At 33.8% G+C, this 72089-nt stretch overlaps 4 protein-coding genes, 1 long non-coding RNA gene and 1 other non-coding gene across 6 annotated transcripts in view; all 6 read right to left on the bottom strand.

Moving 5' to 3' along the window:
* Positions 1 to 4897, bottom strand: part of LOC119836972 (CCAAT/enhancer-binding protein-like) — a 24848-nt gene extending 19951 nt beyond the window's left edge. Inside the window, exon 1 of the mRNA XM_038362447.1 lies at positions 3896 to 4897. Within this exon, the coding sequence (XP_038218375.1) occupies positions 3902 to 4738 (837 nt within the window). The 5' untranslated portion in view covers positions 4739 to 4897 and the 3' untranslated portion in view covers positions 3896 to 3901. The remainder of the gene's footprint in view (positions 1 to 3895) is intronic.
* A 15049-nt stretch (positions 4898 to 19946) lies between these two features.
* Positions 19947 to 20019, bottom strand: Trnav-aac. Its single transcript has one exon. It is a non-coding gene; the product is annotated as a tRNA-Val (tRNA).
* Positions 20020 to 21307: 1288 nt separating this feature from the next.
* On the bottom strand, positions 21308 to 37383 carry LOC119837131 (beta-alanine transporter-like). The gene is made up of 12 exons (XM_038362642.1): positions 36756 to 37383; positions 31102 to 31286; positions 29457 to 29508; positions 28218 to 28328; positions 27727 to 27830; positions 27060 to 27253; positions 25500 to 25620; positions 25116 to 25251; positions 24473 to 25019; positions 24099 to 24230; positions 22951 to 23132; positions 21308 to 22030 (listed from the first exon to the last, which is right to left on the bottom strand). The coding sequence occupies exons 1-12, from the start codon at positions 36885 to 36887 to the stop codon at positions 21845 to 21847; spliced, it is 2082 nt and encodes a 693-aa protein (XP_038218570.1). The 5' UTR covers positions 36888 to 37383; the 3' UTR covers positions 21308 to 21844.
* A 16870-nt stretch (positions 37384 to 54253) lies between these two features.
* LOC119837070 (facilitated trehalose transporter Tret1-like) lies at positions 54254 to 61966 on the bottom strand. Its single transcript, XM_038362561.1, has 9 exons — positions 61906 to 61966; positions 59955 to 60064; positions 59292 to 59411; positions 58332 to 58487; positions 57227 to 57394; positions 56640 to 56775; positions 55831 to 56060; positions 55325 to 55519; positions 54254 to 54546 (listed from the first exon to the last, which is right to left on the bottom strand). Exons 1-9 carry the CDS (start codon positions 61964 to 61966, stop codon positions 54277 to 54279), a joined length of 1446 nt encoding a protein of 481 aa, XP_038218489.1. The 3' UTR covers positions 54254 to 54276.
* A 1180-nt stretch (positions 61967 to 63146) lies between these two features.
* The window catches only part of LOC119837123 (facilitated trehalose transporter Tret1-like), a 12665-nt gene continuing 3722 nt past the window's right edge, over positions 63147 to 72089 (bottom strand). Inside the window, exons 2-10 of the mRNA XM_038362629.1 lie at positions 70547 to 70623; positions 69932 to 70041; positions 68450 to 68569; positions 67831 to 67986; positions 67198 to 67365; positions 66830 to 66962; positions 66135 to 66367; positions 64449 to 64643; positions 63147 to 64104 (exon numbers count right to left, since the gene is read on the bottom strand). Of these exons, the coding sequence (XP_038218557.1) occupies positions 63850 to 64104; positions 64449 to 64643; positions 66135 to 66367; positions 66830 to 66962; positions 67198 to 67365; positions 67831 to 67986; positions 68450 to 68569; positions 69932 to 70041; positions 70547 to 70610 (1434 nt within the window). The 5' untranslated portion in view covers positions 70611 to 70623 and the 3' untranslated portion in view covers positions 63147 to 63849. The remainder of the gene's footprint in view (positions 64105 to 64448; positions 64644 to 66134; positions 66368 to 66829; positions 66963 to 67197; positions 67366 to 67830; positions 67987 to 68449; positions 68570 to 69931; positions 70042 to 70546; positions 70624 to 72089) is intronic.
* Positions 64826 to 65758, bottom strand: LOC119837124. The gene is made up of 2 exons (XR_005288135.1): positions 65538 to 65758; positions 64826 to 65439 (listed from the first exon to the last, which is right to left on the bottom strand). It is a non-coding gene; the product is annotated as an uncharacterized LOC119837124 (long non-coding RNA).

Here is a 72089-nt window from a genome sequence, read left to right as displayed (position 1 = left end):
CTTATAAACTCATCCGCCCCAGCTTATCTCGAGTTGTTCCGGGGTAAAAATGTCTCCGTGAGGGTAAAAAGGGACCTATTACAAGTGAAATCCCGTGTCCCCTAGTGGGGTATGGGCAGATGATGTACATCTGTTTCACTGATCGATTTTCTTTACGGACAAGTAGGTGATCAGCCTTCTTTGTCCTGCCAGACCGAGACATTTTTTTAATGCGTCCCCACCGGGAATTGAACCCAGGACCCCTCGGTTCTACGCTCATGCGTTAACCACTGTATCAAGGAGGCGGTCAACCTATAATAAACTACCTAATAAAACCATAACCATCAAACTATAATAAAAATATTACTATAGAATGATATTGAAACATGAATGAATAACGTAGTAAATTTGACAGTTTAAATATAATAATTATTTAGGGACAATTAGGGACATTATCATTTAGGATATGGGTTGACCTTTATTAATATACTCATGTGATTAGAGTTATTTCGCGTTCATCGGTCATTCATAAAAACTTATAGTTTTTAAATTAAAATACAGTTTTGTGCAGATACATATTGGTGAGCAGGTTTAATAATAACTATAGTTAATGAGTGGGAATCCTGCTAATATTATAAATGCGAAAGTTTGTAAGGATGTGTGTGTGTTTGTTGCTCTTTTACGCAAAAACTACTGAACAAATTACAATGAAATTTGGTACGTAGTCAGTTGGACAACTGGAATAACATATACGCAACTTTTTATACCGATATTCCTACGGGATTCGGACTTACGCGGGTGAAACCGCGGGGCGCAGCTAGTAGTTTGTAAATAACAGAAAGTTATGGCACTGGATTGTTCCAAGCTAATATTATAAAGAGATGGTGTATGTCTGTTTGTAATGTTTCCACATGAAAACTGTTGGTCCGATTTCAAAAATTCTTTCACCATTAGAAAGCTGCATCTTTCCTAAGCGACATAGGCTATATACTACGGGAGAAGGCAGGGCGCACCGCTAGTCCATCATAAATGAATAATTGACTTTTATTTAATCAAATCATCTCAATTTTACTTCTATAGAATTCGATTTTTCAACGAACTTATTTAAAAAAGGATCGTGATATTTTTCGCGGTATTTTCGTGTTTTACTCGAATATTTAAATTTATTAAAATGCTAGGAAATAACCAGACGATATATGGCCCAAACCAGCGTATTTCGTGCCCACATAAACAGACAATTTGTACGTGCTAAATTGAACCTTATTGCGATCGCGATAAGGAACTGCGACTGATGTACACCACGTGAGTTAGGTCACGTTGGTATTTTTCATAGAATAACAGCTTGAAATGACAAGATTTTTTTTAAGACATGAAATTACGGTTTCTTTCCCTTCAACGGAATCTTATTAATATTATAATGCGAAAGTTTGTAAGGATGTGTGTTTGTTGCTCTTTCACGGAAAAACTACTGAACCGATTGCATTAAAATATATAATGTAGACGGATGGACAACTGGTATGACATATAAGCAACTTTTTATCCCGATATTCCTACGGGATACGGACTTACGCGGGTGAAACCGCGGGGCGTAGCTAATATATCATATTATGTAAGTATGTGAAACACACTATTATTATATTGTTTGTTTTCTTGTTACACACCACCCAATTAATATGTATGTACGTGTGTATAACAAATCCTACTAAAGATTTACAGAGTTTATTGGCGGCTCGTCTCTGTAGAAACTGCTTTTCGAATTGGTGGTAAAAGTTGGATGTTGTTATGTTATGACGATTCAAATTTGCTTCTAAAAGAAGTCTAATTGAATAAAAAATGTTTGAGTTGCCTGGCAGAGACAGCTTATAAGCCTGTTAAACATAGCAAGTTACTTTCCTCTTTTGTATTTGTGTGTGTGTTAAACAAAGTTTATTGCTTTGTATTAGTAGTTAAATAAATGCTCTGTCTGAATATTTACTGCATAAATACATAGAACCTATAAAACTATCATTGACATGTGGACAGTGGCGTAGCTAGACGGACAAGGGCCCTGGTGCATAGGGAAAGAATCGGGTCCTCCTCCCCTCTTTCCACCTTCCTCCCCTCTTTCAAAGCTGAGGTTAGAGGGCCCCCTGAGCTCCGGGGCCCTGGTGCACTGCACCACCTGGCCCTATGATAGTTACGCCACTGCATGTGGATTTACATCTTAGAACACCTAAAGATACTTGTTTCTATGCTACCTAAAATACTATATTATCGTCTAAACATTAGATTTCATTCAAATAAAGATAAAGTTATAGATACTAGCATAATATTAGATTTTTCCATACTGTTATGTAGAGGATTTCATCTGTCCGTCAATACATAAGGAACGGCTTACTTGAAACAATAGCTTACTACAGCCTCACTATTACGCAATAGTTTTATCATATTTTAAACATCCGATATGAGCACGTGATAAAAGCATTGAAACGTGACAAGTGAGTCACAAGAAAATGGAAAAAGGGGGTCTTTTTATTCCATAGGTACCTTACTAAAGAGAGACCTCGGAAATACTTTTTTAATACCTAACTGCCTACTTCTATACTTACGATTAGGTTACCTACCTAATAATTATACCTAACATTTGTATTAATAAAGCTGGAGAGTTTGTTTGTTTGAACACGCTAATCTCAGGAATTACTGGACCGATTAACTATTTCAACGATGGTAATATACGTGTTCCCTTAGTGCTCTGGACTATAAATGTACCACGGGGGAAGCCAGAGCGAATCGCTACTATAAGAATTTGATTATTTTGTTTTTTTCTTGATATATCCAGGCGGAGCTTAGAATAATATAATTGTAAATCCTACTATTATATTTAACGCGAAAGTTTGTAAGTATGGATGAATTGATGTATGTTTCTCTATCACGTAAAAACTAATATATTGTGCTAGTTAATAATGTAAAACTGTTTTTTCTGTAGGTTTATCATTGTGTGTTTTATGTATATTGATTTTAATATTATTATTTATGTGATTAAATAGAAGGTAGTTTTATAAAATACCCTGCTATATTCACAGTAGGTATACATACCTATGACGTCATTGATAATTTTTTTTTTTTTTGAATTTAGAATACCTAATACGATATAATATAGAATGGCATAATTGATTCGTGTTTGGAAAATCGCACAATATTAACTTTCACATTTTATAATGAAACAAATCTTTATGCGCAAGCGCAACCTATGACATGAATTACGGGTCATAAAAACGCATTAATTTGTAAATAATCATATCATAATGTGCGTATCAATTCTATATATTTAGAATATTAAAAAAGCTATACATCTAATAATGAATGTAAATGTGTCCTAATTTAGATAGAAACTACTTCCGATGCTGATTTAAATAAATTATTTATTAATGATAATTAATGGGCATTAATTAATTATTACGTGTCATTTAGTACTAGGATTTGTCATTTGTTATCCAAATTGTTGAAAGTTAATGACTAGAGTTAATGGTAAATACACATTCTAAATTTCTTTTCTATTAAACTTATTAAAACAAGGGATATTTTATAATTCATTCGCTTTATAAAAAATAAAATAGAATTGTTATAAATACTGCAAGATTCAATGATTTGATATTACCTATAGTAAAAAAGGAAAGTTAACGAAGACAACACAAATGATAAATATATAGGTTTTTTATAACTTTAAACATTCAAATAAACATGCACCAAACACACCATTACAATCATGCACCAAATTCAATTCACCACAAATATAACACGAATTACATACAAATAAATGTCGCGCCATAAACGTTGCATAACGCCCCATAAAATCTAATCCTTTTCTAACATTTACGACTTTCACACATGTGTCCGTCACGCACACATACACATACACAACAACGCACACACTCACCTATGGTCAGAGTGTGTGATCCGGCGCATGCGGCGCTCCTAGCTGCAACATAGACCGGCACAATTCCGTGATTTCTGGATGGTTCAAGTTAATCAGATGGACGTACATCTGTTTGTGCAAGCTCAGCTCGCCGGTGACGGCTTCGAGCCGCTTTAGTAAAGCCTCTTTTTCCCTCAACAACGTTTTCACTTTTTCCTCCACCTCCCTGGATCGCACTTTTGCTTTCTCGCGGGATTTTCGCACTGCTATGTTATTGCGCTCCCTTCGCCTCCTGTACTCATCTGTGCCTTTGTCTATCACCTTCCCCGACGAGCGCCTAGGAGGCGCTGGCTTGTGTTTTAACAGAGGGGGCAAGAGAGGTGCACCCAAGGGTGGTAACGGGGTGAAACCTCCCCCGTACGGGCCGCTGACACCGACCGGTGGTTGTGGGTTATACTGGCCTGTATATTGTGCACAAGTCACCGATCGTCTGAAGTCATGCGGCTCTGGAGGCTCCTCTTTAATTGGTGGAGCCTGTTCGTGTGAATTAGGCTGCACTGGGGCCGCGTACGATGCACCAGAATGCACCGGCTGCGGCATATACGCTAAGGTGGTGCGCGCAAACGGCCTCTGTTGCGGGGACCGTCCTCCCGGCAAAATTTCCTGGAACAGAGCCATCGTTTCCTCGCCGCGGAACTGGTCCTCGATGAGGTGTTGCAGATCCAGGCTGATCTCCTGGCCGTTGAGCTCGTCCAGGTCGGGAGGCGGAAAGGGGGTGCGTTTGTCATCGTTGGCTTTCTTGAGATCTGGCTGCGGCGGCGGCGGCGGTGCCGCGGTTGCGTCGTACATTTGCGGTGATTCCATACCGCCGGGGCCGATCGGCCCAGCGGTTCCGTTTCGAGTATCCACTTCAGAGCACTAAGAATCACTAGAGCACATGCGGGTCGCGTGGCGTTGCACTCGCGATTGGAGCGTACACGTGTTGTCGCTCCGGCGGTCGGGCGCTTACTGGCCGCGCGAGCAAGGTTGTCCGGAAGGAAGCTGTAGCTGAAAGTTCACAAGTAAAAGTTTAAGCGACGCGCTCACTGTGCGGTTGATTCATAATTTTCATAGAGCGTTTACGAGCGGTAATGATTTTTCGTGGGCTTGAATTATGATGTTAGCTTAATTTGCGATTTGACAATGTGCTCTAACAGGCTTTTTGCTATGGCTAATAAAGATGAGCATAATTGTATTTGATATAATAATTTTGAATAATGTTTTGTAATATGACGCTTATCATTTCTTTATTATATTTTTATACAAACAAATGTTTAAATATCTCCTTAAAAAAAAAACCAAAAAAAAAATTTATTGCACAATTATCATAAACGTTAACTTTCCCTTTTTAATTAAAATGTTTTAAATTGTATATACATCATTATATAATTATTAAAAAGCCTTAAATTAAACGGTAAAATAATACATAAAAGCATAATAATTTACTTTTGTGAATTATGAATAATTGTTTTTTTTAGTATTGATTTATCAGTTAATATATAAAAATCCAGTATCATGATGTACGTTCCCAATGAACTCTTCACCAACTCAACCGATTTTGATGAAATTTGGCATTCTGTATGTAATTTGGTCCAACTTAAGATATTATAGGATAGTTTTTCGATTATTTATCCCAATAATTTATAATCACAATATTTTTAATTATTATTCAGCCACAGCAACGCGTGGCCGGGTATACTAGTCAATGCATAATAATAATTTCTCAAATCTCAATCTACTTTAATGCCAAATATAATCAAAAACGGTTAAGTAGTTTAGACATGAAGATTAGACAGAGAGAGGACTTTCGGATCTATGATATTAGAAGGGCTAGTCCCTTATTCGACATGAGTAATGGATGATGACATGTAAAAAGTATCAAGAAAAATAACTATGATTCATTTCTTCGTTCAATAGTCGTTACTTGAGTACTTTAACCGATATGATAATAAATAAATAATAATTTTAATGCAGTTAAAGGAACTGTCATTCAAAATGACAGATATAAAATTACCGTGTGTCACAGATTAAAAATGAATTTGCATGTGGAAGAGAAATTTTTTTTTTTTTTTTTTAACAATGAATATTTTGAACCTTCTTGGATAAATATAGTATATGAACATATACATAATACTCTAAAAATCAAGAACTATATATATAGTATGTTCTTGTGTTTGATTTCACGCGAGTACTATAATTTAGAAATTAAAAACTTTTTAACGGAATTTAAACGCGATTTATTCATTAAATTATTAACCCGACGTTTCGAGCACGGTCGTGGTCACGGGGAGTGTTTAATTTCTAAACTATAATATATATGTTATTAATTTATCTTAATACAGAGTTAACTATTAAATAATTTTGAACTAGAACGTAGAATTGCCCGTTTAAAGTGGGTCAAAATCGAGTCTAAAAGCGTCTGTTGCATACAAACATACATTGTTAAATGTCATAAGACAGACAATTTTAAAAACGGTTACTAATATGTTTTGGTACCTACAGGCTTTTTCCATTCCGGGGAATAAAAATATGTTTCATTTACTAAAATTGGAATTTATGTAAATTAGATGTCATATATTTTTAATGAAGGTCAAAAGAAAGACATGAATTCCATAGCATTCCTAGACACATTCCTACAGGTTTGATTTTTAAATTTGAAAGATAACATGAATAAATCGAAATACCACGCTTGCATTTAATAATTTTCTTTTAAAATGTGCTTATGTTAGAAAAATCTTCCCTTCCAGTTTAATACAAAATAATAAAATACCTTTAATACTAGCGTATTATATTAACACAAAAACTATGAATATATTAATAAAGAAATGTGAATAACACCCCCTTACATTAACCCCGGGTCCGAGAACCGATAGCGTTATCAGTGATAGAACAGTTATCATCACGACCAACAACCTGCGTTATCACGGCATCCCTATCGATTCATAATCGATTAATCGAGCACGAATGCACGTGCAATCGGATACGCGCTGATACACAGTTGACATAATCGTATATCATTTTGAAATCGATAATTCGTTGTTACAGGACAGGACATATTCGTTTCGATCCCTTTTTCGAATTTGGAATAGCTTTGGAATTACGGTTTTTGAATTTAGAATTTCTTCCCGAAATGTTTATAGGGGTGTGTTTTGTGACAGAATCAGAAGGTACTGTTTGTCTGTAGGTACTGTTGTCCTTTCTTAATCCCTTCCCAATTTAAAATCGGCAATCCATTTGTAGAGGCGTAAGGTTTGCATTGGACCTTATGCCTCTATAAATATGAACATTTATAGCGCTGGGCGGTGGTAGCGCTTACCATCAGGCGTCCCAACAGCTCCATTGCCGACTGTAACATAAAAAAAGAAGTTAATTAAAAGTACGAAACAGATAATAATTTTAATTTATAGATTAATGTATAGTTTCTGCAGTTCTGCATGTAACACCCGTGCGAAGCCGGGGCAGATCGCTAGTATTTAATATATTCATTTAGCATGCACTGCAATGTAACAGAGTTTATTTATTTCTTCATTGTATATAGAGCTAAGTTAAATAATACGAAAAAAAATTACAAATAATTTTTTTTTAATATTGATTGTATAAAAAAATTACAAATAATTTTGTTTATACAATCGGCGGCATTATGACCATACGCCATTTCTTCCAGACAACTGGGTAAAGGATATATACAAGAGTTTGTTGGGATTTCAGTGTGAAATGTCCTCTGACTAAAGGATTTAATACTATTACTCCCACAATCAGCATAAAGAATTTCTTATAGCAGGTAGTTTTTCCCATATCGCAACAGAGAGAGAGAGTTCAATCACGTTTCGACAACTTAAAAAAAATAGCAGATGGATATATAAATCCAGGATACCGCAGACGAATTCCAAGAAGCACGCGTGGCCCTACACCAATGCGGCTCGACGGAACACGTGGGGTTTTAGTCGGCAAGAATCCGACGTAACCCACGGCTTTCCCGAGGTCCGGGCATATCCTCTTCAAAAACATATAATAATTTGTGCCTGTCAACTTATATTTATATGTAATATTACTTAAATACATCTCAGAATTACATCTAACCTATTATTTATTAGTAAGCGATTTAATGATGCATTTCCCATTAAGAAATCACTTCATACGTGATGGTTTCATTTAATTACTCAAAACGAATGTTTGAAAGTATGACTGTATGGATGTTTGTTACTCTTTCATGCAAAAACATCTAATCGCGTCTAAATTTGGTATGAAATTTGGTACAGAGATTATAGTCTGGATTAGCACATAGGCCGTCTCTTCCCGGGCACCACGCGTCGCCGCGGGTTACAGCTAGCATAAAACAAAAAGCATTGTGGGAGTCGAGCACGCTTCGGCACGAATTGGGCCAGCTCGCACCGGGGAAGTACCACACCCCCACAGAAAACCGGCGTGAAATAATAGCTTGCTATTGTGTTTCGTACGGTCAGTGGGGGAGCCGGAGGCCTATATCCTTCTCCTAGCCCTTCCCAGTCCATTCCTTTTTTTCCATTCATCAATCCTTTCCTTATCCCTTATCCCTCAAAAGCGGGCAGCGCATTCTCAGAGGTTTGTGCTTCTGCGAATGTTCATGGGCGGTGGTGATCGTTTACCATCAGGCGAACCACCAGCTCAGTTGCCCGCAATGACATAAAAAAAAAAAAATTTAAACATTTAATGACATAATCACAATAAATCGTAATTCGAGTCAACAAAATGCTTATACGAATACTAAAAAGCTATCGAATATCACAGGGGCAAGCAAATTTGTTGAAAATTATTCGCCATATAGTACTGGGTCAGACACACGTGCTTGGATGCACGTATTGTATGAAATGACGGATTTCAATCGTGTATTATTTATATGCTATTTATGTTTCAGTAATGTGTTGTTCACTATATATATACTATATATATATATATATATATATATATATATATATATATATATATATATATATATATATATATATATATATATATATATATATATTAATCTAATTATAATATTGTATTGTGTAATATGCATTTGGATCTTGCCAAAAAAGGTTATATAAAAAAATATATATAACATGAGAAATAAAGGAAACATAAAAAAATTAAACGATTTATATATAGTAAATTCTATGTTTTCTGCTATATTATTAATTGATAGGTAGTATTGAAAAAGACATAATACTTTGTTAAAATCCTTATACACCATTATATTGAAACCCCTAACATTATAAATGCGAAAGTTTGTGAGGATGTGTGTATGTTTGTCGCTCTTTTACGCGAAAACCACTGAACCGATTGCAATGAAATTTGGTACGTAAATAGCTGTACATCTGGAATAACAAACATATAGGCAACTTTTTATCTCGATATTCCTACGGGATACAGACTTACGCGGGTGAAACCGCGTTAGTCTGTATCCCGTAAAAAATGAATGTTTTACTTAACTCTTTTAATATCTGAATAGTTTTCTCAACTTACAAAATTATCTTTTTAAAATTTACCAATTCTATTCAAGACCTTTATAAAATTTACAATGTAACGTCAGGTTAATAATATAATGAATAAAGTTTAAAGTCCGTTAAAAAGTCTTTAATTTCTAAAACCTACAAATTTAAAATCATTTGATTTCATGCATTATACATAACATGACAAACTCCCCCGAGTAATTGAGTACAAAACATATAGGTACATAATATGTATACACCTCGATCTTTGTTCTTAAACGTATTTCCTAGACAGAGAGCCAGTAACTCCCCACCAGGGCTGGTGGGGGCAGTGAGAGGTTCGCCGATGACGCAACATTCGCGGATTGTATGCGCCATACGAATTGGTCGATTCTGTGTTAAAATAGGTTTTACTATGTTTGTTTGTATAGATAATAGACTATATTAAATGTATTGAAAGTTTAAGTTTTTTGGTTAAAGGCGTTAATATTCGTACTTAACTATTAGTTCGAATCTAATGCGTAAAAGGTACTCAAATATATTTGGTCAAATAGTGAGTTTAATTGCGAACCTTACCCCTGAAAACTGCAAAGCAATTTTAGATGTATTATATAACACTTCAAAAGAAAATAGAACAAGCATAACTTATCTGAATCACACAAAACCAGGTTTTATCAATACACCAATCAATAATAAGAAAGAAAGAGACATGTATAATACTCGGGTAAAATCAAACACAAGAAAATACTAAGAGAGAGACAGATAAAACAGAAAAGATTTTCCCCAATAATATAACGGAATATTCCACAAACGCCAATACATAACAGACTCACGTCTCAGTGAATGGGTAAGTAGGTAAGCGACAGCAGAAAGTTAACAACAGTGACGCAACCGCGCCGCTAACCTACTACACTATACGTATTCCCCAGAACTAGTTATCCCAGATAACCAGTTATTTTTTTATCCTGGAATATGGATAAACTTACTCCTGAACAAGATATCCCACATAGAAATCATGTTAGACTACTAGAAATCTAGACTTTATCCTGAAATATAGCTACATTTACCCCAGAATAACTTATCCCAGGTAAATCTTTTGTGGATGGCCTGAAATGAATATTTATTCACCCAAATACGATGATACTAATACATTATATCTATTGCCCAGACCTAGTTATCCCAGAAAAGAACACACAGTTTTTTTATCCTAAAAAAGCAATTTTTTGAGCCCTGAACAAGATATCCCAGATAGAAAATAAGTCATCCAAGTTATAAGACGATCAGAAATCCCTTAAAGATTGTCCTGAAATGTAGTTTTACTACAAAACGTTTTATCCCAGACAATTACAAACCTTTTGTAGTAATCCTGGGATGGAGATAAATGAACCTTATAACACGTTATGCCTGATAAATAGAATTTTTTTCTGGACCAACCAGAAAGTATTTCTAATATTTCTGGTCTATTTACATCACAACAAGCTATTCAAGATAATGGTTACTTTGATGAAGAGATACGACGATTTACGATTTTTTCTCTTCTTCTTATGCAGGCCCAATTCGTGTCGAAGCGTGCTGGACTACCACATACAAAATTTATTAAATATCTCATTAAAGGATAGTGGGATAAAAATCTAATATAGAGAATGTAGGTTTTCGCAATAATATCAGTACTTATTCCTTCAACCTACCTTGTGAATTGATTTTAACTAAACAGTTACTATTAACAGCCTGCTATTGTAGGAGTTCAGAATTAATAAATCATTTTATGATACATCGATGATGTCACACGCGTGTGAAGTTAAATATAATTACGATTCATATTTTGACCTAATATCCATTTTCTATAGTTTAGTAACAGATATTAATTAGTTTCACCTGTATATTTGCTTGTAACCGACTCTTTTAGACTGTCATGAAGGATTGTTTACAATAATTTCATGAGTTTGTTGTATTTGATTATCTTGATTTATAGAGTAAGAGCCATATATTGGTACGAATGACCAGCTAATATAGAATTTGCATAGTAGTTATTTGGGCAGGTTACAGGTGATAAAGATGTATAGTAGTACTTAGATATCAGTACCAGACCAACAGAAGGTCTAGTGTTATGAATGTCGTTGTGGGAGGAAATGTAAAAATAATCCTTTTATATGATGAGAACATTTATTATTAAAATAAGAAATACAGTTATTTATAGAAAATTGGATTGTTATAAAATAAGTTGGCTATATATGTATGGTAGTCTTATAAAAAAGAAAATTGGGATAATATTATGGTTCAAAACTCAATTGAGAATTTTTTAATGTAATGAATTGTTAATAATAATAAAAAATTGCTAATTTAATTGATATGAGAATTAAGAGCTGTTGCAATATTTGGAATATTTGAATTGGACAGGATAAGGTTAAAAATTTATAGAAAAATTTAGATATAACGGCTATGAGGGTTATTTTATATTAAATTGGATTTCCAGTGTGCAAGATTTTAACATAATCCATGCCTACAAGATATTTAAGCACGATAATGATTTATTTAATAACAAGCCGCAACTCATGAACTTTGACAGCGTGGTTTAAATTAATAACCAAGTAAATCGCCCACACACACCTACAGATCGTCCGACAAAAACATTAGGTTAACGTTAAGCGGTACCAGGGTAGCATGAATCGGGCACACGTTGCGTAACCCACTCTCACTTTCGCGACGGAGGCCGAGTCTAGCCATCCGCGTTGACTCCATTCGTGTTATGCATACCTGGTACTTTGAATGTTATTATGGTTTATATTTATTTAATTTAATGCTTGTATGTTGTATAAAGAAACCAGCTCGTTGGGTCTGTAAATCAAATCAATGAGTTTGAATTGTATTTGTATTTTTTCAAATTTCAATCATACATTTGCATGAATTAGTTAAAGTAAACATTTTTTTCTACAATTTATTTTTCATTTATATAATTTAGGAATTTTCTCACAAATTTTAGGTTTTTTCAATTCTGTTCCAATTCTTACCTTCAGATTAAAATATTCCTTAATACTTCATCTGTATCCGTGTTTCAAATTCTACGAATTAAAATCTAGGTCACTAAAGACAGTCTGAAGACAAAAGGCAATAATTTTCTAGCGCGCAATATATGCTATTCATTGAAAGTATGCCATGCCTACGCGATTTAAGTTTTGAGACCTATGATCATTATCTTGGCTCAAAGATGTTCAATGGTATTGTATATCTTCTTATAATTAATTGTTCTCTACTTGGGTTTCTTATAGTCCTACTATCCTATCCTTCCTACTAATATTATAAATGCGAAAGTTTGTAAGGATGTGTGTGTATTTGTTACTCTTTCACGCAAAAACTTCCAAACCGATTGCAATAAAATTGGTACGTAGACAGCTGGAATAACATATAGGCAACTTTTTATTCCGATAGTCCTACGGGGTACGGACTTACGCGAGTGAAACCGGAGCACAGCTAGTTAGTTCATATTTGTAATTGTTTAAATGAGTTATAAGTGTAAAAAACTGTGAAAATAATCCATGTATAAACTGTGATAAATTTCATACAAAATCGTAAAAAATGTCGCGATTTTGTTTAGTTCAATATATATTAAATTGGTTTTAATTAAGGGTGAAAAACATCTCTAATTGTATGGTGTTTTTAATAACTGAAACAGTTTTTAACGATCCAGGTTATTATAGCGTCTTTCCCAAACCATTTTGTTTAAAGACCGTAACGATTTCATTAAACTTCGTGTTATAATTGTTATACTCTTTTTTTATGTCATAGCGGGCAACTGAGCTGGTGGTTCGCCTGATGGTAAGCGATCACCACCGCCCATGAACATTCGCAAAGGTAGATCCTCTGCGAATGCGCTGCCCGCTTTTTTGGGGTAAGGGAAAAGGAATGGATTAACGACTGGAAAGAAGGAATGGACTGGTTCGGGTGAGGAAAAGGAAACGGGCCTCCGGCTCCCCCACTCACCGTACGAAACGCAGTGGCATGCCACTATTTCACGCCGGTTTTCTGTGAGGGTGTGGTACTTCCCCGGTGCGAGCTGGCCCAATTCGTGCCGAAGCGTGCTCGACTCCCACAATAAACTCATAATGCAATTATAGTTGATCTGATCTCCAGAAAACAGTAATGGTTAAAATTCCTGACTAATACCGTGTTGTCCAAAACGTCCCAATTGCCTCCAGGCTTCAGGTCATCAGGCCACTGACCAATTTGTATTACTATACATTATTGTGTGTTAATATCGTATTATTTACATCAATTGTCTATTTGAGCCTTGTGAATAAATAGTAACATCGCAAAATAAACGGTTAAAACATTTTAATCGGTCAATACAATCATGTTTGTTGATTAGACGAATTACATTTAAATAGGAAGACATGTACATTTCTTAAAATTCATTGATACAATAACAGTAATTGCAATATGTTTTTAATTTTTGAAACTTGATGAGCTGATGATGATGGAATGTTTTGAGATTTATGGATTCGATAGACAGTAATTTTCAATCAGACGTGAGTCACTAACTTTCTGAATAAGACATTTGAACAATATTGGTAATGTGGCGGTTTGTTAGCGCTTAATTAAAATAGTTATCTGTGATTTTATGAAATAATATTTTAAAGAACCCAAAACGATTTTCATCCTACAAAGACAGTAATATTTTATGTCTTCTGTTATAATGTTAATGATTTATTTCTCAATAAAAGTACTTATTTTATGTTAAAAAATCAGCTATAAGCAATATTTATATTCAGAAGACTTAGCAAAAAGCGCCGAACTATGTTATTTCTGTATACTATGTATACTATATGTCCTTTATTTCGGTATACTATCGCCTCTGAGTTACATCTAATTGCATTTTTTAAGTACTAGCATAATCTGTATATCAAATTCTCGTGTCATAATGTTAGTTATTCCGCTGAAACAGCTGGACCGATTTTTATGAAATTTTTGTGCATATACAGCTGAGAATCGGCCAGTTTTTCATACACCTAATAGATAAAAGTAAGGCAGAACAGCGTTTGCGGGGTCAGATAGTATTTTTTAATTATTTAAAGTTATTATGAGGGTTAGGGTCAGTAAGTTAGTGTTCATTCAACAACGATCATCATTTAAATTAGTGACGAAGTTGATGAAATGATGAAATGGTAAGCGAGTCTGTGGCCGGATGCGATTTAAAATTCCTTTACAGAGAATCTCGAGGGAAAACCCTGATAAATTTTAACATTGTAAGTTGTCTTTCTTTAAATTGATGTCTCAAAGAATACGAAATAAAAATTTTTATTCTCTTTAAGAAAGAATTAATTTTAGTCTCAGCCTAGTATTATAAAAATAAATTAAGTTTCCAAAATATTAGTAGATAGCTAAGGTAGTTTTGGAGACGTTGTATTAAGTACATTTTTGTTGTTCAACCGACTTCAAATCAAGATATATAATATGTAAAGGTATGTAATAAGGTAAAGGTTGATGACTTCCTATGAATTCGAATGCATTTTTTAACCGACTTAAAAAAGAAGAAGATGTCAAGTGTTATTTTGTTTGTTACATAACTTTTTACTGGTAGATCCGATTATTATGATTCTCTTTTGATTTATATGCTGGTGTCTGCCACGTGGTACTATTTTAATGTTGTCTAGTTTTGATTAGCTGAACGCGGCTAAGGTTTTTGATAAAAATAATTATGCAATTATATAATTTTGCCAACCTTTAGAAACAGTCAGTAGGCTATTTATTATTTTAATTGAATATTTAGGTATGACATGATAATTTATTGTTTATAAAATAATAACAAAATTTATGTCTTCTGTTTCCACTCTTGAATTTTTTTGATTGCGCTCCATCTTAGACCACATCTTCGTTAACCAGCAGCCGTCATCGAAGTAAAGCGTTTTCTTATTGTTCACAAGCGGTCCGCCCCGGCTTCGCCCGTGGTCCATATACAGCCTATAGCCTTCCTCAATAAATGGGCTATCTAACACTGAAAGAATTTTTCAATCGGACCAGTTCCTGAGATTAGTGCGTTCAAACAAACAAACAAAAAAACTCTTCTGCTTTATAATATTAGTATAGATAAAAAAGGATTAGGAGTAGAACCTCCTTCCCCAGGAAGTTTTTTGTACGTAAATATTTTTTTAATAAGTGGCAATGCCAAAGAAATGTATCCCAAAGTAGGTCTATCAATATAATATGTATTTGATATCAAAATGGAGATAATTGAATAGTTCTAATATTATAGTTATCAAACCGCACACACAGAAGGTGCGTGACCTAAAAATCGTATAAGATGCAAACAGTGTTTTTAACTTTTACACCAGTGATGTATTGAGAACTCTCTGTATTTATATTTATTATAATTCTGCTTTTATGAATACATCATTAAGTGTTATTAATAATGGACATTTGTTATTAAGGATTGTTAAATGGTTAGTGAGTTTTATTAAATTATCGAACATTTCTTTTGAATTACGTTTTTTTTAATGAAACTAGTACACATTTACTTATTAATGGTATGGTTATTAACGTCTTTTTATATATTTAGAATCAATTAAGCCTATACGCTTATATCTTAAATGATTTTACTACATTTAATGATATGTCCTGAACGCTTTCACCAAAGCAATTTTAATACATTAGTATACTTCATTAATAAGCATTTCTAATCAATGAACTCTTCAACCTACACCGGTACTTTTAACTTCATGTATCTATTATATAAGTAGGTAAATATGCGCATAGACAAGGAAATGATAAAATTCAAATTTGGAAGGGAATTAACATTTAAAATAGATAACATCTCTAGCGCCGGCCCTGGCTTTTTCTATTAGTAGGGCTGTCCTATTTAAGGGATTTCGACATAGGGCTACACACACAGGGATGTGCATGTATGGACGTGAGTTGTGTTTGTGTGTGTGAAGATAATTCGTAGACGATAAACGCGTGCCATTTTCATATTATATAATTTGTGTTATGAGTTTTTATTGAATAAAATCGTTTTGATTGCTATAATATTGTTGGTGTGTGAGTAAATGGCGTCTTATTTATATTTTGTTATGATTGTGTGTACTAACTTGTATTGTTTTTTAGATTTATTAATAATATTAAGACTCATTGACTTAGGGTATCCAGGTTACAAATACTTGGTTGCATAGATATAAATGAATTGTGGTGGCTCAGTGGTGAGAGCCTCGGACTTCAAAATCGAAAATATTGGCCAGCGTGGTGGATTATGGCCTGAACCCTCATAGGAGGCCTGTGTCCCAGCAGTGGGAACATGTATGGGCTGATGATGATGATGATGAAATGAATTGTGACATAATTGTATGATGCAGCATGCTTTTGTCAGGTTAGTGTGCGAGGCCTGTATCCTTCCCCATCCTCCTCAGGCCATTCCTTTTCAATCCTTTCCCTATTAATTACCTCTAAGAGGTGTGCAACGCAGAGGCCCTCCGCAATTGTTCTTGGGTGGTGGTGATCGCTTACCATCAGGTGAATCTCTAACTCAGTTGCCCGGTATGAAATAAATACGTCTTGCCTACGAAATTTTCCTGGGCAGAAATTCCAAAGCACATAAAATATCATATGCTTGAAGGGCCTTTTATATGGTCCAGAATACCCTTTGCTTTGGTTGTGTTTGTTAAGAACGAACGTCCCAAACCGATTAACATATTTGAGTGCAGTTTGTTCAATCTGTCTGTCTTTTTATTTGGTGTAATACTTCTTATATTGGAATTAATCGTCCAGAAGATAAAAAGATTTAGTCAAAACTATTTTTAGATGTATTGTTGTTGTGTTGGTAAATTTGTTTTTTTTTTATTAGATTATTTTGTTTGTTTTTTAAATATAGTAAAGTAGCTTTTGAACGCTTTGCACGCATTAAATTCACAGTAGTTTAACTATTAACTCTATTTATTAAAAAAAACATAAATATCTGTTGGGTCCTAATAGTTAAGTAGTACATAGGGACAGACAGAGAAGCCGACTTAATTTTATACTATGTATTGATAAAACAACTATTAAAAGGTCGATGCTTGTCTGTTTTTCTTTTTATTTTTTAATAACAACGGTTTAAAAATTACGGTCTATTTCTACTTAGTCTTCACACGAATGAGTAGTTATAATTAAATCAACAATTATAACTAATTGTTATTTATATGACGTTAGTATGCTAGTAACGCTATGTATGCTAGCTTTAGGCCTGCGACTTCGCTCGCGTTGCCAAAGAAAAATACATTTCGGGGCTATATTGTGTTGGTTCCGTTCCCGTGATTTCTGGGATAAAAACTTCCTGTGGCATTACTCGGGTCTTTACTATCTGTACACCAATTTTCATTCAAATTGATTCAATGGTTTACACGTGAAGAGAGTTACAAAGGGTTAGATTTACTATAAAATTTGTTATATGTGATAGTTTATAGTAGAGTATTTATTTATTTTCGTTTGTTTTATTTTTTAATTTGTAAGATTTTTATATTGCTCTTAGGAAGGTGCAGTGGTTGGTGGACTGGATTATTGCATCTGGGAGTATGGGTTTCCTGGTAAAAGAAACTATTATTATATGTTTTCGTTCGTTTTTTTTCTTCTTTCGTATACATATTATAAATAGGTGTACACATATCTATGGTATATACTATATACATGTAGATAAAAATAATTATTGTCTCATCAAGTGTTTTGATTAGTTATTTAAAAGAGGAAGAAGAAACAGAGAGTGTTTTGCAGACTCTTCTATGGAAACTACTTTCCGAACCGGTGGGAAATGTTAAAACTATGTTATGAAAATTCGGAAGTGTCTAGAAAATGTATAATTGGTTAAATAAATATTTATTATTTATTTAATTATTAATTCTTTATTGCTCTTAATAAAGCTACAAAAAAACTTAATAAAGTTACATTATAAACAAATGGCGGCCTTATCGCTATATAGCGATTTCTTCCAGACAACCAGAGAACAAAATATTTGAGTTTGAGTTTGAGTATAGGGCTTTTTCTGAAATGTCTTATGCCGTAATGCCCTTCAGTTTACGAATATTGTGTAAGAGAATGTTTTCATGTATGGTTGATTTCGATTGTTCAAATGTTCAGAACTCCTGAATGGATGTCGATGATATTTGGCACAGAGATAGGCTCTATGTTTACTGCTGCGTGGGTTCCCTTGCGAACACAAATAATTACTTCTGAGGCATTAGTATAATATATAATAAGCTAAATTATTTCCATTAGTGTCATCATAATTTATTTAGTGGTGTCCCATCCCCACAAATTTAGTATAATATGAGTAGGACTGTAGGAATTGTAGGAATATAGTAGGATAGTGTATAATGTACCTAATCCCATGTGAACCGCTGGCATTACTGACATTTTATTACGCAACCATGAGTAATTCTAATTATCGTGAGATATGTCACGAGATTGCAGTTTCTTGTAAATTCAAGAAGTTTTTATTGAGTTTTATTAAAAACTGATGAAAGAAATCTCTTAATTTTCAAACTTTTCTCCTACTTATCGTTTATGTGGAACAATATAATATCAATTTACAATATATATCTATTATATCTATTGAAAATAAGATTGCATTTCCTATTTTAGTATTGCAAAACTCAATTACCACCGTTTTTCTGACGTACTGTCACAAAAGCAGTGATAGGAAATCATAATTTAATCAAATTTTTCAAAACAACTTAATTTTTAACATAGCATTAGCTTTAGCACAGATTACATAATACCACAGATAATATAATACGCTACTAATAATACCATGCAGTAGAAATAAATAAATATAATGATGTTCATACCTTTTGAGGAAAGAAGCGACTTATTATGTGCGATAAATATAAAAATAAAGATGATTTCAAACGATTAGTAACTACTGAAGCTGTACCTAAGTACATAAATCTATTTATAGACCAGGTAGGTATAGTCTTCGTAATAAAAATATTAAATTTGAATTACTATTTCAAAATTATGTTTGATATGGCTCTTTTAAAGCTTGAACTACACTAATTATGAGTTTAAGAATTATTAGTTGTTAACTTCAGAGTAAGACGAATAAATTTAAAAGCAGAAATAATTTAAGATATAATTTAGATACAGCGCCCTCTAGAACAAATTTGATGAACCCATGTTAAATCAGTCATTGGTGACGATAAAGTTTGTTTTAGTGTTATGATTCAACAATAGATGGCACTTTTGACATTAAATGTTTCAATATTTATTTGTTTTTTTATCGTGGTTAGTTTTTAATACCCTAAATGCATATACATAATATAAATGATAAGATTTTATTTCTATCTACAAAATATACATACTCGAATAGGTAGTAGGTTATTATAAAATAATCGCGTTTAACTTGCAAATATTAATTTTGTACATTTTTTATTTCATTAACACACAAATAATATTTTTGTTTACTTAAATACAGTCTTTTAACACATAAAATTTTAATAAAAAATGCGTAAAGTTAAAATGATTAAGAACACATAAATGTCAATTTTCTTGAGTTTTCTTTCTAAATTTTTTTAACAGATAATATTAATAAAAAATATGCATAAAGTAAAAATGGTCAAAAAGTATGTTTCCGCCCGGGATCGAACCGGGGACCTTCTGCGTGTTAGGCAGATGTGATAACCGCTACACCACGGAAACCGATACATGCGCTGTTAAAAATAACAATTATTTATTACTTTTTTACATAATACACAATAATAATAGTCTCAAGCTAGAAACTACGATACTTTCTCGATTCGACTCCGTTGCGGAAGATATGACGAAGACATGATGATGACATGATGTATTTAATCCTATTCTACTAATATTATAAATGCGAATTTGTAAGGATGTGCGTGTGTTTTCTGCTCTTTCACGCCAAATCTACTGAACCGATTGCAATGAAATTTGGTACGTAAGTAGCTGCACAACTGAAATAACATATAGGCAATATTTCTGCGGGATACGGACTAACGCGGGCGAAACCGCGGGGCGCAGCTAGTAGTTAATACGCGGAGGCAAACCCAAAAATTTAAAATCCGTTCAGCTCTTTTGTGAAGCGGTCTAACCCGACTTTTTATTACTTAATTTCTGTAATGGTATCGTATATATTTCTAGGAAAGAAACACAAAAAATATACAATTAGAGCTTTATTAAATAAGTACCAAGTTTATTTGTTACAACATTTTTATGATTGAATAGGACGTAATAGTATATTTTCCATAGTTTTATTAGACTACTTACATAGTTTTGAAAATAACAATATTTGAATATCCACGTATAATAATACGATATATGAATAAGTAATGGCACAGATAACATAATAGTAATACAAAGACCTATCAATATATTTATTATTTGTATAATTGTTTTGTACTTTCTTTTCTTTTATTGAAAAATGTAGACATTCCATTCTAAAATACGTAACTTAAGAATAATAATAGTTTTTATCGTTCCATAGAATACTATTCTTACAAAGTGAAAAATCTTGACGCCTAACCAAATATACGAAGCAATATTTCTAATCAATAATTTGCTTAAATTATTTAAATTAAATAACTTTGAAATAGGGACAGGAAATTTATAAAATCTTACCTAATAAAATTATTTATTCGGTTATATATAATTTATGAAAAGTATATTTATTCCTAATCAGGAACGCTTATAAATTTAAAAATACATACATTATCATAAAAGATTATGTAAAATTGCTGCTATTTCATTAACCTAGTAAACATATTTTTATTCGACTCTAAAATTAACCTTAACCCATTTTAATAAGGTTCTATACTTATATTCTAAGACTAGATTTAAATTAACATAATAGGTAATATTGAAATACTTTTATAATGATTTTGCCTTTGAAGCCTCTAGTTTACTTGTTCATTTCATATTTTATTTCGTTCAGGCATTTTTTTTCCATTAATCTAATTATATTACATATGTTTATATTAAATAATGGTTTGACTTGTGAATTTTTAACTATTATATTTATTATAGTAAATTGAGACGCCATTTTATTTTTTTGTGTATTGGGGATTAGTAGAGATTAAAATTTGAAATTAGAGTTTAAAAGTGAAGTTTGTGTGGTTGTCACCCTTCTTCCACGACCGACTTGAAGAAAGGCTTTCATAATGCATCTCCTAAGCTGGCAATCCTACAGAAAGTTTAAAATTATCAGGATTGGGTATAACTTAGTTCATATTACTTTTGATGAGAACCTTTTCAAATAGAGTGATTCAATCAGTGTGATCAAATCAGTGGCGTAGTTATCATAGGGCCAGGTGGTGCAGTGCACCATGGCTTCGGAGCTCAGGGGGCCCTCCAACCTCACCTTTGAAAGAGGGGAGGAAAGCGGAAAGAGGGGAGGAGGGCCCGATTCTTTCCCTATGCACCAGGGCCCTTGTCCCCCTAGCTACGCCACTGCATCAAATCATACCTGCCAGGGCGGGTTGTTAATTGATTAAACAAAAAACCATTTATTCTAAGATTCATCGTCGCTTGGTGGGACGCAGCTAAATATTTTGAAGTTCCGTCCGAAGAGTTCACCATCGCCCAGTGTTTGAGGTAAAGGTCGATTCAGGGTCTCCGGGAGGAAGAGGGAAGCGAAACCAGCCAGCAGACTTAGCACTCCAATGATGATTAGAGGCAGAGACCTGAAGATGACTGCCTGCGAAAGTAAATGGGACATAAGGTGATTTATAAAAGTTACGTTTATAACGCACTAGATACTAGCCGCTTGTCCTGGTTTTATATAGAATAACAATAATAATTCTTTTCTACCAAAAAACCACTATACTCTTACTCTTACTGGTTTTCTGGGACGTCCCTAGGGAAAAGTAGAGGGGCACCAGTTCAGTTTCTAAAATGTGACAATTTCAAGATTCACGCCAAACAGTTGAAACAGTTCAGTTGATTTTTTTGTCATCGTTGTCAATAGAGCTGGTGGATTGCCTGATGGTAAGCGCTAACCCTAGTCATGAACTTCTGCAATAATATTTCCGACATTACATTGATAGACATAAAGAAAAGATTAACGAGAAAGGAAGGGTAAGGACATAGGCCTCCGTCTTCACCAAATTGAGAACCTCTTTTTAAGACGTCGGTTAAAAAATAAATAAATATATCATGGTTTTTCGAAAGAATCTCTTCTGCGTAATTAATAGATAATAATATAATGCGAACATGCTTTGCTTTGATGCGTACAGTTTGATAAAATTGATTATTCTTTATCAATTATCAATGACCAGTCACAAGACGTTGCTTGTTTTACTCAAATACCTGATTGACTAGATAAACTTTGATGAAAACAATTTTGTACATATGCTAGCAAGCAAACCAAATGCACAACACGCCACGATTTTGTATGTAACTGAGTATTGAAGTGGAAAAAACCCGTCAAACGCGAGTCGGACTCGCGATAACGGTTGCTTATCCTCGATTTTTAATATCGCTGTAATAGCGGCTATAGAAATACATCATTTTTCATGAAACAGCTTGATGATGGACGGACGTACAGACAGACGGATAGGAAAATTCATGATAAATTAGCCCATGTTTAAAATGTATAGAAAAATATATCCCACTTACCAAATAGACAATATATGGGCAGGCAAGTAGGCCAATACCAGATATGAATGAAGCAGCGCCCATGGCCTGCGCTCGCAGCACTGTCGGCAGCAACTCCCCGATCTGCACGTAGAATACTGCGAAAGACGCAGCTGCTGATAATCTTCCCAGCATCGCGAGGGACACCGTTATCCAGGGCCATTCTGAAATATATTAAAGTCAAGTTGACAAAATGGTTGAAAATTTGTTAATCATAAATCCTACTATCCTATCCTACTAATATTATAAATGCGAAAGTTTGTAAGTATGTGTGTGTGTATTGCTCTTTCACGCAAAAACTACTGAACCGATTGCCATGAAATTTGGTACATAGACAGCTGGACAACTGGAATAACATAAAGGCTACTTTTTATATCGATATTCCTACGGGATACGGACTTACGCGGGTGAAACCGCGGAGCGCAGCTAGTAATTAATGACCTGAATAAAATAAATGTAGTGTTCCGATACTTCGTATTGTGTCATGTATGACCTTTAAAAATTATTGTAGTAATTAGAAAACCTAATTTATATTTGCGTAGGAATAGGTATATACTGACTGACCTATGGAACTTCGTCTGTTTAAAAAAATTGCAGCTAATATCGTGATATTATTAACGCCTTCCAGGATGTATTTACTGTCCGGGCCAAAAATATATTTTTCTATTCGAATCAGTTATTGAGATTAGCATTCAAACAAACAATTAATTTCTTCAGCTTTATAGTATTTGAATAGATGCAATGAATCGTTTAATTTTTATTTATTTACTAGCGGTCCGCCCGGCTTCGCCCGTAGTTCCTATATAGCCTAAAGCCTTCCTCAATAAATGGGCTATCTAACACTGAAATAATTTTTCAAATCGGGCCCGTAGTTCCTGAGATTAGCGCGTTCAAACAAATAAACAAACTCTTCAGTTTTATAATATTAGTATAGAGTTTAACGCGTGGCAGGCAATCAAGCAGGCCCGTCTGATGAAAAGTAACGCCTGCCTCCCAAACACACTCGCGATTTTACGGGCACCGCGAATGTGTTGCCAGCCTTTGAGAAAATGATATGCCTTTTTCTTGACGGTATCCCCGTTCAATGTCAGGAACACCGAAGATGGATGTATAATTGATGGATGTAATACCTTCAGATACTAAAGCGCAGCAAAGGCAAGCAAATCCACCGATGGTCATAAAACTGAAGAATACCCAACGCCGGCCATATCTTTCTATACATCGCCAAGCTATAAAGTATGAGGGTAATTCAACTGCACCACCTGTAATAAGGAATTTTTATTTCTATAATCGAGTTCATTATGTCTTGGTTAAGGTTATGAAGTGACTTTTATGACTTAAACATTAATATTGTTTGCATTAAAATTTCTAAAGATCATGCTAGCATAATGACTGTATGCATATATACATTTTTTTAAAATAACTGATAACAATTTAAAATTAAATTCACCAATCATAATTACGTACTTTCTTAGGTTTGATAAAGCTTACAAAAGATACTCACCAATGAAAAATGCCAAATAATCATTGACTCCCAAATTGGGTGTATTATAACTTAAACTATTATATGCTATTCCCAAAGATACCCAATTGAACGTTAATATAAAGAACTTTTTCCTTATATTCGGATATCTGAAAACATCCATAGGTGATGCTTCACAATCACCCTCTGAATTTTGATCATCTATTATTTTACTAGCTAAAATATCTTCATCATCTTCGTGACTCAAAAGTCTATTAACTATTTGTATTGATTTCCTTCTTAGGGTACTCATTGGTACTTTTAATGTCTGTTCCTGATTTATGTCTCTATTTGATTCATACATTTGAGATTCATTTACTCTTACATTACTCAAGTCCTCTTTATCGTTTACGTCGTTATTTAGGTTTAATATTATATGAGCTTCATTATCTTCACTTGCATCAGTTACTTTGATAAAATCAGGCTTAAATGTAATCATGTTGCTTATTCGTCTATCACTATTAACTGTATTACCATTTGGAACGATTAATAAACGGTCTTCTTGCATTTCTTCGTCTTTCACTTTTTTCTGTAAGTTATAAATGTATAGCGTAATCTGTAGTTTCATATTTTATATATATTTTTTATTCTTTGTCAGTCCAAATATGGAATAACAATTACTTACATGAAGTGTTATAAGAAAACCACGTGGCAATGAAATGCCATTTTTCTTTGCAATATTTATGAATACTCTTTCTGCATCCGCTATTCTGCCTCTTCCAACTAACCACCTAGGAGATTCTGGTAATATCCAAAAATATCTGGAACGTTTGAAAAAAACAAATATTTTATTAACAACATAGCAACCAGTGACTTATATGAATTGAAATGAAATGAAAAGAAAAAATGAAATGAAATTCTTTATTGCTTATAAAAGAAGAAAGAAAAACTGAACTATATTAAATAAGCAAAAGGCCAGGCAAACTTATAATAAAAAAAAGCGTATGTAGCTGTTCGCTAAAAAGATTTAAATAAGGATTTTAGTGAAGAATTGAATGAATCAAATTACCCATATAACAACACAAATGGTAAACTTGTAGCCAAAGATAGATGGAACCAGTCTCGAATTGCATATGCCACAGCAGCCAATAAGCACATGCCGGTTGCAAACAGCATTCCTACTACAATACCTGGAATATTTGAAAATTTAGCAATACAATTTTATAATTTACAATATACTCTGGAAGAGTACAGTTATCTTGTTTTGAAAATAAAATATATACTATTAGATATTTTGTACGTGGTAGTCGAGCACGCTTCGGCACGGATTGGGCTAGCTCGCAACGGGGAAGTGCCACACCCCTACAGAAGACCGGCGTGAAAAAGCATTCTGCTGTGTTTCGTTCGGTGAGTGGGGGCCATATACTTTTCCTTACCCTTCCCAGTACTTTCCTTTATTCCTCTCGACAATCCTTTCTTAATTTCTTCCCAATTTAAAGTCGGCAAGCCATTTGTAGAGGCCTCAGGTCTGCAATTGACCTTATGCCTCTCCAAATGTTCATGGGCGGTGGTAGCAATTACCATCAGGCGTCCCACCAGCTCCATTTCCGGCTGTGACATAAAAAAAATCTAAACCAAAATTAAATTCAAGCGGAGATTATTTTAAGCCAAATTGAATTTTGCGCCAGGAAGACAGTAATTAAGGATCCCAACTAATATTATAAATGCGAAAGTTAATCTGTCTGAGTCTTCTTCAAGCCTAAAGTACTGAACCGTTGTGGTTCAAATTATGTACAAATGTTAGATAGCCGAGAAAGGACATCGGATAGTTTTTGGGAATTTCGGAAATTTCGGTATACTGGATACACAGGAATGAAAACATAAAAAAAACTGCTAGTAAAAGCCCGGGGCTGTCTATCTTTTTCTTTTCATAGCCACGACCGGAGAGCTAATATTTTATTGCTTAATTTTTAATATCGCATGTCTAGGTTTTGATTGCATAACATAATTTATTACAACTAACTTAGTCGCTTAATCTTGACCTTTCATTGTTACAGAAAAAACGATCATAATATACGTCGAAATATTAAAAATCACTGTATTAATATTCCTCATAAATACATAATTATGAAGTCATCGCTTCGTTTCTTTTTAACACACTTTTATTCGCTATATCGTTTGTTTGTATGTAACCGACTTCTTTAGACTAGATACTCATCCACTCTAAAAAGACAGAACGAGAAAGACAACTAAAGACATTACATTAATTTCATTAGCGTATCTTATTCTCCTTAGTAAATATGAAATAATTTCTTTACGTATACTATGTATAAGAGCAAGTGAGACAATATGCTTGATTATTTCCCTATACCGTGTTTTTTAGTCTTGTTTTCACTATATTTTTTAGTAGCTGCGCCCCGCAGTTTCACCCGCGTAAGTCCGTATCCCGTAGGAATATCGGGATAAAAAGTAGCCTTTATGTTATTCCAGTTGTCCAGCCGTCTACATACCAAATTTCATTGCAATCGGTTCAGTAGTTTTTGCGTGAAAGAGCAACAAACGCACACACATCCTCTCAAACTTTCGCAATTATGATATTAGTCAGATTAATAATAATCAAATATCTTACCGGCATTCGTCCTTTTAGCTGGTGGCATCAATTCTAAAGCCAAAATGAATGGTAACTGATATAACGCTGGAAAAAACAGCCCACAAAGTATTCTTAGACCGCTGTATATCCAGTAGTTTCCCGAGAATGATGTTGCTATGGAAATGGGAACTTCTAGAAAGATCATGAGCAAGATGGTTGGGCGACGGCCATATCTAAAAGAGATGCAAAATTAGAAGAGTGTTATCTCATCTGAGTAGAGACTATAATATTATGAAAGATACATATTTTTAATTAATATGATCCATTAAATTTTTTTGGTTGTATTATTCGACATAACTCTCGGTTTGATTACTAACTGCGCCCCGCGGTTTTACCCGCGTAATTCCGTATCCCGTAGGAATATCGGGATTAAAAGTTGCCTAAATGTTAGTCCAGTTGTCCAACTATCTACGTACCTAATTTCATTGCAATCGGTTCAGTAGTTTTTGCGTGAAAGAGCAACAAACATACACACATCCTTACAAACTTTCGCATTTATAATATTAGTAGGATAGTAGGATTGTTATCATTTGTAGAATTGAACCTCCCTTCCCAACGTTAGCGATATTTGATTTAGAATTTAAATAGTTATTTATGACAAACAAAGGTTTTGTCAAACATAATATAATAGTTATATAATTGATACCTGTCAGACATCCAGCCAAAAAACAGATTTCCAAATATGGAACCAACCCAAAACAACGAGTTGCTTGTCCTTGGTAACCAGTCTTTGTCGCATACCAGGAGATACTGAAAATCATTAGTAAATTGATATTTATTAAATTCCCTTTTCTAAAATTTTTGTGCAGAAATTATTACTTCTATGCGTGTGTCTATGGCTAAACTCCTAACTGTTGAAGCAATTTTAATACATTTTTGTGTGTCCAGGTGGATTCAGAATGCTTAAGACTTAGATAAACAATTTGAACGCGAAAATATCCGCGGGAAAAGCCCTATTATATACTTGCTTTATAATATCATATGTTATTGTAATTTAATTTTAATTTTAGTTGGAGGTAAGAGTCAAAAACCCTTAAAAAAACTTATCATTGCTGACTCAGTTTATATTATCTGCAGTTTTTGTAATACCCACAAGTTTCAAAATTTACCCGTGTTTCAAATATACTGATATATTACCTCAGTAACTAAGGTCCTTTTATATAATTCTGAACTGAAAGTCCAGCCATGGCGACATGGTTTCGGCTCTTCACTTCGTACAGATAATATCGCTTCTTTGATTATTGATACCTGAAATGAGAAAGTAGTAATGATTTATTACTTTAATCTTTATCTATATAATATCCGCTTGTCCCGGCTCCGCTCGAGTTGACCCGCGATAAAAACAACATAAATAGCATAAAATATAGCACGCTAACGCGCATTTTATTGCTTAAAAATTTTTTAAATCGGTTGAGTAGATCCAGAGATTACAACGTCATAAAGGAGTTAAAAAATTAAAACAGAAAATGCTAGTCTTTACTCTTCTCAAAGTTAAATATACTTTGTTTTATGTAAAAAACTGGCAACCCCAGATACATCGTTGCTTTCGTCTAGTGTATTGCAAATTTGACAAATTTACATACTACACTCTCGTCCCGTCTCCGCGCGGATATCAAGATTCCTGTTTTATCCCAAGGGATCATTTAATCGGGATAAAAAGTATCCTATCACCCAAGTCAGCTCATACCCTGCATATATACCAAATTTCGTCAAAATCCGTTCAGAAGTTTCAGCGTGACGGACAAACATTCAAACAAACAAACTTTCACATTTATCTTATACCTTTAAACGAGCAATTCTTGTATATATATATATATATATATATATATATATATATATATATAATTGGGATCTCGGAATCGGCTCCAACGATTTTCATGAAATTTAGTATATAGGGGTTTTCGAGGGCGATAAATCGATCTAGCTAGGAATTTTTTTTAGAAAATGTCATATTCGTGTTTTATTCGTGTTTTTTTTCCCTGACATCTATTGGTGAATAGTAATACTATTTTGCTTCGTAGACAGCTGGACAACTGAAATAATGTCACATTCGTGTTTTATTCGTGTTTTTTTTCCTGACATCTATTGGTGAATAATAATACTATTCGCTTCGTAGATAGCTGGACAACTGAAATAACACAGGCACTTTTTATACCGATATTCCTACGGGATACGGACTTACGCGGTTTCAACCGCGGGTCACAGCTAGTAATATTAATGTGATCGCAATACATGTAGTGAAACAGTGACGTTATATATACCACATATGTAAGAAATATCTAAATAAATTAACAATTGCAGTCCCTCTATTTTTTAAAGCCATTATCAAAGAGAAGAATAAGAAGAAGAGAATTAAAAGAGAATTCAAAAGATTACCGGTATTGTTTCAGGTTTTTCTTTGTAATGCGTCGTGTTTGATGGCTTTGATCTGAAACACGAAATAACGTATTTTCAATATTATTATATATTTTTACGTGTAGGAAAGCGCTTGTCTATTATCTCGCCTGCTGGGAAGCGTAGATTTAGTCTTAGATAAAATAAAATATATTTATTAGCAGGGACAAATATTAAAAATTGTCAATAATTCTCTGCCTCAGAACTAGGTTATTACCTGTATCTCAGAAGACAGTGCCTTCCCTTTAAACTCATATATATAATATTTGTAATTTCATTTTAAATTTAATGTTTAATAATAAAAAAAAAATAATAATAATTAGTATGATGTAGCGCGGTTTCTTAATGAATCTGTTCACTTCACCCTTGAAGACCCCCCTTTGTCTTCGTCGGGGATCACAGACCGCGGAAGAATGTTCCAGTACCTTGCAATTCGACCGCCTCCTTGGTACAGTGGTTAACGCGTGAGCGTAGAACCGAGGGGTTCTGGGTTCAATTCGCGGTGGGGACGCACAAAAAAAAATGTCTCGGTCTGGCAGGACACAGAAGGCTGATCACCTACTTGTCGCTAAAGAAAATCGATCAGTGAAACGGATGTACATCATCTGCCCCATACCCCACTAGGGGACACGAGACTTCACTATATATATACTGTATATATATAAGAGTGATTTAGTAGTAAATTTGACTCCATAACATAAAATATGTAAAGGTAATGGACAGATATGTCTATCAAACTCAAGCCCGGGCTGAAATTTGGTATGCAGATAGCCACTATGATATGGGCCTGCGTTAAGATTTTGAAAAATTCTACTACCAGGAACATAATGGGTGGATGTTTGACCACGTGGGCGAAGCTGCAGGCAACACCTAGACTAAGATAAAGTCATTGGTCAGTTCTTAAATCGTAATTAAAAATTAAAAAGACTCAAATGTTCATTGAATAATTATGCAATAATATACCATGATTTGCCTCACTTAAACTGGCTCGATACGACGTACAGAATTCTTACAAATTATATTGTTGTGTCAAATCGAAAGTGTGTTAAACTCAAAATATGAGAAGTAGTTAAGTAGTTATATTGCAGTTAGTAGTTTATCATTAGACACAAATGTAGGGCAAAGACCCGCAGGTTTCCTTGGAAAACGGCCAGATAAACAAATCAAAATTCATCACGCGTTAACGCCGACTTCCAATGCAAATAGTGTTTAAGAAAACTATTTAAAAGGCATTTAAATCACGTACATTTTACATGTAAACTTGACCAACTTAACAAAAACTGGTTCTGTGTTGTGGTTGTGTCTTTTTGCGTATTATTTAAATGGTATTGTTTCTAGAATCAATCGATGTATGTTCGTTTGTTGTTGAAGAAATAGTAGCTAATAGGTAATTAGGCCATATAATATCATATAATGTACTATATTTGAATCAGGAAGAATTTTTTTTTATTGTTACAGTTCCATATGTATAGAATATTTTTATAATTTTATACATTACTCAATGCGTTTCTCATAGGATAAGTAATAAACAGACGTCAATTTTCAAAACTCTTTTTAATTGTTAATAAATCTACATTTTATTTGCAAAATATCTACATATTAAGCGGTTAGCACCAATAAAACATACCTGTCAATAAGTCTATGAAGAACTGTATAGAACTCTTCCGAATCGACGTTATACGCTGAACAGGTTTCATACACGCCATGTTTGCCTGGTACCGTCAGGTTGCGGTAGAGCTGGTCTTCTAGGTTCAGGACCTTAAGTTCAGGAGGAGGTGCACACCAGTGTTCTGGAGATGCGTTTGTGAACACCTGGAAGTTATTTGATAATTTATTTTGTATATAGTATTTACGAGTATCATTATACCACCCATGAACTGCTTGGAGTATTCATGATTTCGGTTTATTGGATATATCTTCATTTGGATGAGGAAAATAGCTGTTAAAAATTATTATATAATCTGTTACTCATCCCGGGGCTTCAAATTGTCAATCGCCAAAAACTGTTTAGCAGTTTGACGACTTTTTGTATTATTTTTAAATAATTAAAAATTATTAAAAAAGTTGCCTATGAGCAAATCCTTTCATTTGTTACCTAATTCCATATTCGAATCAGTCGTCTGAAAGAGTAACATACAATCATCTACATATTCATTCAAACTTTCGCGGTAATTTCACGTATAATTCGGGATCTTCTGATAGTGTTTCATGGAATCATAAAGAACGAGAAATGTAAATAAAAAAAAATTCAATAATTAAAACACTACATTTATAATAATCAAAGAAAACATTAATCTAAATATACTGATTTCTTAGAAAAACAACTCTTTCAAACGAGACATTAAATTTGGCATTAGCTGTGTAATCTTGTACGCGCTGTCAAAACAAAGTGTAAGATGTATTTATGCGTGCGTTTGTTGTGTTGCAGATAAACTGAGCCATTGAGATCAATTATTAAATCCTTTAAATATTATAAATGCGAAAGTTTGTATGGATGTGTGTGCGTTTATTGCTCTTTCACGCAAAAAGTACTGAACCGATTGCAATGAAATTTGGTACATAAACAGCTGGACAACTGGAATAACATATAGGCAACTTTTTATCCCGATATTCCTACGGGATACGGACTTACGCGGGTGAAACCGCGGGGCAGCTAGTTATTAAATGAGTCTATATCGTCCTAGGATCGAATAGTGGCATATACAGAATTAAAACTTTACCGACGCTCTGCGGTCACCATGTCAGACATTATTCTATCTTATAATTGTCCTAGAATCGCGAAATTTCTTTCTCAAAATCGGTATCTGCAATCCAGAATACTGAAAACAAAACTCAGTAATACCATGACCATAATTGAAAATTAAAATAGTAATACATGAAAAGGATTTGTTATAAACATATAAATTTATTAATTTATACAAGTCCAAATACTAAAGGGTGCCTGACTATTATCAAAGCACAACCTAAACCACTAGACGGACGAAGTTGGCATGCAGATAGATGTTATGACGTAGGCATTCGCAAAGAAAAGATTTTTCTAAATTCTGCCCCCAAGGGGAAAAAATAGGGGATGAATGTTTGTACCATGAAAATTTATTACCATCGCGCGGGTGAAGTTGCGGGCAACAGTACAGATGCATTCAATAGTATAGAACATTAATATATGAAATTTTTTTTGAAGCAGTGGTGGCTCAGTGGTGAGAACCTCGGACTTCAAAATTGATAAGTCGGGGTTCGAGACCGGGCGAGCGTGCAGGAAATAAATTGATTTTTCAATTTATCTGCGCATGGGGATAACATCACCACTGCTTAAAAGACGGTGAAGGAAAACATCGTGAGGAAACCGGCATGTCCAAGAATCAAAAGTTCGACGACATGTGACATCTGCCAACCCGCATTTGGCCAGCGTGGTGGATTATGGCCTGAACCCTTATAGGAGGCCTGTGTCCCAGCAGTGGGAACATATATGGGCTGATGATGATATGAAATTTAATATTTAGTGTATTTATTCGTTTATGGTCCCGCATGACAGGTATTGCCATTGCAGTGCGTGCATTGCGGGATCCAATGAATTCACGTTCGTATCTTAACTTTTAACTTAAAGAACCTTCGACAAGTGTGTGTTCTTTGTGATTTTTATGTTTATCTTAAAGTAATAAAGACATTTAAACTTTTTTCTTTTTTTTAGTATAGAACATTAACAATTTTATTGTTTCATGCGAAACTGTTTTCATTTTCAAAAGATCTAGCGACTAATAAATATATAATGCACATACAAAAATGACAAATTAGTGATATAAAAATAACTTTTGTTGTTATGCTAATAAAAAAGAGCAGTAAAGATAAACATCTATTTGTACCACGCATCCAAAAAACAAACACGTGGAATGTAGGAAAACACTGTTGACAGATGAAAAACAAAATGATTGACGCCATTTTTTTCACTTTTAATTAACGGTTATTTATTAGTTCGAAATACAAAGTTCCCGCCTTCTTAATGACTTTCAATTTAAACAGTTATTTATTCATACAGGGAAACATTATTGTTGATATATTTGTGTTTATTTATATTTTTTCGTCTATCCATCTTCCTTCTGGCTTCTGGCAGAATAAACAGCGTCATGGGTCAATTGAGTTATGGCATATAAAGCTAAGCCTAGACCTTTTCACAGCCATAACTTATCGATTGTAATGAATTTTACATATAATGTATAAAATTATCGTGTCACAGTTTTCGTTGCCATACTCCTCCGAAACGGATTGATCGATTTTGATGAAATTTTTTGTGCTTATCCGGTATCTATGAGAATCGGCCAACATCTATCCTTTCATACCCCTAAATGATAAGAGCAAGGCAGAACAACGTTTGCCGGGTGCAGCTAGTTATTATATAAAAACAAAGAGAAGGTAGGATACAATTCCCCTTTAGTTAACCTAGATAGTTAGACTAGGTACTTGTTTATAATGTAAATATTCTAATTTATATTTTTCACGGATTTAAACATCAAAGACCGGCGAGAAGATATCCTTGGCTTTGTGGGTGAACGGAGTAAACCGATTTTGATGTTTTTTGTTAATTTGAAAGCTGGTGAAGACATACAAATTGATGGCTGCTTAAATTTTGTTAAATATAATAATTTTATCACAAGCGGTCCACTCCGGCTCTACCCGTGGTACATATATTATAGCTATAAGCCTTCCTCAATAAATGGGCTATCAAACACTGAAAGATTTTTTCAAATCGGACCTGAGATTAGTGCGTTCAAACAAACAAACTCTTCAGCTTTATAATATTAGTATAGATTACAGTATCGAACAAATTTGCGCAGACTCGCTTAATTTAACAACAAGGAAATATTTATCTACCAAAGGATAATAAATAATTTGTCCTTATTTATTATCACTGAACTGGTAGTTCTCAAATTTCCAGAAGTTTCCAGAAGTAATCTTAATATATAAAAATCCAGTCTCATGATGTATGTTCCCAATGAACTCTTCACCAACTGAATCGATTTTGACGAAATATGGCATTTTATGTGTAATTTGCTCCAACTTAAGATATAGGATAGTTTTTATTTCGATTAATTATCCCAATAATTTATAATCTTAGTATTTTTAATTATCACTCAGCCACAGCAACGTGTGGCCGGGTATGCTAATTTATATTATAGTTTTTATTAATTATTATTATTATATCCATCCGATAATAAGTGCAAGAATTTTTGATTTTAATTTATTTTTCTAACGTTAACGTTTATGAAGCTATTCATAAATAGTACGCATGTGTGAGTGCCCTATACTATGATAATTCGAATGCTAATTACATAGTAATTCTCTTACAACATAATTGCGTTCCGTCAATAAGCAAGGGCGTGTGTTATGTAAATAACCATTTTAATACACAAATAGTCGTGTTTACTTTACGGCGCATTTACACACACTTGTATGCGTCTTGATATTCCTGTATACGTGTTAACATGGGGTTTTCGGATGTCTTTTTTATAATTTTTTATTCGTTGGCAGCGCTTGAGCATAATCTCGCATTGCGGTAAGCTTAAATGTAGCCTAAGATGGAAAGCGCTTCCCTAGAAGGTTTCACTGTTTTCTTGAAGACCTCCATATTGTATGTACTCTGTGTCTCTAGATTCAAATAAAGAAATTAATTTGAGTCGAATGTTATCAAAGCGAAGTTGAATGTTTAACAACTATTCGCGTACGCGATTTGGGATTTCACCTTCACGAATGCGAAATTTTATTTATTTATTTATTTATTATATAGAAATACGAGACGAATATCGACAACCAATATATAAATGCATCATGTCTAGAGTGTAAAGTATCCGTTATATATATTTTATAAGAATTCGTGATGTTTAAATGTTTACGATTATAAAGACAAAAGAAAAGATGACAGAGGTTATTTTCTAAACTAGCTACTGCACATTTATGTGATTTTTTTTTTAATTTTTTAGGTTTACTTATTCAACAAACTATATTATTAAAATCTGTATGCAATAAAGAAGACAACTCTCTTATAAAATATAATAATCTACCTATATAATATGCTTGAGCATAAAATTTTATTATTTAAATCTCTGAGTATGAGTATAGTAGGGATGGCATGCTCTGAACGCCATTTTAATTTGGAGTCCTCAAAATTATTAATAACATTCGTAGTGAATTTTCCATAGAGAATTTGCGTGTTTTTATAAATAACTATAGACTAGCCTTAACTTAGGACTATCCTAATTGTTAATTTTGAATAAACTTTATATTAATAGTGTATAAAACCATGTAGCTATCTAATCAATGCTCTATGAAATAGAAAGAAAAAATCCTTGTAACAATATTTATGGCAACACAGTAGATAAAGTATTGAAGGATTGAATCGATCGAAAAGTGAAATAAATAGTCAGAGATGTACAGATAAATAAATTCACTTCACACTTAAGCCGTTGTTATCTTAATCCGGCTGACATTTTGTATGCAGGCAGATAATGTATTGCTGTTAGCTTAGTCTTTTAATCCGTACGGTCAATCGTGTGGGGTAAGGCGATACATAGGAGGAACTAGCCCGAGCTGCATACGCCATGTTGTTAGCAGCTCGGGACACCATTTAGGGCACACTGCTGCGCATGCGCATGTTTGATGTATATGATAAAAAATGATGTGTAATTATGTTGTAAAAATAGTACATACTTCTAGAGCTGTGAGCAACTATCTGCGTCTTCATTATTACGATATAACTGACTATTATTGAGTTGTGATATCCGCGATTATCACAGTTTTTTGGCTTTTACTAGAAAGACGTGTACTACTGTATGCTTCTATATAATTTACTAACTGTTTCCCTGCTCCGCCCGTGTTACAAATGAAGTTGCTTTCTAATTGTAAAAGAATTTTTGAAATCGGTCAAGTGATTATTACGTGAAAACGTTACGAACATACAAAAGTTTCCTCTTTATAATATTAGTGCAGACTCGATATATTTTTTAAATAACTCAGAGGAAAAGTGTAAGGAAAACTGCTTCACAGTCAATTGAAGAAGTTAAAAATACATAAACTGGCTAACCTAGTAAATATTATTTAATGAGGATACCTTAATCACTTATTTATATAACAATTTTCAAAGAGAATTTTTGATGCTTATATGATATATCATTATATTATGTTTAATAATTATAAGTCTGTTATTGCATAGGAAACAACAAAATGATAATGTTAATGACGATGATGAATATGATGATGAACAAGAATTATGATGATAATGAACGTCTTTACCTGTGAGAAAACTAAGAACGACGTGGGTATAGCCGCCAGTCCACAAAGTAGATAGAACAGCAGTATATGCCACCATCCCGACCTGGTGGCCAGTATGGTAGCGTCGTCTAATTCCTTGGTCCAAGACGACATCGTCACCTGACGCTCTGAGTCCGTGTTAAACACATTTTTGTGGCAACCCTATGTGTCAAGTTGATTTGTGCCAACCCTATATTTAAAGGCGCGTGTTCATTTGCTTATAATTTAAGAAACAATTATTTTTGGATAGTTATCAGATTATTTTTAAAACGACACTAAATAAAAATAGCACTTTATTATTTATTTTGATATTCTGTAACCTACTCTATATAAATTTAACACTTTATGTCCTTTTTAATTATTTTATAGATCGCAATGTGTATGTGCATATTTATTTCATTTTAAACTATGATAAATAACAGCACTTAACTACGCGTAATTTCAACTTATCACACCGATTCTGGTTCTCGGTAGCAATTGAATATCACATTAATAGCAAGTCTAGAATAAAAAAAATCACGCGATTTTTGGACGAGTCATCACTGCGATAAAATCGTATATCGTATTGTTCTATGATAAATAACACGTGCACGCTTTACGGCGGTTCATTTGACACTAAATACCAACTCTAATGCGTATTTCACACAAATTGATTAAGGCGCGTTTATACTGTATGGCAATAAATAGGATTTTATCAGCGCGAGCGAAGCGAACTCTATAGTATTTTTATATGCAGTAGTCGAGCAGGCTTCGGCACGAATTTTCGAAACAAGTTTTCGAGAACGAATTTTCGACACGAACGATAGCTCGTTAAGAAAGGATTGATAAGAGGAAGGAGGAAGGAAAATTATGTATGCTATGTCTCGCCAATCTTCTGTGGGGGTACCTTCCCCGGTGCGAGCTGGATAAATCATGCTAAAGCTTCTACACACAAAATTATTATATACTAGCTGCACCCGGCAAACGCTGTTCTGCCTTACTTTGATCATTTAGAGGTATGAAAAATAGATGTTGGCCGATTCTCAGACCTACCCAATATGCTTACCAAATTTCAGAGGAATCGGTCAAGCCGTTTCGGAGGAGTATGGCAACGAAAACTGTGACACGAGAATTTTATATATATAGATTTATAAAAAAAGAAATGGATATATGAAATATTTATTATATTCACATTATTTTTGGACATAATGAAAAATAGTAAGCTTGGCATACATTGGATGTTGGCATCCATCCAAGAATAAATACGGAAATAATTTACTTTGCGGATGACAGCTCATCGCTCAAAATGTGATGGCGTTTTTAAAAGTAAAAGCTCCACATGTAATAATGCTTTATATATTCGCAACTTTCATTTTCATTGAGAAATAAAAAACATCCTAACATATATAAATTTTGTGTCACATTGTACGCGATGGACTCCTTAACTACTCAACCGTTTTTAAATAAATTTGCACGCCATGTGCAGTTTCATCCAACATAAAAGATGGGGTAGTGAATGTTTTTTCAATTACGATAATTGACTACCCAAAACTAAGACTAAATCATTAGAATGTTAAATTTTAAAACCGATAAATACATTTAGATAGAATGAAATATAGGATTAAGGTCAAAGATATAGCGTAAATAAAAATATAATCTTTCTATTACTTTTCAGGTTTTATATGATACAGATCACAGGTAAAATTATTTGAAAATATTCATAGTAGTATTTTCTTGTGTTTGATTTTACACGAGTATTATACATTTAGAAATTAAAAACTTTTTATCTCTGTTATGGTCTCCCCGTGACCACGCTCGCTGTAAAGTGTTCGAATTCGGGTTAATAATATAATGAATAAATAGCGTTTAAAATCCGTTAAAAAGTTTTTAATTTCTAAATATTCATTGTAATTAAAAAATACGAAACAAAATAATTGTTTAAAATCAAAGCTTCTTATATAGTACACACACATTTTAAAAGAAACGCTTGTTTGTTAGTTATCTTGGTAAAATCTATTAATTTTCACCTGAATAATAATTAATTATCTGATAAGTAGATAAAACCATAAAAATAGTGTGCAAAAATGTCTAATAAATTGGTTTATAAGATCGCGTATCGACTAATTCTACCAATACAAGGTAATAAACACTTAATATTATAATTAATGTGAAAGTTTATTTGTTTGCATGTTTGTCTGTCAGGTATGTTGAAACTACTGAACAGATTTTGATGAAATTTGGTATACGGACAGGGTATGAGCTGACATGGATGATAGGATACTTTTTATCCCGATTAAATGCTCCCTGTGGATCAAATAGGAACATCTTGATAGCCGGGCGGAGCCGGGACGAGCGTCTAGTAATATATAATTTACTTAATAAAAAGCTTCACCCGTAGTTCAATACTCCAATATCCAACGGTTGAAATCGGTCCAGTAGTTCCTAAGATTAGTGATTCCAACAAACTGTTCAGCTTTATATTGTAAGTATATAGGTATGCTATTTATGGTAAAATCATGATTCAAAATATATCAGCCTTTTGAAATAAGGTAAAGTTTCTAATTGATAATTTAATTTGATTAATTGATCGGTCGTTCATTTTAATGTCGTATAATGGTAGTATTCATAAAAGTTTAACTGGAAATATAATTGTTAACATAATGTAATATTCCCTTTATTCCTATACTAGCTTTCGAAGTAGTTTAAAAGATGTTGTTATAGTTATAAGGCTTCCTCTTGAATCACTCTATCTATTAAAAAAAGCCCCATCAAAATCCGTTGCGTAGTCTTAAAGATTTATGCATACATAGTTACATAGGGACAGAGAAAGCGACTTTGTTTAATACTATGTAGTGATATCGAATCCCTATAAAATATAAAGAAATCTAAAACTTATTGAGCTAATAAAATACATACAATATAATATTAAAATATCTCAATTTGAGGTCAGTTAATCTATTTTATCTCTGATCTGTTGTTAGATTATTACAAATGAATGCAATCAAAAATATATTTTTAAATTTTACTTGAGATATATTAATACTAATGCATGTATTATCTATTAAGTCGAGTTAATGGATAAAGCAATTATAATATCGTAGCGATAATTTATAAATAAACTTCAATGTGCGCCTATTTCAAAACAACATTATCTTTATACATTATATTTTAATCGAAAAACAGATAATTTATATAATTCAACGGCATGACCAGACTAATTCTGAATCCCTAATCCATTATAGTTTTAAAGTCTTTAAGAAAAGTCGACTGCTGTGGCGGGATCACGGGTGGCTAGAGGCTAGGCGTTGCTACGGTTTGGCAAAAAACGCGGGTTCGAATCCCGCCTCGTGATCAATTTTTTCTATTCTTTCAAAATTTCTCATTTATAAAGCATTTCAATGCTATATAACTACAAATTAAGTCTTTTAGAAGTTTAATATTTATGGTTTAAATTTGGCCTGTATAAATGCAAAATCAAATAACATACAAGCAAATATTTAATGAAATTCTATCATGTTTAACACATGGAATTTCATCAAGAACCGTCGGCTAGAAAATGTCGAATAGCATGTTCTTAAACCAATCTACACTAATATTATAAAGAGGAAAACTTTGTTTGTTTGGTTGTAATGAATAGGCTCAAAAACTACTGGACCGATTTTAAAAATTCTTTCACCATTCGAAAGCTACATTATCCACGAGTAACATAGACTATATATGTACCACGGGCGAAGCCGGGGCGAACAGCTAGTAAAATGTATAAAGGTGCAAACGTTTCAACTAGCGGATGACTATGAAATACGTCGTATATACGAAGAAAAATGTCAACCAGCGGTACGAGCAATAACCTACTACACTACTACTATAGACAATTGTTATTGGTATTTATGGACCCTCATACACATGATGTTTCCTTCCTCCAAGGATTGATATATTTACTACGGCTTCACTTCAAATTACGAAAGGGGACATTGCGTATATTATGTTAAGCTTGGCTATTAAGAAAACTGATTGATTCACTGTTAATATTCGTAGAAATCGTTTTTACCAATAAGATAATGTTATATTTTAGAAAAACAAGAATGGCATTTGCAATCTATTATCTTTTACTGAATAGACCATCAATACAAGACAATTTTTTTTTTATGTCATAGTCGGCAATGGAGCTGGTGGGTCGCCTGATGGTAAGCGCTACCACCCATGAACATTTGGTAAAGTCGATTGTAGACCTTACGCCTCTTCAAATGGATTGCCGACTGCAAATTGAAAAGGGATTAGGAAAGGATTGAAGAGAGGAATAAAGGAAAGGACTGGGATGGGTAAGCAAGAGGATATGAGAGGATAGTATTATAAATTGTCATCACTACATAGTGTAAAACAAAATTTCCACCGTGTGTGTGTATATATACTTAGGTCTTTAAAATTACACAACTGATTTTGATGGGTCTTTTTAATAGATAGAGCGATTCAAGAGGAAGGTTAATATGAATATACAAACATAATTTAAGGCGTGCGAAGCCGCAGTGGGTCGCTAGTCAAAATAAGCTAGCTTATGACATATTCGTATATGAATACCGAATTAAAACCTTAATGTGTGATAAATGTATTCCAAGTAATAATAACAATGTCTCGAAAATCTTAATCTGTTCAGTCATTACAGATGCATTTCAACAATAGAACGACAGATAATGTTTTATAATAGGGGAAACAATAAAATTTCCTATGTATCAGAAACCGTTTAAAATACCATTACATAAAAGCGTATCATTGCTAATAATAATATTTTTTTTTATTATATAAACTGCACCCATTCGTCAGAACTTGACCAAATTTGGGACAACATGGCCAGCCCCAGCTTTTGAAATTAAAAAATCATAAAACTCGGTTCACCCAGCGAAAAGCTATGAAGTAATAAACAGCAAAAATACAAATGAATTGATAACCTCCTTTTTTGAAGTCGGTTAAAATTGGAAAAACGGTGTATAGAAAAGTAAGTGCCTAGATAATATCTTTACAGAACCGTTGCAGATCTAATACCAGTTATTTTATGAATCAGTAAAATGTAATCCTTTGTACTAAGACAACATCGGGCTTCAAGTAGTGGCCTAGTTCGCGATATAATGTACAGAAGAATGAAGATAGAATGTGGAGAGAAACATGTTCCTAATCATATCAATTAATTCCCATTGTTCCTGTATTTCTTCAGAACTCCCGTATATTTTTTTACTTCACTATAATAGGACCACCAGGTTGCCTGGCAGAGATTGCTATCTAGCAAAAAGGCCGCCTTTTGTACGAAATATCATTGTGCCATTATTTTGTATAAGCTTTACTTTCTGTTTTGTACAATAAAATATTATAAATAAATAAAAATAAATAGGACGTTTATTTTTCAAGTTGATAAAGAACTGACATCCACTACTCTTTGGTACTGCTTTCATAATTTCAGTATACAGTTTATTATCTAATATATAAAATTCTCGTGTCACAGTTTTCGTTGCCATACTCCTCCGAAACGGCTTGACCGATTTTGATGAAATTTTTTGTGCTTATCCGGCATCTATGAGAATCGGCCAACATCTATTTTTCATCCCCCTAAATGATAAGAGTTAGGCAGAACAGCGTTTGCCGGGTAAGCTAGTACGTATATATAATTGAGAATGGTACACTAGACCAGTAATTATCCCATACGAAGTCAAACGGTGTAGGATGGATGAATGATCTCGGCAAAGGTCGGCTATGCTTGACTAGAATTGGAATTGAACCTTATAAACAGTGACTACTTTATTTTATTTAACCAACTTCGGAAAAAAGGAGAAGTCTCTCGATTCGATTGCATTTTTTTACTTCAGAACTTTTGATTGCGTGAACCAATTCTGGTGATTCTTTATTATTTGAAAGATGGGGCTTTCCATGTGATTCCTAAAATTGGGTAATTCTGAAAATCTGAGGATGTTTCAGTTTTTTGTTTAAAATAATCGTGACAATTAGTTGTTAACCAACTATTATAAATACTAAGCCATATGATCGTCTATAGTCTATAGTTTGATCCCTTAGCCATTAATAAATCGGTTCATTAAATTAACTACGTGCAGCCTATCGAACTTTTGGGTCCATTGGTGATACTGTTTTACTCACCTTCATATATTTGAGATGTGGTCATTTATAAGGAAAAATCTATTGAATTCTTGCATGCTCATTTAGTCTCCAGCAGACTTTTCTATTGAAGTTCATAGTTACGTTAAATCAAGCAACAGCAAATAGCTTATTCTATGTATCTAACTAAAACAAGAAATCTTAGTCAAGAAACGTTTTCGTAAAATGGTAACTATATAATAAGCCAGAGCTACAACACACTATATAGCAGTGGTGGCTCAGTGGTGAGAACCTCAGACTTCAAAATCGATAAGTCGGGGTTCGAGACCGGGCGAGCGTGCAGGAAATAAATTGATTTTTCAATTTATCTACGCATGTGGATAACATCATCACTGCTTAAAACGGCGAAGGAAAACATCGTGAGGAAACCGGCATGTGCGAGAATCAAAAGTTCGACGACATGTGACATCTGCCAACCCCCACTTGGCCAGCGTGGTGGAATCTGGCCTGAACCCTCATAGGAGGCCTGTGTCCCAGCAGTGGGAACATATATGGGCTGATGATGATGATGAAAACACACTATAATAAAAGCGTGTTAAAAAGATCAATTTTAAACTCAAATAATGTATTTCTCTAGCAACTGCAGGAACCAATTGTATCGAAATAGCTATTTGTCAATTAATTTGCGCGCAAGCCGCAGACCAATTGACCAGTTGCATTTGTGACGTTATGTAGGGCTAATAAATATGGACTTTGTTTCTTTACCTACGTTTGTTATTGTAAAAGTTATATATTTGGGTAATTATTTTATGCCATAGTGGGCAAAGGGAATGGCAATAATACAAATTCAAATTCACAGCTAGCAGACAACAATCCTAGTCCTAGTCCTAGTTATATTATAAATGCGAAAGTTTGTAAGAATGTGTGTGTGTTTGTTGCTCTGTCATGCAAAAACTACTGAACCGATTGCAATGAAATTTAGTACGTAGACGGCTGGACAACTGGAATAACATATAGGCAAATTTTTATTTCGATATTCCTACGGGATACGGACTTACGCGGGTGAAACCGCGGGGCGCAGCTAGTCTAGCATATAAATGAATCACTAAACATGGCTCAAGCTAATTGAATGCCTTATGTTCAGTGCTACCATCCATCGGCTATCCGTTGTAAATGGATTGGCGATTTTTTTTAAAGACAAGGGATAAATCAAGGGAAGATAGGAAAGAAAAGGTTAGGTTAGGTTAGAGGCTTTGGCTCCCCCACCAGGGTACCACCCAGTCACCGTACGAAACGAAATAGAATTCTCTTGCTACTATTTCAAAGCGATCTGTCAGGGTACCTTCTCCGGTGCGAGCTGGTCCAATCAGATCCAAAGCGTACCCGACGCCCAAAATATTAATGATAATAGTAATTTTTTTTCTTTATTCCTCTCATCAATCCTTTCCTAATCCCTCCCCAATTAAAATAGGCAATCCATTTGTAGAGGTGAAAGGTCTGCAATTGACCTTACGCCTCTTCTAATGTTCATGGGCGGTGGTAGCGCTTACCATCAGGCGACCCACCTGCTCCATTGCCGACTGTGACATGTCAAGGTGGGTAACGAAATTTGAATTATTTAATACATTTATGGCACCTTGACCAACCAAAAGGGTAGGCTTAGACATAGAACATAAGCAAGAATTTTAGACAGTCTTCCGTGCTACAAGTTTAGTGTAGTATTTATCATATTCATGAATTAAAAAATTTAAAAACAAAACTAATTATATTGATAAATGTTTTAGTCTACGGTTTTATTAAAAGAGAAAAGAGCAACTACAGAGTTTCTTGCCGTCTCTTCTCTGTCGAAACTGCCTTCCGAACCGGTGGTAAATGTTAAAACTGTGTAAAATGACGATTCAAAAGTGCTTCTATAAGAAGTCCAATCGAATAAATAAACGTTTCTGTTTGAGTTTAATTAATATAGCGCAAATTGAACAAGCACAATTGCATAACTGGCAATCAGAGATATAAAGTGCAGTGGGAGCACAGCGTCAACTATAAGAAACTCGGAGGCGTTCAATTTTGTTAATCGATTTGCAATCATTCGTAGCATACTCTTTGCTAGACTCCTGGTTTGACCTGAAAATCGACAAAGTATCATAATATAACCGATATAATATCATATACAGCCGATACAATCCTACTAATATTATAAATGCGAAAGTTTGTAAGGATGTGTGTGTGTTTGTTGCTCTTTCACGCAAAAACTACTGAACCGGTTGCAATGAAATTTGGTACGTAGATAGCTGGACAACTGGAATAACATATAGGTAACTTTTTATCCCGATATTGCTATGGGATACGGACTTACACAGGTGAAACCGCGGGGCGCGGCTAGTATCATATATAACCGATATAATATTAGTAGTAAACAGCTGAATATAGATTCAGCTGTTTACTATTAAGCTGAAGAGTTTGTCTGTTTAAACGCGCTTATCACAGAAACTACTGGACCTATAATGGTAAATACTGGTAAGTAACATAATACTTACGGGAATATGAACTTAATGTGAACCAGATAAGATTCGTTCTTGCTTGTTGTGTTTGTTTATAAAACATTTCTAACGCCACACATAATGCTATTTCAGTAGAAAATCCTTTAATTATCCATATAACAATACCAAAAAAATGATTTCTTAAATTGACGCTATTTGCCTGCGAATAAACAGTTTAATAGAGATTAATGCGTAATATGTATTATTAAATTAGTAATTAATCAGTTATCTTATTTCCATTGTTAGTATTTCTTCCTACGACTTATCTAGACATAGGAAGCAAATAAAATTAAGACCTCCTTACCGTTGTCGTCATAAGTAAATACACTTCAACATAATTCAGCACCAGCAGAAACATGGCGGCAAAATGAAATAAAATCTGAAAAAATAATTTCTTTCAATTTCAGAAAGCCAAGAGTTTCACTGTGATTGGGTTTTTGAACAGTTTTTTTGCTGTGATAAATGAAAGATCATTATACAATATACACAACACTTCGGTTATGTTTTTTAGTTGTCCCCAATTTAAATTTTTCATAAAATTATAAGGAGGCCCATATCGTTTTCCTTACCTTTCCCAGTCCTTTCGTTTATACCTCTCATCAATCCTTTCCTAATCCCTTCTCAATTAAAGTCGGCAATCCATTTGTAGAGACGAAAGGTCTGCAATTGACTTTACGCCTCTCCAAATGTTCATGGGCGGTGGTAGCGCTTACCATCAGGCGACCCACCAGCTCCATTGCCGATTATGACATAAAATAAATAACAAATAAAAATAATTTACAATTATCTTTCGAATCCAGTACCAAAATGATATGGAGTAGAAATATATTTCGATGTCATTTGCTTCCTGTGTGCAAAATTTCTGAACGATTGCAGGTTAATGCCTAACGTTTACCACGCATAACAAATAGACTCCTAGGTGTACTAAATAGTAATAAAATAAATTTATTTATTTCTTTCTTTCTTTTTGACGTGACAACGTCTTAAATTAGGTTGCGGCTCGGAGTCACTCATGAAAAAGTGTAACGCCCGGTAACGTTACGATGAGTCACCGAACTATGATCGGTCCGCCGCGCGCGCAGCACTAGAGAATTAGGCGCATTGAATCGGCGTGTGCTTGTGTCTCTGTCTCTGTCTTTCTCGAGCGTTCTTGGCGTTGGAAAAAAAGACGTTGTCACGTAAAATCTTCGCCCGTAAAACCGACTTTACAGGCAACCATTTTTTTTTTTCTAATAAGCTTCACTATTATTACGTTACCATTTTAGAGACTTGGAGTAGCTGCAAGGCGTGTATACGTAGTCACGTGAATTTTCAGAAGATTTAAATATTCTAAATTCCTTTAATTGAATAAAAACCATCTTAAACAGTTTTTAAAATCAATTGAAAGTACTATAATCCTACTAATAATATAAATGCGAAAGTTTGTAAGGATGCGTGTGTGTTTGTTGCTCTTTCACGCAAAATCTACTCAACCGATTGCAATGAAATTTGATACGTAGACAGCTGGACAACTAGAATAACATATAGGCAACTTTTTATCCCGATATTCCTACGGGATACGGACTTAGCTATTATTATAAAAATTCAAAACGCTACCTTCAATTTTGAAGTTTGGACGAGCATGGTGTAAGCATCGGATATATTTATCAATGCTGTATACATTCCATTAGTTATGTGTTGATTATTATCATCCTTATTCTTATTGTCAATGAGAATTGCGTTCCATCTTTTGAGCTTAACTGACAAGAAGAAAAAAAGTACCAACGTGTACTGTATTTCCGTATCCAAAACCATAGTTGACATAACATATAATCCCCTTATATCACTCCACTCCTTCTGCCACAACATTTTTATCATCAACATTGAAGAATAAAGCACGATCATTATGAGTAAAAAGCTCCATAGCAAATTCTTCATTATTTTCTTGTCGTTCGGCAAAAATTTCTCAACTTCCTGTATTTTCAAAATAATCTTCACATTTGTTTCGCTTTGATAAAAGTTGAGAATGGAAACGACCGTGTAATTAACAGCATAGCTGCTATAAATACAGATATATATGGACGTCATGAAGCTCTGCTTGAAAGCGTCAATGAAGCCTATAACAATCAGTATTAACATAACATACTGTACGAACAACCCAAAAACTGTAAAAAGGACATCCTGTCTTGTATTGGGCGTGATGAAGCCATCTCTTATATGGAACTTTCTTATGAGAAACGCGTTACACAACGCATTCATAGGAAACAATATTTTTCGAAAATCTTCGTCTACAAAATTGTTTAACAGTTCTTCATACGGACGATTCATTTTACCTAGGTAAGAATCGATAAAGCACACTAACGAAATTGGTTCTTCATTAGTGTTATGAATTGCTGTTTGTCATTTGAGTGACATATTCTAATAATGCGAGTGAATTTAATAATTCAGGAAATTCGTATCAAGTTCTTTGTATATTGCTAGCATCATCCCACTTGTTAAATTGTTATTACTTGATTCACCCTTCGAAATTGTACCCGTCCCCAATTCTTGAAGTAATAAAACCTGTTTCTATTAGAGGAAATGGATGATACTGTAGATATGTGATTAAAAATTCCAAATAGTATTTGTATGGTGATAAGATAATTTTATTTATTTATTTATTTTAAACACTTTATCGTGCTGTCAAAATAGCAGAAATAGATACAATAACTTATGCTAAAAATACAGCACAGAACGCGGCCTTATTACTTACAAGGGTCTTCCAGGCAACCAATAGAACAAGTGAAAACAAAAATACTAAAAAGGAGGTAGGTATAAAGTTAAAGCAGTGAAACAAAAAAGTAATACTATAATTACATACATACAAATATACTATAAAAAATAATATTTACATACAAATGAAAATAAAGATATGTAACACTAGCTGCGCAACGCGGTTTCACCCGCGTAAGTCCGTATCCCGTAGGAATATATGGATAAAAAGTGTTGCCTATGTGTTATTTTATTTGTCCTGTTTTATACGAACCAAATTTTATTGCAATCGGTTCAGTAATTTTTGCGTGAAAGAGTAAGAAAAATCCATCCTCACAAACTTTCGCATTTATAATATTAGTAGGATATACATTATGATACTAAATAATATGATATTATAGATACATCCGAAGAAAAAAAAATTGTATAATGTATATTAAATATTATTGCATTTTTTTAGCGTTTCAAGAATTCACAATGTCAAGAAATACGAATGAGTTTCTTTCGAACTATATTGACGGAGAATTACAGGCGTCCCTATTGCCTTTACAAATTTTGGAAAATATTTTCTTTCACTCCATGTACCGGGTTAATGGCAATTTTATTTATACCAACAGCCTTACGTACAGCGTAATATGCTTCGTCATCGTATCTTTGTTGCTTATTCTAGAAATCTATACATCGGAGTTCAAAGACCTTGCTAATTCTCCATTGAACCTTTTCATTAATATGAATCTTCTGTTGAATATCATTGGTATGATTGTTATTTATATCAACACCGTCTGTTATACCAACAGCTATATACAATTAATCATGAACATTCAAAAGGCTTCCAATTCGTTTTCATTTAATAACAAGTTAAAAACCTACACTATTTGCAACTGGATTCAACTCGTCAGCTTTGTCTTTGCGTTTTCCTTCTTCATTTTAATTACGTTATTTTTTTTCAAGTCCTATTTTACATTCACTGTGTTCTTTGCTGTTTTCGCGAATATTTACTTCGATATTAAAATATGTAGTGCGTTTCGACTTTTGAAGTTGGTGAATAATGTTTTGTGTTATTGGGGCGAAAGTTTGGAGTATTTAAGAATTCACGGTGATCATCCGAAGAAGGATAGCAGACGTGACATTTATGAGTCAATGTTCATTAGTTATGTGGATATTTTGAAGGCGTATGACTATTTCAAGACGACCTTCCAAATGCCGGTGATTATTATCTACTAATTACTTTAATAAGAAACTTTTATTACATCTTTTTCTGGTCTTTGTGTCGCATGTCGCGTGACGGTCGGCCGCGGAGAGGGGATACATTGAATAGCGCTCGTCAGAGCGGCTGAGGCCAATATGGCGGCGTCTATAGTTCCATCAGATGACCATCAGTTAAATATCTATATTGTGACAATAAAAAATCAATTTTACCGTGGTTTCATAAAAAAGGATTATGTATCCTTTTTTTATGGCAGCGCAAGCAAGAGAGTAGGTGGGCCAATTGATGTTAAGTGGTCACCAACGCCCATAAATACTTGTAACACTAGTGGTGTTACAGGTGCTTTGCCAGCCTTTCAGGGACATATACGCTCTTTTCTTGAAGGCCCCAATGTCGTAATTGTTCGGGAACACCGTAGCTGGTAAAACGTTCCAGAGCTTCACCGCACGAAAGAAGTTGCGGATAAAGCGTACTTTAAATAATAATAAATTAATAAATAAAAATACTTATTTGTATCGAATGATGGATTTTTTTATTTGTCGGTTGTTTTTTTTAAGTTGTTCGCATTACATTACGATTTTACCATAAAGTTCCTTTAATAATTTTTAACGAGCTTATTCCAGCTATTTCTTTATTTTACTAGTATTCTATTCCATACAAAATATCCTTGAATTAGCAGTTTTCTGTGAGTGATAAAATGACTTTTAATTTTAATGAATATAAGTTGTTTTCAGATATTTTGGCTAGTTACTGATACATTTATACACAGCTTGATTAATATACAAACATACATTGAATTTGCTAAACTGGGCCAGTATTCGAATAAATATGTGAGTACTCTTTAATTCTCTTATATACTTTGGTCTCATTTATATAAGAAGTCTATCAAAATAATTTTCTTATTTTTTGCTCCTCTTTTAGGATCTCGAAAAGCTGATTCAGGTATTTGTATCTATCTGGATGCTGAAGAACTTAGTTAACATCATAATTTTCGTCAAAACGTGTGAAGATTTTTACAAAAACGTCTTGAGTATTGATAAGGAATGCACCTATCGTATATCTGGGAACATACCAGTTGGTATGTTTGATTCATACTGTCTTTATCAAATCATTAATAATGAAATCAAATTCAGCATCATAGCGCACCTATGACGGTCGCTAAGTTCTCGTTCTTTTTATATATTTAATAGTTTTTGCCAGCGGCTTCGGACGTGTTAAATTCGTATTTTAGTAGGTGTTATTAACATATAATCATTCCTCTTGAATAACTATGTCCACAAAAAAAAATGACCAAAATCCGTTGCGTAGTTTTAAAGATTTAAGCTCACGTAGGGACATAGGGATAGAGAAAGCGACTTTGTTCTATACTATGTAGTGATTTCAAATTTATACAAAGTTTGTATAAAAAACTTTAACAAAGCCATAAGGCTTCGTGAGGTAGGACGGAAAATACTAATATTCAACCGGATGCTAAACTAAAATTTGATTTTTTCGACGACCCATCAAAGCGTTGCGTACCCATAGTCACTACATAGTGCAAAATAACGTCGCTTTCTCTGTCCCTATGTATGCTTAAATCTTAAACACTACGGAACAGATTTTGATGGGTTTTTTTTAATAGGTAGAGGGATTCAAGAGGAAGGATTATATGTATAATAATAATATATATTAAACTACTCCGAGTTAACAACGGGCAAAAGCTAGTATTGTATATCTTGTATTATATATCTGTGGGATAGTGCTGGCAGTCTTTTTGGCGGTAAATTCATACGTTTTTTAATCACATTATTTTGATATTGCTGGATTAAACTCAAACTTAAACATTTATTTATTCATTTATATTTCTTATACAAGCAGTTTTAAATCGTCATAACATAGTTTTAACATTTACCACCGGTTTGGAAAGCAGTTTCTACAGAGAAGAGCCGCCTAGAAACTCTGTAGTTGCTCTTTTAATATGTTTGTTATTGTTACAGAAGAATCGAAACTATATAAGAATATAGTACGAAGTAATAATGCAACATTCAGAAAATACATATTATATGGTCTTTTCACTATAGACGCCACACTGCCCGTGCGACTTTTTCAAACGGTTACCACATATGTCATAGTTCTATTACAATTTGCAATAAACGATCATTCATAATATATCATCGTATCATCGTTGAATGAATGAATATTTGGAATTTTTCATTAATTTGAATGAAAAAATTATTCATTGTACACCATATAGAATGTAATCAAAACATAGTAATATAAGAAAACTATGCACAGAAGGCGGCCTTGTCGCTGGCAGCGATCTCTACCAGGCAACCTAAATAAAGACGAGGAGAAAATTTAAAAAGTCATGGTCGTCCATAATAAATAAAAGTACATAATACGATTGGATTGATTAAGTAAGAAAGACGTAAATCACAATAAGAAAGAAAACACATTAATAATTACCAGTAAAGAATTAAAACAAAAGTATATAACTAAGAATACAGTGATATGAGAGTCGAGTCACATGGATGCAACTTAGATTCGCCACTGATTTTTAGTGGACACCACATTGACCTCTGACAGTGGCAGCGTACATATGAAAGGAAGAAATCAATAAAGAAAATCAGAAATTAAAGACTTTTAACGGATTTTAAACGCGATTTATTCATATATTATTTAACCCGACGTGAACACTTTCAAGTGTGGTACGTGGAGACACAAGTCTTTAATTTCTAAATGTATACTCGTGTAAAATCAAACTACCGTACAATAACAAAGTGAAATTTCAAACCGAATCAATAATAAACTTAAGGTAGCATAACTTTAGTAAATTTTATTTTTATTATTATCTCCAAAAATTACTTTTAAGGATACATAATTTTTCCAATTAGGCTATATGCGAGAAATAAAAGCTTATGTATTTTTATTTATTTCATTTAACATAGTGTGATCTCTATATAGTTATCTAATTCACGGGAGTTGTTGTATTTGGATATGAAGAGAGGCATTTCAATTGAAACAAATAATCGTCACGCTATCATCTCCAATTGTTAATTAGAACAATTAATGCTATTTTTCTCAGTTGATATTAAGCGATGAAGAATGACATCTATAATTGATAGTTTCACATTACATATTAAATTGTAAAGACCTTCCTACATGGTGATAGAATGCTTTTTATATGTAAATTGTAATTAAAAATATAAGATTTTCACTACGTGTGATTGATTGAAAAGTCCTCTCTTTTAATTTTTCGTTTTATAGCATTGAAATGCTTTATAAATGACAAATTTTGAAAGAATAGAAATTTTTTTATCACGAGGCGGGATTCGAACCCGCGTTTTTTTGAGGCTAAGCGTTGCTACGGTTTGGTTTACGGATCTTTCAAAATTTCTCAATCCTCTCTTTTACAAGAGTTCCGTACCCATTGCATATAATAATAAGTGCATAGGGTAAAAAGGTATGGGTGGTCGCTGTCTGTCTGTTGTTTGTCTATCCGTCCGTCTGTCACCAGATGTATCTGATGAACCGTGACAGTTGGATAATTAAATTCTTAGAAATGTATGTTTGTTGCCGATTTAGCGACAAATATTAAAATAAGAGGTTAAGCAACGGTTGGCACGGACAAATATTGGACGATTGATTTTTGATCGTGAATAAATACTCGATTTTTATGAAATTAATAATTTTGAGAATGCAGATATTTCACACACGCACACGTTTATTTATATGATCATCATCATCAGCCCATACATTTTCCCACTGCTGGGATACAGGCCTCCTATGAGGGTTCAGGCCACAATCCACCACGCTGGCCAAGTGCGGGTTGGCAGATGTCATATGCCGTCGAACTTTTGATTCTTGGCCATACCGGTTTCCTCACGATGTTTTCCTTCACATGTTTCAGCAATGGTGATGTTATCCATGTGCAGATAAATTGAAAAATCAATTTATTTCTTGCATGCTCGCCTGGTCTCGAACCCCGGCTTATCGATTTTAAGTCCGAGGTCTTCACCACTGAGCCACCACTGCTTTACATATTATATATGAGCTAAATCTAGCTAAAAAAGAAAGTAGTGAGGACAAATAAAACACCATATATATTACAAAAATAACAGTTTATTAACATATTATTAGACATTCCAATATAAAATACAAAAAAGAATACATCGACGATTGACGATTCTGTCAATATTCCAAAGTGTTTTTCAACCGACTTTAAAAAAGAGGTTGCTAATTCGTTTGTTTTTTTTGGCATTGATGATGATACCGGTTTTGGTTTTTTGTTAAACTATAATCAAATCTGTATCACCTAAAGTCAGAACTGTAAGATTTTTCTAAAATTATCAATTCTATATTCATCTTATTATTTACCGCCAAATTGTACAGTAGATATTGTTTATTGGTTTTTGTTTACTGTATGTGCACTGTACAATAAAGTGGTAATAAATAAATAAACAAATAAATATTTACATACTAATAAGAATAGCATTGACTTCTTCTCCTTGATTGATTGATTGATTGATTGTTCAATTAAATATGTCTTATTTACAAATTTTTAAATATACCTATAACTTGCTTAGCTACATAGCGAAACGGGAAGATTTAAAGAAATATCGTTAAGACGTCATGGTAACCTCCTGGATCGAATTCAATGTTTGAATAATAGTTAAAATATAGACTATTTACGAGATAGCCAAATTTAGTTAGTTCTCCTTTTTTCTATATTGGTAAGATTCAGTTTAATCCAACAATGCCAGAAGGTGGGTCATGGTTTTCTATCGTATGGATACATGTATGTGACTATGACCATTTCATTAGTACGTCCTACAGCTCAAACCGTTGTATGGATTTCGATATGAGATGTAGCTATAAACATCGAAATTTATTCTGAATGCCAATTAACTTTAATCCAAAAGCTTAGATTATAACATTAGATGGTCCTTCCTAATATCACAACTCCATCAGTCCTTTAGAATCTAGATATGTACTCATTCTGCAATTCTGGTTCTCTCTTCTCCTTTTTGCTCCGTAAATCATTATAAATTTCATCCAGAGGTCTAGTTTTAGTCTCTGGTACACTCAGAATCACATACAGCGCTGTGAGTAAGCACATAGCTCCAAATATATAGAACGGAAACTTCACGCCGATGGCACCCGCCAGCAGTTTGAAGAAAAGAACTTGGAAGAAGTCTATCAGTGATGCGAAGGCCATGGAAGTCGCTAGCACTGTGCCCCGATACTGTAAGGAGTTCACGAGTTTATATGCATTTAGATAATTGTCTGTTTATGAAAATGCTCACTTTCCAGCGGTTCTAGATTAATAAATAATGTTTATTTGGAACGTAGATACTGTGAAGGTCACACTTATATCTATTTTTATTTTCAACTTCCAAAAAAGGCTGTTTATTATTTTAAATGGTAACAGATGCCCATTTAAATTTGGTCTAGCTCTAACAGCTATAAGGCGATTTAAATTTTTGTTTTAAATATGTTATCTTGATAAACTCATCTATGTTCTTCCCATAAATTCAGTTCAGTTTTGAGTAAAAACAGACACATAATTTTTACGTATTACAGAATTAGGGTGACTGTGAGTATTCCAAAAACTCATTTGATTGTAATGCATCGGAAATAGAGAATGACGATAAGATTAGGTTTTCCGAGAATACACATTTGATTTAATTGATAAAACTAATCACGCATGTATTTTAATAATGAATCATTAAATAAATATTAAGTAATGTTAAAATAAAGCGAAATCCAGTGCCCCGTTGTGGCGTATGGGGATAGAGATGCACTATACTGTTTCTCTGATTGTTTTAAAATCTAAATCGAAAATAGGTGCTTCACTTACCTGAACTGACCTACTATCTTAGCGTAACCCAGGTATATCTAAATACGGAATTTAAAAACAACTGTCTCACCCAAATTATAATTAATTTTACACTATTTGTGTCCTAATAATAAATCAGTACGTACCGACGATTAGATAAATATTTATTTAAAGAAAGGTATACCTTAAAGGAGAATATTTCCCCCGTAATGACGGTGCCAAGAGGTAGCAATCCAGCTGAATCGCAGAAGATGCAAACACACAAAGTAGTCACGGGGATCCAGGATGGAGCGTGGATGTCGAAGTCTTTCAGTACGAACCAAGACGCCAGCAGGCACATGCTTAGACCTGATATGATGCATGTTATGAAGAGGAGAGGCTGAAGAGGAGAAATTTCAAATATTGCAACAGTATCGAAATGAACATGCATTAATAACAAAGGACACAAGGCTATATTTATCTATAATGGTAATCGTTGAATACAGTTATAGGTATGTAAAATTTAAGGTATCAATGTCATGTCGCAAGACAGGTGTTGCGCCCTCTACTTTGAGCCATTAAGTTTCAAGAACATGAGTTCCAATTCAAATTGTCTTCTATTGTATCGTTATCTATCTATTAGGAAAAGTATAATGAGACACATGGCCTTTCAAAATTAAAAACTATCCATTTACTATCAAATGTACTCACTCTTCGCCCACATTTCTCCACAAGGCTCGACGCAAGAATTGATCCCAAACATTGCACAGAACCCAGCATCATGGCTTGCTGGTTTGGATTCAATACCAGTTTAGTTCCTGAAGCAGCTTCTTGGAAAATATTTCCAGCAAAATTGTTGACTGGTACAGCACCACAGACCTCTCGGGCTAAAGCTGCCATCATGGCTATTTGAAATGCTTTGAAGAGGATTCGGTCGGTTACTGAAAATTTTTGTATTTTATACCTTAGAAGCAAAAACATTAAGAAACATTTTATATTCGTAAATTATTATTACATAGTAATAGTTCTGACTTTAGTTTTGACTATATATAACAGAACTGGAAGATTATAAATGCGAAAATATGTTTGTTTATTTGTCTTTCTTTCACGTCGCGATGGAGCTATTGTATAGCTTTTTTATGTCTCGAGATAGTTTAGAGGCTAGAGTAACATTATGTTATTTAAGCAGTCGTAATTTTCAAAAATTTTATATTAGCTTGACCTTTACTTATTCTCTAATTTAATTGATATTTATCCTACTAATCCTGAAACCCTAAAAGTAATTTTAATGCGGAAGCTCGTAAGTGTATATAATATTTATATAAATATCTTTGTAACTCTTTCACGCGAAAACTGTTTTATTTTGGATTGAATTTTTTGAATTTTGATTATACTTTGCAGTGCCATGTGCCAACTTATGTGCCAAACTTATAAACTTAGAAATACTTGATTTTGTTAGCATCTTTGTCCACAGGTGCAACCACGTGGCGCAGAAAATTTAATATGGCAATTTAACTTACAAATTGTCTTTATTAACGACTCATTATTAGACATTTCATCATTTTTCTGTTCCGCCTTGATCACTTCGATCTCTTGTTGAATTCCATCATCTACTGTTGATTGTCTTCTCAGCCAAAGGAGTACTTTTTGAGCTTCCTAAAATCACGTCATTATATTAGTCATTGTATTTTAGCGTTATGATATTTATAAGTTGAATACCTTAAAGTGTCAAAAAAAAGAAATAGAGCAATTTTTTAGATGAGAAGCCAAAAAAAAATTCAGACGAGTTAACGTTTATTTTGATAGAAGCTGCTAAGTCTTTTAGCAAGGTATTTGAGACGTAAAATTTACGTTGCTTGCTCATTAAGAGCTGTGTACATATTGTAATATTATAGTTGACCTATCACCTTGACCTTCACTTTAATTTTTTTCAGCAATTATCGCTTGAGATGATTTTTCCGTACTTAACTCTAAGCATTAATTTGGATATTATTATAGATTATTTGAATTTGATATCATTTCTCTCTTTCTCTTTTAAGAAAATCGATCAAAAATAGTTTGGGTGAGGCAAAGGGGCCATGAAATTATTCTCTCTTTTTCGTCTCACCTCAATTTTTCCAGTCTTCACAAGATATGACGGAGATTCTGGCAAGGACAAACAAAGCAGGAATCCGACCAGGGATATGCTAACACACACCAAAAGTATTGTACGATAACTCAGCATATCTCCTATTATGTAGTTAAACAAACTTCCACCAGTGTAGAAAACAGCGGGCTGGAATCATAAATCGTGAACATTATTAACCTTGATAAATTTTCGAACAAAATACCACCTCGTGATCAAATTTTTTCTATTCTTTCAAAATTTGTCATTATAAAGCATTGCAATGCTATAAAATTTAAAATTAAATTATCAACGTTAACCAATATTATAAAGCTGTAAACCTTATTTGTTTGAACGTGCTAATCGCAGGAATTACTGGTCCGATTCGAAAATTTATATATATACATAACACCATGCATGACATGGGAGAAACCGCAGGGCACAGCTAGTTACTTATAAGTTTTATTAAGCAATCTATTCAGTATGTAAACATCGCTATGAAATGCCATGACTTAAAACTATTTGAAATGAAATGACGTATTTTTACCACCTGTTTAAACAATTTAATTTCAAATAGGCTTACATATTAGAAAGAAACATTTAATTGACGAAATAGTGTGATTTAAAAAATATACAGCAAAAAGAAAATACATAACAAGTACAACAAATAATGCTGGCTGGAACTTACGATTTCACTCGCGATGTACCCTAAAATATATCATATGTGCTAATCCAGGTTATTAAATATCACGGAACCAAATTTTATACGGATCCCAAAGAGAGAGGTTTTAGCGTGAAAGAGCAAAAAAAAAAACGTCTATAAATTTCTACAACTGTGCCTCGCGGTTAAACCAGCTCATGAAATCGTAGGCAAACATTTTCAAGTAGACTTTTGCCCTCTGGCTTTAATATAATGCTAAGGTGTTTGTTTGAATGCGCTAATGTTAGGATCTACTGGACAGATATCAATGATTCTTTTACCGTTGGTTATATACGTGATCTAAGTGCTATAATGTATATATGATCCACGTACCACGGACAAACCCAGGTGAAACAAATGCTTGTTATAACGAAATATACAACAATTACAAACAGTCAAAATACATACAAAGCATCCCAACACTCCTCTGATATTGTTCTCGCTGATCTCCTTGATGTACACGGGACACGTGACGAAGGATACCGCCATCACCACACCAATCAAGCAACGAGCGATGATGAACGCCCAGAAGCTTGTGGAGCACAGCTTGAGTATCCAGATACCCTGCATACAGAGACAGAGAAATATCGGTGGATCGATCAGATTAAATCGCCTATTGCTGGTGCGTTGCACGAGTGTGGCAGAATAACAGGGAACAGGCCGAGATGGTGAAACATCGTGAAGCGTGACATCCACCCCTGATACCACATGGTGACCACGACCGCTCCGCCGAGAGCGACAGGACAAAGTTATGGGACGATCGTTGAATTGGTAAATAAAAATGAAAGATGTCTGATGGAATAAGTTTGCCTTAATTTGCTTACGGGACTCTAGTTAAAAGTTTAATTCAGGGTAGTATATCAACCCTATTGTATTTTTTACGGAACTCTTTTTGAAATGTAATTTAGATTTTAGATTTTTTTATCGTAATTTTCAATTAGGTATCTTTGCGAGAAATCACCAGAAAATCTAAATGAAATTATTATAATAATGAGCAAGCGCGTTGAAACAGAAAGTCCTCAACAGCAGAAAACATAGGGCAATTTGTGTATCATAGAGAAGATTCTTTATTCCATTACTGAGGGAACCAGTTTTGATGACTCTTTTTTATATAACAGCTGTTGTGGTCCCATTTAAATTTGGTCTATTTCTTGCAATTAGATGGTCATATAGCTTTTTTTTAATATAATTCTTAGAAGGTACTACGATCTAGGTTCGATTCCCGGTGAGGAACAAAAAAAATGTCTCAGTCTGGCAGGCCACAGAAGGCTGATCACCTACTTGCCCAGAAGAAAATTGATCAGTCACACAGACCACCCCATACTCTACCAGAGGACACGGGACTTCACTTAAAAGCATAATACTCACAGATCCTACAATAGCAGAGACCAGCAGTGTGCTTTTCCTTCCGTATCGATCGCTAGTGAATGCCAACAAATAGTATAGAGGTACCGACGCTAAGTATGGTACAGACGCCATCCAGGATATCTAAGAAATAATAGCTTTCTATCAACCACGTGGAAGTTTAGGTTCGTTAGTGAAAGGTCGACTTTGTCATGGGAAATAATGAAGACATGACAAGAAAAATTAATTTTCTTTGATCTTTTTACATTCAATCGTATAACGTAAAATAAGTTAATACTTTCTTAACCATGATAGACTTATCAATAGCTGATATATCATGACATACTTTACGCCGCCTAATAGCAACGAAAAACACTTTTTAAAATTCTATTTTTCAATTACACATTTCTTAAATTGAAAACGTGATAAAAACAAGTTCGCTGTTTTAGTTTTTAAAAGATGGCTTTGACCGATAAGTTAAATAATAATTAAAATTTTAATCCATGAACAATATCTATCGAGAGTTTGTCATTACTTCTTTAGCGTATTCAAACTTAGTAGGTGAAGCCGCGGAGTAATGCTGGTAAAAATTTAAATTGAGAATAGGAAAATTTTGTTAACTCAGAAGTCCTTAAGAAGAAAGCTAAATACGATAAACGACAAATGATTGGAGTAGACGCAGTATACCTCTATATCAGGGAGTGGTTCTCCTCTTGGTGAATCCTCTGATTGCAATAACAGAGCCATAGGGGACATCCACCCCAAGCTGTTTCCATAACTGAACACGGGCAAGCAAACTGTAAAGAAATGCATCTTGTTAAGAAGCGTTTTACGAAGTGTTAATGGAACGTTATTAACACTTCGTGCTATGAACTAAGAAGTGATAAATTTAATAAACGCAATGTAAAGAGAAGACCGATAAGATTCCCCTCTTCTCACGTCGTCAATGCTGTCCTAATCCTTCACCCCTTAAAAGCGGAAAATGCTTTTTCATGAGCGTTCATGGGCGGTGATGATCGTTTACCATCAGGCGAACCACCAACCACCAACTACGGTCACCCTGCACCATAATAAATAATAGATACTTTTCATTATTGTAGATAAAATCAGAATTCAGTGTTACTAGTTTTCGTTATTATATTAATTTCAATTATAACAAGGTTGCTGTTTTCTTTTGTGAATCATCATCCATCATCATCATCAAATCATTTTATCATTGAAAGATGATTTAGTTTTCATATAAACGTTTTCTCATTCAAATTAACAAATTATTATCACAAGTCATTATTTAACAAACTTTTTAAGTGGAAAAATTCCAAAAATTGTTTACTAAAAACAGAACATAAAATTCGATAAACTCTTAATTGTGTGACGTTAATTACTTTTTGTACAAAAGTAATTTTATGAGAAGCGTTGTTTATTACGTGAAGACATAGATAACATAATACAGGAGATATATAGATTTAAGTTCCATGCCAGACTAACTAACACCAGTGCTTGTGTTTTCATTCCCACGGTTCTTTTATTTTCTTCTTTCTAACAATAACACAGGAACAAACATTTTCAATATTATACTAGTGGTTATTAATTGACTTCAAGACAAGGCTTGTCGATTTGACGATATTTTTCAGTTAGTTATCTTAATACTAGCCATAGTTTCAATTTGATACATTAGTTCAGGAGGAATGCTCAATGCTTATTAAATGATGTACCTAAAATAAATAATATTAATAATGAACATATGAATTCACCAAACTTTCATAAAGCTGCTAAGAATTTAAATAAGAGTCTTATTAATTTATAATTATTTTTATCAAAAGTAATGACCAAGTAATCTAATAATGACAAGACTAAGAATAAATGGGACCACGTGGGTTCAAGTAAAAAGCGAATCATAAGAATCTCCGTCCGATTGCAATCGGTTCAATAGCTTTTGCGTGAAAGAGCAAAAAACACACACACATCCTTACAAACTTTCGCATAATATTAGTAGGAAGTAGATATAATTAGGCATAGTGTGACATGCGTGTGGTGTATACGTGTGCCGATTAAGTGTGTCAAATTAAATAAAAATTCGACACACTCAATGTTTTCCTTCACAAGCGTATTAATTACCTATGCGAAATATTAATTTCATAATACAAACATATTTTTAAACATAATTTATACGTTATACTTGCTTGGTGTTAATTGGTCAGTTTGTACCAAAAACTATTTAAAATAAGTTATTGTATTCGTTACTTTTAATACCGACTTCACGAAAGGAGGTTCTAAATTCGAATACCGTGCTAGCTCGAGTAGAAAAGATTTTTCACAACCATAAGATGCCGGTAAAACAGTTTACCCAGACGAAAGTTCTGAGGTAACAAGCACAAAATGACCTCCTCTATTTTCGAATTCATCCATCATTTTACAAGTTTTTCTACATACATAGACTAGCTGTCCGCCCCGGCTTCGCCCGTGTTACATATATAGCCTATAGCCTTCCTCAATAAATTGGCTATCAAACACTGAAAGAATTTTTCAAATCGGACCAGTAGTTCCTGATATTTATGCGTTAAAACAAACAAACTCTTCAGCTATATAATATTAGTACAGATTATAAATAATGTAATAGAAAATTTTCCACAACACCTACTCGTAACAGCACATAATATTTGGTTGATTTTACTTCCAAGGAATAATATCCTAGTACTCATATTCACGACTGCACAACACGACACAGTTGTTAGAACTAAATAAATTTACACATTTGTAATTAATCTGCAATTCGCTGTTCTTTGGTTATTGTATTGTAGTTTTTGGGTAATATAAATATATTTTTGTATACATAATAAGTTCGTGTTAGGTGAACTTTTTATAACTCAGGAACGGCTGTACCGATTTAGATAACAATTGGCAGAGGTGGGACTGGACATGAGATAGTTTTATCCCTGACTTGTCAACTACACAGGCGAAATCGGCATCGGATTTTTAATACATAAATATATTTTTTTTCGATCAATTATCAAATATTTTATTAGGTAACGTAAAGGTAAAATAAATTTCGTTTGACACCAAGTAATAAAACATAATAATGAAGGCATTAAAATGTGACAAAAACACGAGAAACGGAATCGTTAAATACAATTTCATTGAATTTATCACTTTGTAAATACATTTAAACAGCTATTTGTACGTAAAATTTAATTTATATGAACCCATATAAAACTAACATTTGTTTATTCAATTATTTATGACATAGTTTTACCATTGGATTCTTCTAGAAGCACTATTGAATGGTCATGACATAGTTTTACCATTCGATTCTTCTAGAAGCACTTTTGAATCGTCATGAAAAAGTTTTACCGTTTACCACTGGTAATACGAATCATTTTCTAAGCTAAGAAAAATTTCCTGGTGAGGGACTGCTGTTGATTCATAGTTCCGATGTTTTTATGTCATCGTCGGTAGTGGAATGGGTCGCCTGATGGTGAACGTTACCACCGCCCATGGACGTTTGAGTGGTTTGGAAGTCTATTAAAGAAAACATCTCTCATTCTCAATACGTTTTATTTTTTTCTATATTTGATTTTTAAAGTTTTCAGTAGCTTCTCCATTGGTTTAATTTTACATAAGGTGATAAAAAAGTTTTCATTTTTACATTTAACAATAAAAATGATTAATTGTTAAATGCACAATACTTATTAAAATAAAAAAAAAAACACAAAAATATTTTGCAGTGAAATTTTAAAATAATAAGAATGTACGTACAAACATGTACGTACATATTTATTTCTTTAATCAGTCTGTTTAATTAATTTAATTAAAATGCTTTTCATTTTAATATAATTACATACTGATACATTTTAATTAGACTTTTATGGAAATTATGTGAGATTATAAAACAGCTTTTTTATGCTATCCGTTTTTTATACATTTAAGATAAAAAAAACATGTTAGATATGTCTTTTTAGTCATTTTTTAAAATTATGATTTTTTGGATATTCCGATCATCAAAACAGCTGGGCGGATTTTGATGCAACGTCATTTACAAAATCAACACGTAAAAATAACTTTTAAAAGTCATATTCCTAAAATTAAAAGGTAAAATAATAAATAAAACAAAGAAATGGGTCGGTGTTAAAAATAGGAAAATTAATTTAAATTTATAAAAATGTATAGCCTCTAGTTATTAAATGCACAATATACAATACCTATGCTAATATAAATAGGAACATAATATCTAAAAACAAGCAAAACATCGTCAATGATTTACCTCTGTATGTATTATCTCAAAAATATCGAAATAACATTATTTAAAACAGTCACAACTAATTTCTACCAATTGCCTGTTACTACATTTACTGAAACAACATTTTTGAAAGGATCCATAATTTGCCGTCTATAAGCTATTTAATTTAAAATGAAATTGCGATTTGCCCAGTACAGTTTGCTCCAGGATATATTTACGTCAGATCAGTACCAAACTCAGCGCACAACGGAGCCATTTCATTAAGTTGGTTAATCTTCAACTCACATTCAACATTATTACAAAAGACTTATCAACTATTACAAGAAAGTCATTTTAAATTCTACACTATTACCCAACGTCCTTTCTTCCTACTATCCTCTCTTGCTTTGGTCGTAAATCATTGTAAATGTCTTCCAGACTTCTATTCCTTGTTTCAGGAACTCTAAATATGACGTATAATGCTGTCAAAAGACACATAGTGCCGAAGAAGTAAAACGCTGCGTAGACTCCTATTGATTTCGCAAGAGGCTTGAAGAATAGCAATTGGAAGAAGTCAGCTATGGAAGCGATCGCCATCGTTGTTGCTAATACTGACCCACGATACTGTGAAGAAGAAAAAGAATACATCATGGTTATTTAATGATTGATTAGACGCTCGTCCCTGCTCCTCTCGGATATCAAGATTCCTGATTTACCCCAAGGGAGCATTTAATCGGGATAAGTATCCTATCACTCAAGTCACCTCATACCCTGTCTGTATACCAAATTTCATCAAAATCCGTTTAGTAGTTTCAGCGTGATTGACGGACAAATATCCAAACAAATAAACTTTCACATTTATAATATTATAATGAGTATAATACTGTAGTAGTATTAGAGATGTGAATAGTGTGATTAATGACAGATTTTAGGATAAACAGGCATGATCATAAATCTATAAAACTCACCTTATAAGAGAATATTTCACCCGTGATTACCACAGATATGGGCATAAGCCCAGCTGCATCACAGAAGATGCATACACATAACGTGATGACGGGTATCCAGGCTGAGGTGATGACGTTCAAGTCGGTGATGAGGAACCAAGTGGCCAGCAGGCACATGCTGAGGCCAGATGCGAGGCAGGTTATGATCATAAGCCTCTGGAAGGCAAGATATTGGTTTTAAAAGGAGTGGTAGAATCATTATTGCAGTTATGGTGCAATAATATAACAATTTGAATTGTTAAATGCATATTATTAGTATAATGTTAAGTGGTATTTAGTATTTGAGACATTATTTTTGCAAAAAAGAGACCGCTTTAAATTGTCAGAACTAGACCAAATTTAACCCTTGGCATGCCTGGTGGGCATAAGTTACACTGTATGCCTGGTGGGTCTCTCAGACCCCGATTTCAAAATAGCATTTTTTTCAATAAATTTTATTATGTTAGGTGATTTAATGATTCAAGACGCATGTTTAAAGGGCAAAAAAGAGATAGTAAAAAAATCATATTAGAAATTAATCAACTTTATTAAAATATTGGAAATTAAAGTTTAACTCAAATTTTTAAGCAAAATTTCGTGACTATAACTTTGTTAACATATAATTAGTATCAAAAGTATTGAGATCATAATCAGACTTTAATCCAGTGTGAGGCACTATCATATACTTAATCTTAATAACAAAATAATTAGTCTTCATCCCTTGCATTTACACTTTGTAAAGCTTTGTTCGGTAACACTTTGCGCATTGAAAAATCGAGTAGAGAAGACAAATGTGACAACTACATGTCTCACAAATGTACTGGGTTTTCCGATCTTTTTTCGCGGGACAAACGTATCATCTTCGTCAAACTCTTCTCCACTTGAATCAAATGCAGCTAAGTCTTCAACATCCAACTCTTGGAATAATAAACTTGCTATGTTCTAGTCTGTTAGTTGTTTATTCATGATTAAACTGAAAAAAAATAAAATAGGATAATGTAATGTACAAACTAATATTATTTAACGGACAAATTCCAATATTTATAAGAAAAAAGAAAAATTAATACTTACAAAATAAAGTCACGCCGTATGCCTGGTGGGGTCTGTGGGACCCGGAGGCACTTTACGCAAGTCCTTTTACGCTGATAGCTCACTGCGGACTGAGGAAGCGGGTGGAGGGCATTCCGCGATTAGTAACGGCCAGCTACTAAAAACGGTGAGGCTCGAAATTCAAATTTAAATGAACTACAACGGTTCGCGCGTTGGTGTGGGTCTGACAGACCCTACCAGGCATGCCAAGGGTTAAATGGGACATGAGAAGTTGTTGAATATAAAAAGAATCATCAAGGTCGGTTCACCTAGTAAAAGGTAATGAGTTAACAAACAGAAAAATAAAGTTAAATGGAGAATCTCCTCCTTTTTTGAAATTTTGAAAAAAGCACCACTTTTTGTTACGAAATCTTTATATGTTACGTGATGTACATAGGGGTGTACAAGGAAATAATTTTACGGTTTTTAATTATTTTTTATTATGATGTTAAATCGCTTATTTATAGTCTTCCTTGATATTTGGACTATCCTTAACAAAACTATTTTCAAGCTGATTTTCAGATTAACTGATAAAATGTAAAGAAATTCTTCTGTGATTTTACATTTGTATAAATTCACCTTTCTACCAAACCTCTCAACCACACTAGACGCTAGAAGTGACCCACTGAGCTGCACTACACCAAGCATCATGGCCTGCTGGTTCGGACTGAGCACCAATCCCGTGTCCTCTTTCGAGGCCAAGTTAAAGATGTCTCCAGCAAAGTTCAGTACAGGAACTGCACCACATACCTCCCTGGACAAAGCGGCGACTAAGGCTATTTGAAAGGCCTTGAAGAGAATTTTGTCTGTTACTGAAATATAAACGTTCTGTTAGTATTACCATAGAATCAATAGGTACAGAAGAACCGCTTCCGCACAGCACAAGCTTCGCCAGATTAACTGTTAATAAACTTGTATATAGTTCGACGACATGTGACATCTGCCAACCCGCACTTGGCCAGCGTGGTGGATATGGCCTGAACCCTCATAGGAGGCCTGTGTCCCTAGCAGTGGGAACATTAATATGAGCTGGTGTTGATGATGATGAAACTTTTATATTATTGATCGTCTATCTTTACTTCACTCCTATTTAATATTTGATGTATCATGTGCGTTGAATTTTAATATAGGAAATGTCAAAAAATTTATGGAAAATCAAACGTGCTTCAGCTTGTAGGAAAATGGCGCGAAGACAGAACAACTTTGTTTCAGTTAATAACAGCTATACGACGGATAAATTAGAATTAAGTGGGCCTTTTATAAAAGAATCTTACGTATGCTTTTCAACATGAATTGTTTATTCTCTTCGTCTCTTTTCTGTTCTTTCATTATGACTTCTATTTCGTGATGTATCACGGTGTCCACAGAACTTCTGCACCGGAGCCAAGCTAGTGCACAGGTTGCTTCCTAAAACAATGATTTCTATTATTAACTTTACCATATTTCAATGTTGAAAGGGACATCATCCAAACGCTGGTTTATGACAGCAGTAATGGGCAGTGATGATCGCTTACCATCAAACAAATGTTTTTATAAATTCATAAATTTCTATTAAACAACTTAAAAGGAAAGACACCATCGATTAACTTACATATATATTAGCCTGATTAGAGTAAAAATTCCAATTAGATTTTGAATTTACCTCCACTCTTCCTTTCTTCACTAGATACGAAGGTGACTCCGGCATAGCAAGGAACATCACAAAATGTAATACAGGTATCGCTAAGAACACCCATAAGATCGTATTGTAAGTCAATAGGTCGCCAATGATGTAGGCAAATAGACTGCCCGTGCCGGCAAAAAGTGCTCCCTGGAATGGATGTCAAAATTGTCATGAGTCGAGCTGCTGTAAATGTGTTTTCCAGATTTCCAAAAAAGAAGGAGGTTCTTAATTCTACTGTGTTTTTTTATGTTTGTTACCATAGAACTTTCGACTGGGTGAAACGATTTCATTTGAACGCTGCTGCCTCTCGTGCTGTCTGATGTAAATTTGGTCCAGTTCTGACCTTTGAAGGCGGTTCAGTTTTGTTTTAATTATAATTATTATTCGTATGTTCATGTGTTTTCTTTATCCTCTTCAAACGTGTAACAGCGGCAGCATGAATTCAGCGGAGTTTCCTTTACATATGTTACAATAATAATGACAGTTTAATTACCTACTATTATGGGAATCTTTAAACGATTAGCGTGAGTTTTTAAAGCTATTTTTTTCTTTAAATATCAAAATAGCACGACAGCGTTCAAAAAGCTTTTAATGTTGATAAAAAGAGCTCACCCAGCATCCCAAAGCGCCTCTTATACTGTCTTCACTAATCTCCTTTATGTAAGTCGGACAAGTGACACACGATCCGGCCATAATGATCCCGACAAGGGTGCGAGCAATGATGAACACCCATATTTTCATAGAAAATAGCTTGAGCAGCCAAATTGCCTGAAACAGTCATCTTCGAATCAGAATTCTCGAAAATTCTGGAACATTCAGCCGGTTTTTCAGCCGTACTGTTTTTATTAAAATATTGTGTGTGTATGTGTGTGTATTGTATTGTATTGTGTGTGTACATACCTTCTTAAGACATACGTATTATTAAAACACAAATTTAACGTAATATTAATAAAAGTACTTTAGGATTTTGGCGCTACATACTGTATTACAGGCCACGGTTTAGTTCAATCTGTATGCACGTAATTTTGTTTATATAATTGTGCGAGCTAATCTAAGAAACTATTGGTTTTGAATTGAAAGATAATTTTCATTTTCGATAATCCATTTATTAAGGAAGGCTTGTAATGTACTAATAATTTGTATTTCTTAAAAATTATGAGGCAAAACCACGAGATTTTCGATAGCAATAATATATACAATGGTAACAAGTATACAATTAAATGATACTTACTGCTCCAGCCAGAGACATGAATAGAAGCGTGGTCTTCCTTCCGAACCGGTCTCCCAAGTATGCCATGAGATACGTGGCTGGCACACAGGATAGGTATGGTAACGATGCCATCCAGGATATCTGGAATTATTTGATAACTATTTTATTCATTATTTATAGTACATATCACCGAAAAATAAGGTGACATTGTAAAAAAGACCATGCCGGTACATATGCACTATAAGGCGGCCTTATTGCTCAAGAGCAATCTCTTCCAGGCAACCTTTTTGTAAAGGAATGTTTAACGTGTACGCGATGGCACAAAGCAATAATTAATATATTACAATGAAGAAATCTGAACCTAGTCAAGCTAAATGTTATAAAGAGGAATATAAGAGAGCTTTATGTGTTTGTATCCAATGAGCTCCGAAAACAGGAGAAATTTGAATAATCCTTTCCTGGGTGACATGGACTACATTCTTCGAGCGATTGGTTGAGTAAATATCTATACTAATATTATAAAGCTGAAGGTAAGGATAAGGCCTAAGGAAAAAAACTTAAGACAATTAGCAAAAAGCGGCCTTATCCCTAGGTAGCGATCTCTACCAGGCAATCTTAAAGGAAAACAAACATCCAACAACAAAGCAAGAATAAGGCAATAATTTTGAAAAAATAAATAAAGTTGAAGTAAAAAATAAAGAAAATACATTCTATAGATTATGTAATATATTCTAATATTACTTAACATGTTGTTATCTTCACTATGCGACTTACTATGTTTCTTATTATGAAAAATTAACTGTTATTTCATATCAGTAATGTATTTTATGCATATTGTATGTTTTCCTTATCGACACACTGAAATATGTATTGATAACATAAAATATTTTTTTTTTACCTTGGAATGCTTGATAAATAAGACGGCTACGGTTTGGCAAAAAACGCGGGTTTGAATCCCGCCTAGTGATAAATTTTTTTCTATTCTTTCAAAATTTCTCAACATAAAATATATTTTTTATGCCATATCGGGCAACTGAGCTGGTGGTTCGCCTGATGGTAAGCGATCACCACCGCCCATGAACATTCGCAGAGGTAGTGCCTCTGCGAATGCGCTGCCCGCTTTTAAGGGAAGGATAAGGAAAGGATTGGAGGTTAGAAGGAATGAACAGAGAAGGGTGAGGTAAGAGAAATGGGCCTCCTATGTGAAAACGAAATTCGATATTCCACTATAATCTCGGATTTATTCTGTTTTTTTATATTGTACTGTTCCTGTAATGCCAATCTTATCCTACTAATATTATAAATGCGAAAGTTTGCAAGGATATGTGCGTGTTTGTTGCTATTTCACGCAAAAACTACTGAACCGATTGCAATGAAATTTGGTACGTAGACAGTTGGACAACTGAAATAACATATAAGCAACTTTTTATCTCGATATTCCTACGGGATACGGATTTAGGCGGGTGAAACCGCGGGGTGCAGCTAGTATACATATAAATTTACTTCTCCATCAGTAAGGGGTACCCCTTTGGGGGATTTGTTTGACTGTAGCAGTAACGTCATTGGCGACATCCATCCTATACTCGTTCCGTAGGTGAAAATGGGCAGACAAACTGAAAAAAAAAGTACACATTGCTTGTGTGTTACCTCAGCTCTGTATGATTCGTTTGTGTATTTTTAAAAATGACTAGATTACTATTACAATGTTACAGTGAGATCGTGGAAAACGTTACTTTAACAACAACACGACTCTCGTGATACTGTAAATTGTCAACTGTACTAAACCACTTGCAATTTAACGTATTATATTTCGTATTATACAAGTATACTGCTACGTTTCGTTCGGTGGCTGGGGGAGACGGAAACCCATATCCTTTTCCTTACACTCCCCAGTCCTTTCGTTTGTACCTCTCTACAATCCTTTCTTAATCCCTTTCCAATTTGAAATCGGTAATCTATTCGTTGAGGCGTTAGGCCTTAATCGACCTGTATTCGACCTTACGTCTCTCCAAATGTTTATGGGTCGTGATAGCGCTTACCATAAGGTGACCCACCAGCTCCATTGCCGACGATGCTATAAAAAAGTATTAATTCCCATAATAATTAAAGGATACTTACTCAAAAAAGCGCATATTATTTGATTCACTTTGCTCCCATTAGTATATAAACTCAACCTTTTCATCCCTAAGTTAAACCTGTAAAAAAATATCATGTATTACAATTTATAGTTATTTGGCAATATTATAAATCAAAATGCAGTGGTGGCTCAGTGGTGAGACCCTCGGACTTAATCGATATTTCGGGGTTCAATACCGGGCGAGCGTGCAGGAAATAAATTGATTTTCAATTTATCTGCACACGTGGATAACCATACCACTGCTTAAAACGGCGAAGAAAAACATCGTGAGGAAACCGGCATGTCCACGAATCAAAAAAGTTCGACGACATGTGACATCTGCCAACCCCCACTTGGCCAGCGTGGTGGATTATGCCCTGAACCCTCATAGGAGGCCTGTGCCCCAGCAGTTGGAACATGTATGGGCTGATGATGATGATGATGATAAATCAAATAGGCACTAGAATAATTACTATGAACAAGTAATTCTTTTAAACGCGTTCTGTATCGAATTGAAAAATCATATGAATGATAACGATTTTATGCTTAACACACACTGACGTCACCAATTTTCCGTTCTAACACATTAAAATTATTGAAGTTCTTTACTATTAGTTACTATTTTACATTTAATTTGATAGTCTATTTATAGTATTGTCTTGTGTTTAATTTTACGCGAGTATTATACATTTAGAAATGAAAAACTTTTATTATATATTTAAAAAATAAAAAAAATTAACGGATTTTAAACGCGATTTAATCATTATATTATTAACCTGACGTTTCGAACACTTTACAGCAAGCGCGACCACGAGGAGACTGATAAGGTTAATAATATAATGAATAAATCGTGTTAAAAATCTAATTGTTTCTACCTATATAATTGTATGTATGTATTTAACAGTTTTAATAAAGACTTTATTATTATTTTATTACCCACTAGCCGCTCATCCGGGCTCTGCTCGGGTTGACCCGTTAAAAACGAAATAAATTATAGCCTATGACACTCGCAGATAACGTGGTTTTCTATTGGCGAAATATTTTTAAAAGCAATTCAATTATCCAGAGATTATTCCCTACGTCCTCCTAACTCATCCACGATCTCAGAAAGTCCTACCTCTTTTCAATCAAAATATACATAGCTCAAAGGTGACTGACTGACATAGTGATCTGACAACGCACAGCCCAAACCAATGGACGAATCGGGCTGAAATTTAGCATCGGATAGATGTTATGACGCTAAGAGAGGATTTGGTAAATTCTACCCCCAAGTGGATAAGATAGGGGATGAATGTTTGTTAAGAAAATTTATTAAGACGATGAAGCTGGCAGGCGACAGCTGGTATTAATGTATAGAGATAGATTCTCTTATAAGCTGGATAAGAAAGAAAGAAAGAATGAAAACACATCCATATTAACACACACACAACAGATCATAATGAAGAACAACAGAAGAGAAGAAATAAGAAAAGAAGAAAAACAAAAAGCAATGGCTTGACTTAACAACCATGGAAACACATAAAATTTTATCCCAACGGGTCCGTT

This window comes from Zerene cesonia, chromosome 26 (assembly GCF_012273895.1).
Source record: "Zerene cesonia ecotype Mississippi chromosome 26, Zerene_cesonia_1.1, whole genome shotgun sequence".
Lineage (NCBI taxonomy): Eukaryota > Metazoa > Arthropoda > Insecta > Lepidoptera > Pieridae > Zerene > Zerene cesonia.
Note: the sequence above shows the minus strand (reverse complement) of the source record. Positions and strands in the feature narration are given on the sequence as shown.

Coding starts and splice junctions, on each gene's coding strand:
- LOC119837131 (XM_038362642.1), bottom strand. CDS start 36,887: ATGTCGTCTTGGACCAAGGAATTAGACGACGCTACCATACTGGCCACC. Junction 31,287..36,755: donor CGTTCTTAGTTTTCTCACAG/GTAAAGACGTTC, acceptor AATAACTTCCAG/GTGTTCACAAACGCATCTCC. Junction 27,831..28,217: donor AAAGGACCTTAGTTACTGAG/GTAATATATCAG, acceptor AATGATTTTCAG/TATCTCCTGGTATGCGACAA.
- LOC119837070 (XM_038362561.1), bottom strand. CDS start 61,966: ATGAGTACTAGGATATTATTCCTTGGAAGTAAAATCAACCAAATATTA. Junction 56,776..57,226: donor TGAAGACTGGAAAAATTGAG/GTGAGACGAAAA, acceptor ACGTGATTTTAG/GAAGCTCAAAAAGTACTCCT. Junction 54,547..55,324: donor GGGAAATATTCTCCTTTAAG/GTATACCTTTCT, acceptor AACTCCTTACAG/TATCGGGGCACAGTGCTAGC.